The sequence below is a fragment of the Tetrao urogallus genome, assembly GCF_951394365.1.
Source record: "Tetrao urogallus genome assembly, chromosome: 16".
NCBI lineage: Eukaryota > Metazoa > Chordata > Aves > Galliformes > Phasianidae > Tetrao > Tetrao urogallus.
In genome coordinates, this window is record NC_136829.1 from 10,094,109 (window position 1) to 10,149,220 (window position 55,112).

The 55,112-nt window shown below is 51.3% G+C and overlaps 3 protein-coding genes across 3 annotated transcripts in view; 1 reads left to right on the forward strand and 2 right to left on the reverse strand.

Moving 5' to 3' along the window:
• The window catches only part of LOC306952508 (uncharacterized protein), a gene marked incomplete at both ends in the record, with an annotated part of 324 nt that extends 206 nt beyond the window's left edge, over window positions 1-118 (forward strand). Inside the window, one exon of the mRNA XM_079543219.1 lies at window positions 1-118. This exon is cut by the window's left edge and continues 206 nt beyond it. Within this exon, the coding sequence (XP_079399345.1) occupies window positions 1-118 (118 nt within the window).
• A 7,721-nt stretch (window positions 119-7,839) lies between these two features.
• DNAJC5 (DnaJ heat shock protein family (Hsp40) member C5) lies at window positions 7,840-11,497 on the reverse strand (the record flags this gene model as incomplete). Its single annotated transcript, XM_079543269.1, has 4 exons — window positions 7,840-7,943; window positions 8,542-8,713; window positions 8,827-9,040; window positions 11,391-11,497. 4 exons carry the CDS (start codon window positions 11,495-11,497, stop codon window positions 7,840-7,842), a joined length of 597 nt encoding a protein of 198 aa, XP_079399395.1.
• A 12,543-nt stretch (window positions 11,498-24,040) lies between these two features.
• TPD52L2 (TPD52 like 2) lies at window positions 24,041-38,374 on the reverse strand (the record flags this gene model as incomplete). The annotated part of the gene is made up of 10 exons (XM_079543223.1): window positions 24,041-24,133; window positions 24,336-24,384; window positions 25,592-25,633; window positions 26,292-26,318; window positions 30,063-30,164; window positions 33,978-34,037; window positions 35,509-35,568; window positions 36,462-36,610; window positions 37,841-37,986; window positions 38,356-38,374. 10 exons carry the CDS (start codon window positions 38,372-38,374, stop codon window positions 24,041-24,043), a joined length of 747 nt encoding a protein of 248 aa, XP_079399349.1.
• Window positions 38,375-55,112: the final 16,738 nt, after the last annotated feature.

Consider the following 55,112-nt stretch of genomic DNA (forward strand, 5'->3'; position numbering starts at 1 on the left):
CAACTCTCTCGACCTCACCTTCCACCTTTTGCGCGAGTTTCTCGAGATGTCCCGGGAGGAGAGACTGGCGCAGAAGGCGCTCAGCAATAAGCTGCTGCTGCAGAGTATAGGGAAGTGACGGGAGGGGTCCCGACGGACGGAGGGGACGAAGCCCGGAGCAGCGAAGCGGGGACCCCCCCCCACCCCACCCCACCTCCCTCGGAACCCCCCCCACCCCGCGCGGTGCTCCCGCTGCTGCTGCTGCGCATTAAAGTCTCCCTCGCACCTGCCCCGCTGCGCTGCTGCCCCGCGCTGTGGCGGCGTCGCCTTTCCGTGGGGGGGGGGATGGAGGGGGGAGGGCTTTCCCTGGGTCCCAAAACACCCGGGCGTGCGCGGGGGGCAAAGGCGATTCCCAGGGCAGGAGTGGGGAACGGGACGGGATGGAAGAATCTCACCCTACACTGGGGACCGAGACCACCCCAGCCCCATGGTGCCAAGTGCTCCCTCAGACCCAAATTTTGGATGCCCACATGTGCTCCAATCTCGCTCCCTAGAGCGCCACTCACCCATTCGTGCTGCAGGAACGAACGTGGGGTGTGGGGGGGGGGGGGGGGGAGGGGTGGGGGGGTGCCTCTGCACAACCCCTGTGCGTGGGTCCAGCAGCAGAGCTTGCAAATTTCACCCAAAAAATGGAAGTGTCCCCACTGGGCGGTGCTGGGGATGGGGAAAAGGACTTGAGGGGCTCGGTGGGCACTGCAGTAGGCATCCATGGGACAGGGGGCACTGAAACGTGTGGGCACACGGACCCAGCTCCAGCTGCTGAAAGGGCTGCGGGCACCACTGAGCCCCCAGCATTGCGCTCTCGCTGATCTCAAAGCAATTTCTGCCTCTTGGGGTCACAGACGTGGAGAGGGGAGAGGGGAGATGAGCCGGGGTTTGGGGCGCATCAGAATGGGGCTGAGCACCTGAACCCTGCACCAAGGTGGGGTTCTGCATGGGAACAGGTGGGATCTCTGGGAGACAACGAGGGAAGGGTGCTTGGGGATGAGGGCAGAAATGAAAAGCTCAGGTGATGAGCTGTGAGGAACACACAGGTAACAGCTCAACCCGTCCTTCCTTCAAAGCAGCCAAAGCAGGGCTGCGTGCAGCTGTGACTGCTCTGTGCCCACGCTCCACACTGCATGGTGTTTCCCAGCCCATGGGGTCCATGGGAGCAGCGGGCCACGGCGGGCAGCCCTGCACAGCCCAGGGGTGGTGGGAGCCCACCCTGCAGGAGGGCTGCTGCTCAGCACCGAGGTTTGTGCTGAACAGAGCTCTGAGCATCACGCACAGCTGCAATAACGCACAGCTGCGACAGCCGCCCCAAAGCCATGAGCAAAGAGGCCAAATCTCAAAGGGGAAACGGTCGACCCAAAAGAACCAGAGCCCCCTGATAGAAAGCAATTTTAAACGCGCTCCCAGACCCCACGCTGCTGAGCTTCTGCTCCCCTCACCCCCCAAATAACCCCAGCACTCACGTCCAGCTGCCTTTTGGAGGCTGGGTGGGTTCATTTCCACAGGGCTGGAGGGCAGGATGGGAAGGATGCTCTGTGGGATCCTTCCCCCATTCAGCACATTGTCCAGGGGCAGAGCTGCGGTTGCCCACTTTGAAACAGGAAATAAAGAAGCGATCCTCCAGAATCGGGCAGTTGGTTAAAAAAAAAAGAACAGCAAACACATTAAAAAAAAACCAAAACCAAACCAAACCAAAACCAGCTACGGTTGCAAAGAAGGTGTTTGCAGGAAGCACTCACCCGGAATGCACCAACAGCCCTTTGCTGCAGCACGCAGCGCTGGTAGCAGGGTGAGCACACGCACAGGGTGCACACAGTGCCCCACACAGCTCTGAACTCCCATCTCAGGAGCACAGAAATATCCCAGCAAACTTCACATAGGCAACTGAGCATCCATGCAACACCTACAGAGCAGCCCTCCTCCCATGCTGCCATCAATTCAGGATCCCAGATACAGAAAAGAACAAAGCCCACACGTAATTCTGCATTGAAAACATTTATTTTACAACAGTGGTTTCAGATAACTTAGCAATCTTTATTTTAGTTTCTATCTGGACATACGATACACAAATTACCATGCTAAAACATAAAATAATTCCTTCTGCTGTAACTGCAGGTATGTACAGGAGCTCAGTAGTATCCAGTGTTACAATCCACGAGGTTCCGACAGCCACATCTACTTACATACAATTCAAAGTATGGTCCTTTAGTAACATAACAAAATATATATATGTCTTTATTATAATTGCTTCTCAGATGCATTTATACTTTGTGGGGGGGGTTTTTTGTAGTTTTTTTTTTTTATTTTGTATTTTTTTTTACAGTCTTTTTTCCTTCGCTTTCGGCCACTGGTTCCCCCCCACCCCACAAGCAGCCCCCACACACCCCCCCCCCTGCACCCAGCTGTGCCTCTGCACAGATCACCACCTAGCTTCAGTTTTATGCTGTGCAACAGCTCCAAGTCCTTCAAATCCCACCTGTGAGCACTACAGACTGAGCCCACAGACCGCGCTGTGCCAACACTCACGTCTCCATGCACCCCAACAAAGAGGGAAGGCTGCCAGGGTGGAAGGCTGCTTTTCCCTCTCCAAGCAGGCAGCTCTCCCATTTGTACCACCTGTTTATTTATACAACAGGAGCCTTCCATCGCTTCCCCCCATCAGTCACAGATCCCATCTGGTTTTCCCTGCAGCTGAAAGGTGGAAGCACAGCTCCGGACGCACAGAACCTGTCTGTCTGTGAGAAGGACTTGGGGCCAAATTCAGTGTTTTACCATCACAGAAAAACAGCAGCAAGGCCTGGGTGCACACCTGGTGTATAAACATGTACATATGTGCATATATACATACATACACACACGATGCTGCAATCCAAAACCTACAGCACAGCTTTGTGAGCCGACTCGCACTTTGTGAGTACGACGCACTGACAACTGGAAGAGGAAAGAACCCGGTGCAGTTACCTCCAGAGATGGATCTCTCAACCGCTTTTCAAACACCCCACACACCAGCAGCACGAGCCAAAGCTCTTCCAGTGTCGCCCCTGGGTTTCAGCTCCTTCCTTACAGCAAAGCCAGAATGGTGAAGCCCAGCTCCTGTCAAGCAGGCCGGGGCTGAGGGACGTTGGCAGAGCTCAGATGTCGCCCCGTTTGGAAGCCATCGCTGTACAGCACGGTAAGCAACTGCTACAGACCACGAGAACACACCCACATTGCTGGTGGTGGGGGAAAGAGAGCAGAGAAGACAACAGCACTCAAAGAAGAATGGCCATGTTATAGAAGAGCTTCCTCTACACGTGTACATATACATAAAACCACCAGAAGTCGCCAGCGTCTATCCTTGAAACAAGGAAATCCACTGCTCATGTTAACGTTGGCATCTTATTTTCAAACACAAGTTTGTCTTCCACATGTATGGCATTTGGCCTGTGCAAACATAAAAGACAGACAGCTTCCCCAGCAGTTCCCTCTGGCACAGAACACATCCTTCTGGAATGCAAGGAGCATTTCGGTCCCAGCACTGAAGCTCTGAGCACAGCGCATGGAGCAGAACAGGTCCTGCAGGACTTGGGCACTGACAACTCCTGCTGCTGTGTCAGCTAAGAGTTACACTTCTTCCAGGGCATTATAAGCAGCTGTTGGTGTAGCAGAACACTACTAGATGATTTCCACTACAATACAGAGAAGCAGCACCAAACGAGGAAGCAAGTTAAGCTTACACCAACCTTACACTGCACACAGTGGCACTGGGGTTACGTACCAGCGCTCAGATTCTAGGATTAACGCACAGAGACAGCATCTGGAATTAAGAACACGAGGCAGGGGCTGCCCAGTGCCACCAGTCCTGAACCTCCTGTTCAACATCACGTCCAGTTGCAGCGAGTGGGGAGAACCGCAGCACCGACACGTCCTAAAGGAGCCCGAAATGCCAGTGACACCAAAGGGCACCGGAGAGACCGTGGGCACCAAGTACGTGAGAACAGAGCAGCTCTCCTGGAGCCCAGTGCTCTGAGACACAGCCTGAAGAAGCACGCGTGGGTCCCTCTACACCACAAGACTTTAAGAATGGGACAGGAATGTATTTTCTGCCAGGCTCCCACCTGTGGACACCCCCGTGTGCATTTATAGGCTCCGACACAGAGGGCTGGGAGAAGCCACCCATCCCACAGCACTGCTGCAGGGCAGCTGCTCACACCTCCTCCACACGGCTGCAGGCTGTGTGCAGCCCGGCCCTGCCCAGCATCACACATTACCAACACGATGAGCACTAATATCTAAAGCAGTTTAAAAATATTACAAATTTAAAAATAAGACTAAAAAGGGAACGTGGCTAGAAAACATCACTGCGTGGTATCAGCAGAAATCTACACCGGATCGGACACCACTGAGGTTCACTTCAGTTTATATACAGATAAATAATTCAGAATATCCTACATACGTCACTAACTCAATGAAATTGGCATCTAATGCCCTTTGTTTGCTTCAAGTGAGAGTGCAGCTGGGCATCCCCAGCCAGAGCAGCAGCTCCTTCTCCTCCTGGGCCCTGCAGCCTTGCAGAGGGGCTCCTGGGGGCCGTCCTGCACGAGGAGGAGCCGCAGGGCAGTGCCAGGAAAAGTGCTGCCAAGCGGTTCTGTGCACTGGGAGGAGGTTGGGCTGCTGACACGGAGGTCTCAGGCAACTCATAAAACAAAACAAACGACAAACTAACAGGAATGCGACCTACAACAACAACAGAAATCGAAGCTCAAGTTTTAATTCTGGCAACAGGCTGAGCAGAGAGTGGCAGCGCTCAGGTGGAGCTTTGGAAGGAACCATCCTGTGTCCGAGCAGTGAGCAGGGCTTGGTGCCCGCCAGGCTCTGCTGCTTTGCAGCTGGTAGCTCCACCAGCCCACACCCCGAGCCACACCACATTTGTTCACCATTATTTCCAGCACAACTTTGTCTTCACTGGGATTAACTTTTGGCCATTTTGAAGTGCAACTCACGTTAGAGCCCAGGATGCTCTTATATCTTATCTACAGCAACACAACCAAGCAGGCATTCACCCATCCCTTATACAGTTCAGGAAGAAGTGCATTAATAACTTTAAACTCAGAGGGTAACGTGGGCAAACAAACCATTTCAAAAGAATCACTTACAAATGTGTTTCCTCCTCATTCCCCTGCGCAGCTCCCCTTGGAGCACCCAGCACATCATGCTGGCACTAACAGGACAGGCCTCACTTGCCGTTCACACACCACCCACAGAACAGCTGAAAGGAAGGCAGCAGCTCTTACAGAACTCCAACAGCCCCTTATCCTGGGTATCACCTTTTTCAAGCAGTGCAAAACACGGACAAAGGTGTCACCTCAGCCTCCACACGGCAGCTCTGCTGTCAGCAGTCCCACACAGCTGGTCTGTGCTGCACACCTGGATGGACACAGGGAGCATTACACACAGAAAGCAGGGTTAACTTCCTCCTGCTCTTCCTACCCACCCAACCTCACCAACACGCTCATTTACACGGCCTCAAAGCACTGCCAGCTCTGTTACCAACAACATGAAGTGACCCACGCAGCCTCTAAGGGCAATTTTAGCCAGCCAGCTCTGAGGGAGGAAGCCTGCAGATGGCTGTGCAGCTCAACATCGAGATGTGGCACCAGGCAAAGCCTACAAGGACAGCCAACGTGATGCTATTCAAGCTTTAAAACTGCTTTTCTTTTTAAGGGGTCAAACAAAAGCTTTAATTAAATAATGACCTCGAGCCAAATAATGCACTGCTGTCCTCAAGGCCACCCAAGAGAGAGATTCTGAGTTAGAAGCATCTTCCAGTAATCCACAGCATTTCAGGACAGAAGGACTACCAGCAAGGAAGGAATCACTAACAAGTGTGCTGCTTCAATCTAGTCAGTAAATTAGGAGTGTTTGGAATCTTTGGAACCTGACGTGGCACCAAAAGCATCCCTATCTGCAGCAGGCTGACAGGCAGGCAATAAATGTGCTGGTACCCAAGGCACACACCTCACAGTGCTCGTGTGCCTTCGTGTCACACTTGCTGTGCCCTACCATGTGCAGCTCATGCAGAGATGGAATGAAAATCTGTTCAGGATGGTTTTCTGGCAGCAGATCCCCCCCTCGATTCCTGGCTGTTTCCTACAGACTGACAGAGCTCTTTGCCCCCCTTCCCAAGTAACACCTGTATCTTGTAAAAGAGCAGCATGAAAGACCTCAAATGAAACCTGGGATGGAAGGCTGTGAAAAGCCTCTCCACAGAGACAGGTGACCAACAGGGGAGGGGAGATGGAGGTACAAAGGACAGGAGAGGCATTGTGATAGAAAACAGGTAGACGTGATCAAGGTAAGGAGAAGACAATTAACTGCTAATCATGCCATGTGTAAGCTTACGAGTTGCTGCTCCAGATCCCGACCCCGTATCATTCAAACCAAGGTTATTAATAACAAAATATGCCAGCAATTCAGCAGCTAAAATGCCTATTTAACAGTTAAATCCCAATGAACAGCTGTTTCAAAAGCAGTATTCAAACACGATTTGGCTTCAAAATAGCTCAGGAAACTTTTCAATCGTTTCCCCACCGTTGATTCTGAGGGAAAGAACAACACTGGTGTAAACAAGTCTAAAGGTAAGACAATGTGCAAATCATACAATAGCAACATAAAAAGTGTTTTGTTCTTAAAAAGCCATTTCAGTACGCCACAGAGATGCTCATGAGAAAATTAAAGGGCTAACATACTACAACAACTTTAAAGAACAACACAGGACACCCCACCTGTCTATCAGTATCTCAGATTGTTAGACAATAATTAAAAACACAGCAATTATTGACATTTATGCTGTCACCTGCTGCCTGTGTTCTATTCACCTGCTAGTGAAAACCAATTAACCAGTTCCACTTTAAGATTCTCACGCATTCAAAGAAGCTGCACTATTTGGTCTGTAGCATTTCAGGAAAAGGACTGAACTCAAACCAGAACAGCATTGTGCTTGAAGTCCCACTGTCACCACCACCAAACCCATTCACAGCTGCCTTTGTGACAAACCACGTTTTGTGGTCACACCATCACTGCAGATAACCCTCGTGCAGAAAGAGCTGCTGATCAGTTTAATGGTTCCAAGAAACTCTCCCTCCTTGTTTCTCAAGGTGCATTCATTGAAGCTGTAAACCAGCATTAAAAGAGAATTCTAGCTCTGCAGGACTGGCATTTTTTGGTTCTTGGCTTTGTAAACTTGCTTAGGTAGCAATGCAGAAATAGAAGAAGGAATAGGAGAATTGGCTTGTTGCACCCAAATACAAATCATGGACTTTCTTTTCAGGGTCTTTGACAGCTTGGCTGTATGAAAGTATGGTGGCTCCTGTGAAACTTGAAGTCTCATTTTAGGCCAGTACCACTGCTTAAAATGCAGAATGTCTCCATCACACATACTGGGACAACTCAATACATTACACCACAGACATTTAACAGAACTCCATACATGCTATTAAAAAAAAAAAAAAAGAAAAAAAAGAGAAGAAAACAACCAAAAAAAAAAAAAAAAAAAGGAAGAGAAAGGAAACATCAGACCGTAGCTAAACTGCTTTACATACTGCATGCTACAGCACTTCAGGTATCATGGAGATACGACACTGAAAGGTGACAAAAGGCTGAAGGGATTACAAAATACTTTCAGCAGGTTGGAAAGCTGCCTTCTAACTGTGGCAGAATTTTTCCCCCTCCCCATTCTCTACTTCTAATGTTCATGATTCTAGTGTTGAGTTGGCCATGTATTTTTTTTTTTTTTTTAATCCATTCTAATTACAGTGTTTCCTTAACTTAATTAAATCCATCAGTGTGGTAGCTAGGGTGAGAGTCAGCTGTGAGCTGGGTTGTCTCTGTGGCTGATGCTGGCTGTATCACAATAGGTGCGTCTGAGGCCTCTGAAAAGCAAAGACAAAAGGCTTAGTATGCCAAGGCAGAGGGAAAAAAAGCAGTGCTGTGTGCTTTGGTAAGCATAAGGTACCTCCCTCTGCAATGCTTTGATAACACCATTGTCAGGGGGTGAGCAACTGCACCCTGCATAAGCTTTGCTTATTCCCACTGTCCTTATTGCTTCTTTTCTTTTTCTCCCCTTTTTCTTTCTTATTAACCCATCCTTATCTCAACCTTGGGCTCTCCAATTCTCCCCCCCCCCCCATTCTGCTGTGGTGGGAGCAAGCAAATGGCTGCAAAGCATTTACCTGCAGCTGGGTTAAACAGCTGGGTTAAAACTAAGTGTGTAAAGGGCACAACACCCATTTCCCTGAAGCTGACCTCACCAGGTTCAGGGGAGTTTTCAGCAACTGAATTTCTGGTGCCAGTTACCCACACAACTGTTTCAACTCTTGTGCTACAGTGACTCCCCCGCAGGGACCTGTGCTGATCTGCCTACAGAACGGGCACTGCTCCTCACACAGCACACTGAGCCCTCAGTCAGGGACTGACACACTGAACACCAGAGGTTTACAGTCCTACAAACCTCGCGGCTGCACTGCTTACCCCTTTCATCTGACTGCAACTGTGCCTCCAAGTCCTCTGGAGAGACGTAGTATTCCTGCTCCTCGCCTTCAGGAGGTTTAGGTTTACACTTCCCACAGCAGCAATTACAGCAGCAACACAGACAGCAGCAGCAGTAGCAGCCTGTGATGAGCCCACAGAACACGAACAAGGCCTGCAGGAGACAGAAAGCAAATTCCACAAGTGAGAACAAGCAGTTTTCAAACGGAGCCCTTGAAGCATTTGAAATGCCAATCCAGAACCATTTCTCTTTGTGCTTCAATTTACCTTTGCCCACCAGCTAGACAGCACGAAGTACGTGTTCACATTTTCTTCTCCAAACTGCTCTGCTACATACAGACCCAGGGAGCCATATTTATCATAAATGTTTCTCTTTGTCGCATCGGTCAATATTGCATGTGCATTATTGATCTCTTTAAATTTTTCTGCTGCCTCTGGATTATCAGGGTTTTTATCAGGATGGTATTTCAGTGCGAGTTTCCTGCCAAAAGCAAAAAAGAGATTGTAGATTAGATGCTGGGATTTGGGTTCCTGGTTTCGTTTTGTTGGGTTTTTTTCAGTTCTGCTGCTTGTCACTGAAGGGAAATTTCCAAGTGCCAGCTGAGAATCTCTCTCCAAGGACAGTTTGTTCATTTCTCATTCACTTCCCTGTTGATTCCAAAATGCTACAGCACTGTCTAGCTTCACTCACAGTACTGACTTCAGAGTGTTGGCCAGGATCCTTGGAAATCCAGTGAAAAAAATTAGGATACTGAAGACAAGAAGAAAGCACTTTGCCCCTCAGCTCCAACGATTTCCACCAGCAAGTTTTGCTCCTGCTAAAGCAAAGGCCAAGCTAACTGAAAAGAAACACACCACAAGTCTCAGATACAGCATCAAAGAACAAAGAAAAGCTACAACTCATCTACAGTGTCTCAACACAAAAATAGAACAGAAGCACTTGTGGTTAATTCACCAGTTGCTTTGCAGGTACAAGGCACTTCAGTGCAAGGCTGGCTAGAACAGAACCAGCTTCAGGAAATCACAACGTACCTCCCCACATCATTCTAGATCTCTTTCAACTACATGACAGCAGTCTGCAGTCCCCAGAGATCATTGAATACAGCACAAAAACTCAGATTAAGCACTGATAAATTTGCAAATTCAGACGCAGCCCAAGCAATAGAAGAAATCACTTCTGGCCAGGCATCTCCTGACTGCACGATTGCAGTTTGAGTCATTTGTGCTTCGAAGGAGAAAAATGATTCAGAATGATAGTTCTAATAGTTGTGCACCACCAAAAATGGCAGGTGACCAGCAGGGATGTACCAGCAGAGCCCCGTGTCTGACAGCCACACCGAGAGCCTGCAGACATTTGCACACCACAGCTCCTCAGGAGGGAAATACTCAGATAAATGTACAGTAAGGATTTGTGCAAGCATAGCTTTGGGTGCACACAAACACCACAGCACTCAAACAGTAAAGTGAGCTGCACTTGAAACATTTGTAGGCTGTAAATTATGCTGCTTGGGAAGATAACATTATTCAGGGCTGCCAAAGGTGCCACTGGATCAGAGAAGACTGAGACAACCAGTTTTCATAATTAGAGGGAGGGTATGTCAACTTAAAGAGGACCTAGCTACTACCAGGTTGTGATAGAGAAATACTTTTCATGTCACATTTCCTGCGTACACACTGATCCCACAGGCCAGCAAAGGACATTCCAGATCAAATGGAACGAAAACAAGAAGTGGCCACTAAAAGAGCAGAAGAGGCAACAGGGTTAGATGAAGCTCCAGGTGTGAATGAGGCAGCTCCTGAATCCCCCTTGAATCCAGCTGTGCCCTTCTCCCCTAGGAGAAAGTCTTCTAGGTTTCCCCCCCCATGAGGTGAAAGTGTTTTTCAGTGCATTGTGCTAGAAGATGATTGCCCCAAATGTGCATTGGAGGACTTGGGGAAGACACAGATAATTCTGGAGCAATTTATTCATACGTTTCACTCAGTCATTGCTGGTGGCATAAAAAGTGGCTTTGAAAGGGAAAAGCTTTGGTAAACACTGACGATTAAAACAAAACTTCTGAAAGGAGCAACCTCAAGTGAAGATGACTGCTGACACCTAGTGTGATGGGAAACACACTGCCACTGCCCAGGTAGTCCCAGCATGGCTGCAGCTCCCTGCTACAGCAAAGAACAGATTGCATGCAGGCAGGTTTGGAGGGAAGGTAGGAAGGAGGTGAGGATGGTTTGCTGTTCATTTAATTAATGGGGAACCGTTCCGTGTGACTAAGAAAAAGGGTTAAGAAAAAATGTTCTTTTAAAAATAACTCCATGGACATTTTCAAGATGTCCACAGACATTTGGAACGTGGCTTTAGAAAAGGAATCACTGTTGATACCCAGTTTTCACTCTTATTTACATCTTTAATCTACACGTCGCCGTGCCAGAAGTCGAAATGATGGACAGAAGTGCAGGACTGCCCACCTGTGGTCTCTAAACCACACACAGAGCTGCACAACACAAAGGGAGAACTGAATTCTGGTGGCAGAGCTACAGCTTTGTTCAATTTTATCTGAAGTTTTCAGAGCCACGCGGCACAGTGGAGAATTTCACCTGTTAAATCCTTGCTGTCATCTGCCCCAGCTCTGACACACAGATGCTGACAGTGACAGTGACATGCAACTCCATGCAACTTCTGCTAAAGCAAACCACATGTTTCTCCTCCGTTTTCTCACGTGCTTTTCTCACACAGATTTTAAATAAACCAACTGGAGCCTATATATAAACACCTCATCTGTTGAGCACCTCAAGATATTGGTTTTATTGGGTGATACTTGGAAGACTGGAAACGTTACCTGTATGACTTTTTAATATCATCAGAAGTAGCATTCTTGTCCAGCCCCAGCACGTGGTACAGTGACTCTCCAGAGGTAGACAGCGAGCGTTGCCTCTGGTCTGCCATCTTGGACTAACCTGAACAGAGAAATGTCCCTGCCAAAAAAAGAAAGAAGAAAAAGATGAGATCAAGAAATGCTTAAACCAGAAAGAGCACAGGCCTTGAACAAATCAGCCCTGAAACTGGAGGCTCTGGGTAAGAAACTTACGTGAAAATTCATGTTTTAGGTCTTAATGGGCTTTGAAGAGAAAAGGCTTCTTAACACACGTGGAAGTATAAAATGTTGCCAAAAAAAAATCAGGGAATTCTCAGCAAAAGCAACAGTTCCCAGCACAGAGCACACAGCCCAATCACTGCTGTATGTACCCAGCTCCACTCTTTAAAAAAAAACAAACTCAAAATCAACAGCTGAGGTCCAGCTGTAAGGATCACACACACATCCCTGTTGCTATTGCACTGTCTTTCTCAGTCTCACTGTTATTCACTCCCAATAATACCTACACGAATAATGGACAACAGGCTGCTGTCAGGTGGAGCTGCCTTCTGCACCGCAGAGGTGAACTCAAAGTTCCAGCTCCTTAACCTGGGCTTTTATTTGCATTCTCCATTGCATGCATTCCATACATTAAAAGAAAAACCACAACCACCTCCAAAAACCCCCATCTTATCACTGAAACCAGGCACAGCAGAATCTGTTAGCCAAAACCCAGCAGACCTAGGCCAATGCTGCTCTGAGAGAGACAGAGAGAGAACACCTGGCTGCTTTGGGAGGAGGCAATCTCCCCTGTAACAACATCAAGTTGTGAACCAAACATTTAATATACATGCTAGATAAACCCTCCTGCTGGAACTTGGCTTAACCTCCTGCTCTACAATCAGACATGCAAGACCCTCGAGGTGTCCCGAGCCACAGGCAGGCATGGTTGTGTCCTCTAACATCCTTAGCAGCTTAGCATTTGCCATTCTTTAGCTGCAGAACTGCAGCAAGGATGAGCATTGGAGGGAAGACTATTGGCTATTTTTGGATTATGTCATTACAGTTAGCCCACACCAGATTATACAGACTTTGAAAAAGATATTTAAAGCACCAGACTTTTCTAATTTAACCCTTTATCTTATATAATAAAGCTAATAACTTCGGGTTTCAAAAGGCTAACCTCCAAGAGCTACCCTCAGACCTTGCTTGTTTCACTCCTCAGTTCTTTACATGCTCTCAGAGCACTGATACACTTCACAAAAATACCAGCTCTGCTTCTGCCAACACACAGCTATCATCCTTCTTGGACAGGGTGACCAAGGGGCACAGACAGGCAGCACACCTCCCTGCTCATCTCCGAGCATACCAGTAACTGCCCAGGTGTAGCAGCTTTAAATCACTTTAACACTGATACCTGCGGCCACTTTCTTTCACTGGAATGCACCTGCTGAACTTGTAAACTCTCATCTAATTTCCTTTAAGAAGTTATTGACAGCTCTGGTAAGTTTAATGAAATGCTATCTAATAAGGAAGCTGATTAATTAATAATGACGATAACAACACTGAAATATATGCAAAATCTGGAAGGTAAATAAAGTCTTTTTCTTTTAACAACACAGCATAAAGCTACTGAAAACAACCCACAGAAGAGGAGAGGAAACTTATTAAGAAATAGGGCACCCACGGGAGGCACAGCCCTCAGGGAGCAGCTTCTCACACCAGCAGCCTCCCTGCCCCCTCTACCTAAGCAGCCCCAGTGCTGAGGTCAAAGACTGCTGATCCTGACGTGGAGCTGGTAATCTACTAATCACAGTGCACAGCTGTCCTGCACTGCCTCTTGCACCCATGGCCAAAACCACCTCCCCTTCCTGACACCCATCCTGGGAATTCTCCCAGGCAGCTCCTGCCATACCCAGCAGCATCCAGCCCAGGGAAGCTTCTCCACCACCCCACCGCGGTGCTACCTAGAAGTCTGTCGCTCCATTTAGGCCTAATGAGCTTCCTTCCTAGTCAGCCCAACATGCCCTGGGTGCACAGATGCTGCAGATCACAGGTACAGTCCCTGTGTTCATTAATCAAACCTCCACCGTAAAACTGGGCCAATGGGTTTGGCAAAAACAAATTCAGCTCGATCCAGCTGTGTCTGTCAGTCTGCAGGCTGCCTGTCAAGAATGAAGGGAGACACAGGAGTAACATTTCCTACTGCTGCAGTTTTGAATCACTTCCATCTGAGAAGTTCAGGGTACCTGGGGGGTCAGTGCAATGGGATGCCTGCATTTTCAGTGCCAGAATGAAAAGGGCACAGGCAGAAGAACAGAAGACAAGGTGCTAACTGGAATTCATCTGGGAAACTTGTTATTTAAAGGAACAGAACGGTCTTATTACAATGAAGGTAACCTTTGGCTCTTCAAACATGGAACAAGATTAGAAATACAATAAAGCTGCAAGCTTTCTGCATTCAGAACACTCCATAAAACAGGATATTACCTGTCCCACAGCTTTCACAAGTGGCTCTCATTCACAGCACCGAAAGCTGCTCTGTGTTTTTAAGGAGGGCTGCATCCAGTAACAAACCATCTGCTGTATGCTCTAAGCAAGCAGGATTCCCTCAAGAGGTTTCTCTCAGAAGGCTCTGAAGAAAGGTAATCCCCCAGATTAAACAGCAGCTTTTAACCATCTGTGTACCAGCACAGCCTGCATCAGCCAACTGTAACAGGAAACACACCTGCTGGCAGCAGAGCCACAGCGGGGTCATCGGTGCCATCTCAACAGAGAGATTTAGGTTAGGCCTGATTGGTGATCTGAAAACTGCCCTTAACATCTGACAGACATCAGTGGTAAGCTGGGCCCTTTTTAACCAAGAAAAATAGCAAACTGCAACGACAGCAAAGAGAAATGGGAAGTTCCCTGCCATTCTAGGGAATTAATACTCACAGACCATCCAGTCCTGTGATATCACAGAGCATCCAGTGAGCGCCAGCACCAAGGATGACAGCAGGTCAGGCAGCCAAAGGCAGGACTAAAACTTTTAATTTTGGCTTCATGAGCAGAGAGAATTCTCTAAGAAACTTTGAGTGTTGTTTCCTCAGCATTACACTGCATGTAAATAAGTGGGTTTTATTTTTAAGCTATAAGAAATCCAAAACTACAACACTCACCTGGTACCTAGTTTGCCTATTCTAAGACAAGCGGTAGCTGCCTCCACACCCCTCTGGAACAGGATCTCCTACAAAAGACAGAACAAAAATAAATCACTTTTTCACTAACTCCTGCTGAGCACCTGTAGCAAAGTTGTCATCATCCCATCAGTTGAACTTAAAGCAGATCAGCACTGAGGCCATCAGGTTATGGGGGCTGTTACAGGCTCACAGCACGGTCAGCTGGCAGCAGGGAGCGCATCCTGAGCTCTGTGCACCGCCAGGATGCTCGCAATCACACACTGCCCTGTGACAGAAGTCCCAAATAAAGTCAAGATTATTTCTGTTGCCCAAAATGCTTTGTAGTAAATCTCCATGGTGGCACATAGTCAGACGTGATGGGCTGTCAGATGAAGGTACAAATACTTTAAGGTGCAGACCCAGGGGCTGCGTGTTCTATCTGTAGCTTCAGCCTCCGTTCCCGAGCCTCCTACTACACCAAAGACAAACACACAGCTAAAACGAGGCAGCTCTGAGCACAGAAACCATAACAACTGCTATCTGCTCCAGACTCCAGCCTTCTGCACCTTAGGCATTGGTGAAATAGCTGTACTTAAAACGAGAGAAGTGTGTTTTTTAAGTCTCGGTAATCTGTAATGTTGTTAGAGAGAGACTGCTAAAGGAGCTTAGCTGATGTGAGGGACTGCAAGCTGCAGCTGAAGAACCAAGTCTCACTTTAGCATACAAGGAATGGAACCGGAGGGAATCAACAGCACAAAGCAGCAGGCAGCCCTTCCACTGGTCGAGGCACAGCAGCACCAATTGCTGCAGGATGCGTGCAGGTAAGAGGAGAAATGATCTACGAACCATCGATTCCTTGTGTAATCCCTGCCTCTTACATGTGAGGATCAGAAGAAAAGAGGAAAGAAGGCTGACTTATCAGCTAACAGACAGGAAGGCCACCTGAACACAAACTGAGATCAGCAATGGATTGAAGGCACGGCAAGAAGGGTTGTCACACAAACGAAGGGACACGCTTGGGAAAGTTGCCTGTTCTTCCAAGTGTCTCATTGCCCCAGAACCAGCTCCTCTAACCTCATCTGTCCCACAAATTTGGATGTGAGTCAGACAGTCGCTGCTCCTTACAGCAGTGAGCCATCACTCAGACCTGAACGCCTGCCTCTGTCTGCTCCCACCTCTCCCAGAGCTGCTATTATCCAACAATCTCAGGACAGAACTGCCAGCCCCCAACCCCACACCTTATGCACGCTTACAGGTAATCAAAGAATAACATCTAAAGCCGCTCACCACGCCATACTACAGCCAGCTGCAGATGGCCCCTTCGGGCAGCAAGCCCCACCTCCCCACTGCCTCCGAGCCTGAGCAGAGACAGCATCCACCCTTAACAACCCTGGGGCTACACTGAAACTTGTAACAAACTTAAGGGCAGTGATACCAGTCTTGTTCCCCTAATTAGCTTAGCAGATTAAAATTCAGCCATGCAAGTCTGAGGGCCGACCTGTTACAAAAACCCGTGACCTTGTACTTACACAAGAGCGAGTTCCAAACACCCTCATGAATCGTTTCCACACCAAAGCATCAGATTCCCATCTTCCATCCCCCCTCCTCACCTACAGTCATTACTCCTTATTTGATTCTTTGTGCCTTCCCTACTTGGGGTTCCTTTAGCAAAACATTATTGTTTATGGCACTACAGTCGTTTATATGGCAGCGTGCAAGTGTCACAATCCACACATGGCTATATAGAAAACAACTGCATCTTACTCAGCTGTGTTAAAGTCTAAGGGAAACCAGCAGTTCTGCCTGCCCACCTTCTCATCACCCTTGCTTCTCTATTAAAAAACCTCTGCAGTGCTTTGAATCACCGACTTCTCATCGCATGTGAGTGCACCGGAACCCACAGGGCAAAGCACTGCTCGCTGCTGGGGGAGCCATGCCAAAGGCCCTGCTCTCCTACAAACAGCAGCACCTGATCTTCGTGGCCTTTTCCAGCCTTACTGACTGTGATCACACTGATCCGATGACTCTGCTGCTGTCGTTCGTGGGGGCAGATGGAGAGGCGCCGTGGGAGCAGGTGAGCACGGCGTGAGCAGGGACCAACGTTATCCCACAACCGCTCCAACCAAACACACCAACCTTCCTATTAAAAAGTGGCAAATAAAAACACAAACAAAGCAGAAACAGACAGCAGAACGTATACAGCTGAGCTCCCAGATCCAACCATCCCCAGCCATGGCACTCGCAAGAGCAGCTGGAGTGCCTCTGCACGGCACCAGGAACCAATGCAAGCACTCTCTGAAGTTGGATCCCATTTTTTCCTCCTTTGCAGGTAACTACACCATCTCCCTTCCCAATCTAGACAGAAAGAAAGCAGCTTAATTTCTCTCCATGCACTTTTATCTCATGCATCCAACGGGGCCTTCCCTGCCCAAGGAGAGGAGTGCCTGTCACACATACCCCCAAGCTGTGAGCGCTTCCATCCCAAAGGCTTTGCCTTTAGCCAAGTGGAAAGGTCAAGCACCTCCTCCTGCCAGCTGCACTTTGCCTCTTCTGCTGGTGCACGGGGAGGAGATGCCATCATTTCCCCATTTCACTTCTCAAAGAAACTGCCAAGAGAAATGGATGTGCTCATGTCACCCTGTGACAAGCAGAAAGCACAGGCCTTCTTTATTAGACCAATGAAACAAAGGCAAAGAAGCACCGTGGCTGTGCCATCTTCCAGAGTTAGACATGAAAACCTTAAGGCCCCTTCCAACTGAAGGCAGTTGGTGATTCTATCACCATAAAGGAGGTTAAGGAAAGATTTTTGTTATGAAACCTGAACTGCCCAGCGCTGCCTCCACAACCCAAACTTCTACATAATGCCATGGCTGCAAAACACAGCGCCATTCCTTCCCTGGAGACACCTGGTTGGTGCTGTGGGGGCACCTCATAATGCAGACCTGTGTCAGTCTGTGCTCAGCTCACTGCCTCTGCTGGGTTCATCTGGCTCCAAAACGAAGCCCAGCGGTTGGCCAAGAGGCCTTCATCTGAATGGACACTTTCTCATGGGGGATAAACTCGTTGGTATTTTCTAATTATTATTTCATCAACAAAAAGATTTATTTTACACTACCTCCCTCCTACAGGCAGCGTGCTGATGGCTCCTGCTGTTATCTCACCCTGCAAACATCCCATCCTCAATCCATGAGATGAGCCACGTCCTCACAGCCCCACTCAGCCTAGCCTACATAAATAAAGACACGAGCCCATCATTTAGGAATAATAAGGAAACTGAGAGGTGCTTGTTCTGCCCATTCCCCCTACCTGGCTGTGACAACAGCAGCAAGGCTCATTCTGTGGCTTCATCCTGCACAGCCAGCATGCAAGGAAAAGCCCCTCCTACATAGAGCATAGATGCACCTACAGTGGTGCAAATGGGATTATAAACACAGCACCTAAACATGCATGCATGTTATAAACTTTTTTTTTTCCCCCACCTGAAGGAACAGAGCAAAGCCAGGAACCTGCCTGCTTTCTGTAGCTGATGCTTTAGCTCCGTGGTGCTGAGTGCTGTTCAAGCAGTGCTGTCCTCACAGTGCAGTGGTTAAGCTCTCCCAGTCCTTACAGGGTTACCATTAAACAGCAGTTTGTACACCCATACGTTACAGCAGCCTCATAACAGCAAGGAAGGAAGGAAGAGTGGAAATCACATCACTGGGAGATAATTCTTAACAGCAAGAGGCTTTGTGCAGAAGATGCCAACGGCACGAAGTCACGGGAAGAAGCGTGGTTGTAAGATAAGGGGCAGGAAATGGGGAAGAGGGATTTGCACCTACAGCACAGCTGGAGGAGACACCGGGTGCAGCATCCAAGGGGCTCTGTGCAGCTGCCATCCCATTGCATGGCCAGGAGCAGAATGGGGCTGCCCCCATCGCCGTCCTGTCCCACAAACCAAACCGTGTGCTTGGGTAGCTGCAGCCGTGCACCTCTGCTGATTCCATCTGTGTGGCTTTTGTAAGTTAGCAAACAGTGTGTGGAGCAATTTCTGAGCGCTGTGGGGACGAACTCAGGGCGTGCAGAAATCAGGAACTTTGGCAGGCTAGAAAGAAGACTGAGGGGGGTGGTTACCACAGAGAAGTGATATCTCCTATTGCCCAGGCTGAACGTTTCTGCACCTCGTGCCGCTCAGTGCTCAAATAGTGTCTGTCAAACTGAACGCATCTTTTCCCAGCAGTAACTTTGGGGCCTCCTAAAAGAACCCATGTGTTGCACTGAGCCCCCAGGACCAGCAGATCAACCTTCTACAGAAGAGATGCAGTTTGTCACCCGATTCTCTTCCATCACTCAGCCCCATAACGTGCTGCAGTCACACCTGGCCGAGCTGCAGCCTCCCCTGTCACAGACACAGTCAGGTCGGTGTCGAAAGGAAAGCAGCCCTGTAGCTCAGGAGGAGCAAACTGGGAGCAAACCTGGAGCAGCCAAGCCTTGCGTTGCGTGCCATGCTCTCAGACGGTGGCACAGAAACAATATGAGATCACAAAATATTTCTGAGCATAAACACAATTGCTGAAATATGACTGCCATCACAGTAACAGAAAGTCCTGTAAGAGGAGCAACGACAGATGGAAGGGAAAAGAGTATTTTCATTTGAAATACAGCCAAAAATTCAAAGACTCGGAAAGGGGAAAACAAACAGAGCTGTGCAGGTTTCTACTTTTTGTGCCCTCAGATTATCAGTGAGCTCTGGACCTGACTGGGGTTTTTATTGCTGCTCTGGACCTACTGCCTGCAGTTCTTCAGCGCAACACAGCAACAATTTGGGAGCAAAAAGACAGTGCTGCAGCATCTCTGCTTCCACTGAAATGCCATGGATGACACAAAGGAGGGAGGGAAGGAAACAAACTCCTTTTTGTTTGCAGAACGTCTCACCTCTCAGCACTGAGTTATCCCAGAGCAGACCCTGCAACGCCAGCACTGCCAGAAGTTGTCCTGAAGTCCTTTGGACACCACAGGAAAATTGCTCTTTCAGTCCACTCTGCAATCAATTTCTCTTCCAGTCCAAGCTGGGCAATCCCTCTCTTTCCTCCCTCCCAACGCGCACCGTACTTAAATTATTAGAAGCAATTCATTAGTGCAATTGAATTTGGCACCTATTCCTCAGCCACCTTATGCAGGACCTGACCCGTTTTCTACCAGAAGCCAAAAGCAAGGCCCAGCCCAAAACCAACAGCTGCCATAAAACTTCCCAATCCTTGTGCTGGAACTGCAGCTGGTGCGATGCTCCCACACACACGTGGCCAACAGGACCCACATGAGGACATCAGAACCACTGCACACCAGTGCACTGCATGCATGAACACATGGCCTTCTGATAACTGTACTGCAGAGTGGCTATTCAGCACACCCAGCAGCATCTCCCACATTAACACCTCCATAAAAGCAAACCCAGAGATAACACTGCCTGCTTTGCTGCTCAGGTCCGGCCCTCACCTCGCTTCCCAAGCAGGAAGCTCCACGGCATCGTGCTGCACCCAGCAATGAAGTCAGCAGCATTGTGTCAGCCAGCAGAGAGGTGTCGATGAGGGATGAGCACAAAGGCAGAGCGCTGCCTCATCCCTCCGCTGCTCCCGGTTCTATGGTGCATCCCCACAGCATCCTGACCGGAATCCTTAATTCCAACACCGCCCAAATAAAGGGAATTACGCTGCGTCCGCAGCTTTCTGACTGGAAAGGCTTTCTGGCAATACGTCATTCGTTAATGGCATCGTCACCAAGCAGTCACAAATTACATGTAAAACATCACAGGGAACGACGTAAGGAAGGGGAAGCACAGAGATCCCCCGAGCGATCCTCGATCGCTGCTCACCCGTAACACAAACACTCTGCATTCAGAATTCAGCTCTCCAGGCCCTCGGCTGTGTTCTGGGGGGTCTCTGCAGCCCCACACTCCAACACCGCCGCTTCCCCAGCAAAGCAACGCGTGCGCAGGCAGCGGGAGGATGGGATTTCCACCCCCCCGAGCACGAGGTTCCCACGGAAAGAGCCACGACGCCCGTAACGATGATGCTTTTTTTTTCCCCAGCCCCGCATAACGAAGGGATGCTTCACTAATCGCGGCGGCTCGCTGCCCCCCGGGACACCCCGGCCCATCACGGAGCGGCAGCACGGAGATGCACTGCCAACATCCCACCGGGCCCCGCCGCTGCCCGCCCGCCTCCCCCAGCCCCCATCCATCCCCGTTCCGTCACAGCCCCTTCAGGCCGCTTCCCCTCAGCCCCACGGCCTCCATTCATCCCCACGCAGCCCGGGGCTCTTCCCGCCCGCTCCCTCAGCCCCACGGCGGCCCTTCGAGGCTCCGTCCCCCCCCTCCCCCCCGGCCCCACAGCCTCTATTGAAGTCCCATCCTCCTCGGCCCCGCACGGCCCTTCAGGCCCCACCTCCCCGGGGCACAGCGTCCGTTTGGGCCTCAGCCCCGCGCCCGTACAGCTTACGCCTCAACCCCCCCCACCCCCACCTCGGGTCGGGCCCAGCGCTACGAAGCGAGGCCCGATCGGCCCGGCGCTCACCTGCGCCCCGCGGGAGGGCGGACGGGCGGGCAGCTGGGGCCGCGCAGCCCCGGGGGGGGGGGGCGGGGCAGGACACGGCCCGGCGGCTGCGGCTGGCGGCGCGGCGCCCACAGCGCTCCGCAGCACCGGGACCCGGCGACGCTGAGCACGGGCGGGCGGGCGGGCAGGGGAGGGGCCTGCGCGGCGCGCAGCATGTACGGCGCCTGCGCGCGCTGCCCCGCCCACTTGTCGCCGCGCGAGCACGCGGAGCCCCGCCTCTCCCTGCCGGGAGCGCGCGCGGACGCGGTGGAGCGCGCGGAGAATTAGCGCGGGATGGAGGGGGTGGAAGGCGGGGCTGCGCGCAGCGGGACGCGCCCTATTGCTGACCCGGGAGAGAAAAGTGGCCTCTACGGAGGGGGAGTGGCAAAAGACATCTTCCCTGACCGGGAATCGAACCCGGGCCGCGGCGGTGAGAGCGCCGAATCCTAACCACTAGACCACCAGGGAGGGCTGGTTGAAGCGTTTGTTACGCTCTCTCTAAGCCGAAGCGAGGAGCCCCGCCAGGTACTTTTTGTAACTAGCTGCTTCTCGGCTTTGCTGTTCATCTGCTCTGTACTGCCCCGTGGGACAGAACGACCCCGTTCCCTGCAGCCTCCAACCCTCTACTCGAAGCCTCTCCATCTCGTGCTCCTCTGCAAACCACCTTGTATTTAGGTGCGGGTGTTACCCAGCCCCTGCAAAGCAGCACGGTTTCCTTCTGATGCCTCAAGTGGCCTGAGAGACGCGCAACGAGCTTTCTCAAACCCTGTCCTACACCGTGCATGAACCACGGGGGCAGCGGGGCTCCCTCTGCTGCCCTTCTAAACCTAAGAGCGGCTCCCAGCCCAACTCACACAGCCGTCACTTCGCCTCCACGGTGACCGTTTCAATCGGAGCTTCCAAGCCGCTGATTGATTCCCTGCGGTCTCCAGCTGCGCACGTGAGCCAGCACCGCAGGCTGCTGCTTCTCCACCTTACATTCCCCCAGCTCCTGCTGTCACTACTCGGGAAGCCCGAGGCACGGGTAGAAAAGGGAGCAATGTGACATCACCCGGTGCAAATGTGGGCCTGCCACTTGAAAATCAGAGCATAAACACTTCTTAATGCATTGCTCCACAAGATGCAGGCAAGGCAGAGGGATGCTCCGTGCCTCATCCCCGCAGGAGGCCAGGACTTCCCTGCCAAGTTCACAGCGCACACCTAAAAACAGACCAGTAGCATTACAAGAAATAAAACACTCACCCCGTTTTCTCCCAAAGGAATGCTTTATTGACAAGATTCCTCAGAATTGATCTGTGCAGAGAAACAGTTCCAGACCCAATCTCCAGCAGCGCCCGTCTCACCGCTCCTCGCACAGAGGCCAGCCTTGGTCAAACAGGGCAGGCTGGGACACTCCACTCCTACTGCCAGCACATCTGCTGCTACTCACACTCAGGGTCCCCATCAGGAGGGGAGCAGGGGTGGGGAACGTGGGGATTAATCAGCAGAAAAGTGTCAAAACTTGCTTCTCTAAGGAAGGGCCAGGCAGCCCAGTCCCTTCGGGGTGATAAACCACTAAAGCTACCAGATATGTACATAGGCAAGCCTAAAGACCTGAATAAGTCCCACTTGGCCTCTAAGGCACAGAATTGCTCACTCTATATGGAGGTACATTGCCTAGAATAAGCTCAGGCCTCTGTAAGACAACTCACAACTTATCAGCTCCCAAGCTATGAAGCTGGGCATCAAAAGAGCAAACCATCTGCTCTGGGAACCAGTGAGCTCTGTGACTTTCTGCTGGTTTTGTAAACCAAGGTTGCAGCTGGGGCTTTCAGCTGAAAAACCCACACAGTCACAGTCAGATGTACCAGACAGAGAGGCCCACAGAGAGCAGAGTCCTTCCAGTACAGCATAGTACTGCTAGCAACAGCTTTGTCCTTTTTAAACCTGGCCCTGTTGCTAGCAGCCTTCAGACTTCTTTTCCTCCAAGAACAAAAGCTGAGAAGGGAGAAGCAAGTTTTATACACAGGGCAATAGAGTGCACCACTGAACGTTTACACAAAAACTGGCTCACAAGCATGCTGCTACTACTGAATGATGCAAAACTCCAGTGCTCAATATCCAGCTTTATAATCCTTACAGTCTTCTCTATAGAAAAAAAACCAAACATAAACAAGTAAAGCATAAGGTGATGTAAGGCTTGCAATTCAGTTTCAGAGTCCAAGGGAGCATTTCCCTAATATGATGCCAAAGCTTTTTTTGCTGTTGTTAAGCTTTATTTCTTTAAAGTTCATTGCATTTAAAAATAAAGATCTTAGTTTTGTTAAAGCTAGAGCATTAGTGTAATAACGAGGCAGCTGCTAAGTGAAGTTTCCCTCTTGGAAGCCCAGAAAAACAAGTGTTTGCCCCATTTAACAGACTGCTCCAATGAGAACCAGAGGAAGCAGTAATAGGAGAAGCCTGGGAGATCAGGGAGTAACTGCATGGCAAGCCCTGAACAGAGAACACAGCCAGAAGCTGAAGCTAAGATGCCCCTCCTCTTGGTTTCTCCTCTAACTGCCCTCCTCACACTGCACATGGCAATTTGACTGTTCCAAGAGACAACAGAAGTGGAAAAATGCTTTTTCTACACCAGTGGCATTTCTGAGCTACTTTAGGGAAACTCCATCTTCAGTGCTCTCCCAACAGGATAGCACAGTGATACAATTCATCTACAAACTTTAGTGTAAAATATTATCTGTGTACAAAACTTTGCATTCTCTTTATTTGACTTAGATCCAGCAGCAGTGTCTATGAATGAGTTATGGATCTCTCCAGACTGGCTCTCAGCCCCTTCATGGATTTGAATGTTGTCGCTGTTGTGAAGATTTGGGATGGAGGAGGCTTGCTCTTGGAGTCGTGCACAGCTGTGCAAAGCCACACTGCAGGTCTAGAAAGGAGCGTTGTCCTGGGGGGGCTTGTCTCCAGCTGAGGGGGACTGGAGGCCATCAGTGCTGTTTTCCCTGCTGCCCACCACTCTGGACTGAAAGGAGAGAAGCTAGTTAGGATAACAAGAAACCAGTACTGAGATTACCAAGCCAATCTCCCTCGTCAAGGTCACCTACCGTACAGCAAAGACTCTGCATGTGAGAAGCCATTTGCCTCAACAGCAGTTTACAGAACACTATGGAAATTAGAATTTCTGCTTAAGGCTTCACACTGTACAAGGCAAAGCAGATAGTTACCTTTATGGTCCCAACTCTATCTTCAAATGACTTGAAGGTTGCAGAATTCCTTGAAGAAATAGGAAAACAATTAAAAAAAAAAAAAATCAAAACAAATTAGCTCTTAAGTAAACCAAACCACAGTGTGCCTGGGCTCCTTGCCCGTTCCCATGCAATGCCAGAACACCCACCACACTCACAGCTCCTCACCATGTTAGCCTTTGGCACAAGTGTCTCACGCACACCAGTCAAAAAACCCCACGTACAAACTGTGAAGGAAAACATTTCTGCCATGTGCAATCTATTCATAAGCTAAAAAGTTGAGGGCAAAACGTCCTAGCTGTCTAGGGAATCAATGCATGACACGTAGAGAAGAAACTAGTCCTCAGTCCTTCAACTAAAAGCATGCTTTCTTAAATAATGGAAATGAAAAGCTGACAAGGGTTTCAAAAAAGGCTTCATTTTCCCACCTTGCATCCTGCTGACACGAAGGGGAAGGGCCACGTGCCTGAGCCTATGAGCAGTTCTGTTACACAGGTGTGGTCATAACATCAGAAACCCTTATAGAAATCCCAGTGTGATAAATTAATCAGCAAAGAAAGCCAGGTCAGTTGTTTGGCACTGAGAGGTGGCTTCGTTGGTGAATGTTCCTAGGGGAGGGCTGAGCAGAGTGCTCTGCTGGACAGTCATGCAGAGCCTTCTCCCCAGGATAGAATGCATAAGCACCATGAGCTGGGTGACAATAAGCCTCATCTCAGGCATTTTGATCCAAATCAGCACTTTACATTTCTGCCACAAAATAACATCCGATGACCAGGAATGAAGATTAACAGAGAGGGGGCTCCTGTGGGCCTTGCCCAGCTCTGGTGACTGCTTCTCTTAAAGGATCACCATCTAATGTACCACAAAGGCACTCTCAGAAGGGCACGTAGCTCCCAAGGTGGAGACAGGAGACTTAAGCTAGGATTCAGTATTAGCTGTGCTGTAAATGGCAAGAAAAAGGCTGTAATCCCTCCCTCCCCTTCCTGGAACCTCTGAAAGCTGCAAATTTCAATTCGACTTTGGTACAGTTGCAACACACTTAGTCCAAAAACAATGCAGGTGCTACCAACCATAAAGAGAGATGGAGTAAAAACAAAAACCCCAAATTACTTAAAGCTCGGGGCACAGTTACCCCATCCTCTGAGCAGGGAAGCACCCGCACAAACCAGAACAACAAAGGCACCCACAGTCTCCCACCAACCCCACTGAGGAACCACGGCTGTGTGTGACATTACCTCATTGCTGGCATGCTTATCGAGTGGCGAATGGAGTAACTGCTGCTCGGAAGCATTCAGAATAAGGAGGAAAAGGTTAAATGACAGTTTTAAACAGAAGCCACGCACAAGCAGCACGCCCTTAATCCTGCCCATACACAGGCTGCCAAGGATGAGCACGGAGCTAAAATCCCTCTTCTCCCCTTCTTGACAATGAGATATTTAGAGAAGGGCTTTCCAGCTATGCCCAATATATGAGAGCTCAGGTGCCAATGCTCAACAGCAGAAATTGAAAGCAGGGACAACTGCGGGACAAAAAGGTGCACAACTGGTCTCTCTGTACAGAGCCACTCAAATGAGTGGGTTTTCACTAGTGATGGTTTCTGCCAGCCAGCTGTTCCAATACGAAGCTGACAAAGACAGGAAAAGCACGCAGTAAGTGCTGCCAAAAGGTATGCTGAGTTAGGTGCTATCAAACAGCAAGGTGTTAGCAGCTGCTCAGGAGTTAAGAGGAGCCTTCTAGCTGCAGCTGTACCACATGGCAAGAACTGCAAACTGCAACCATGATATAAAAGCCAATTGCCAGGCACTGGATTGAGCTAGGTTTCTCAATCCATGTCAAAAGTGCAGGCAAGGCTCAAATCATCAGCTTCCCCTTTAACGCCTGCAAGGACTTGGCACAGAAACATCTGCTCTGAGAGCAACCTTGGAGATATCTTACCTAAAGGAATGCGAGAAGGGGTGAGCCCTGAGAGAAGCCATTGACAGCAAAAAGAGAAAAGGGAAGCAACAGTCAGGCATTGTGCAGACCTGAATGCTAAATGCAAGGCAGCTGAGCAGGGACACAGTCGCGGGATCACGGCACAGTAAAAGACTCCTCCTTCAGAGGAAGCCTCTCAAAACAAACTAGAGAAGCAAGTGAAAAAACCAATTGCTTTTCATTAACTCACCCCAGACTACGCTTACCCACCCATTGCTTTTACTTGATTTTTTTTCTTAGAGCCTGTTTTCCTAAGCTAAGGTTTTTACCAAGCACCAGCTGATTTGATAAAAACATTTCCTTCCCCTCTGGGCTGTGGCACAAGGACAGCAGGGCCAGGCTTTCTGGCTGAGACCTCCCATAAGGGCGCCTGTGTGTTACCTTGCCAAGCCTGCAGACCTGAGTTACAGCTCAGAGAACGAACAGATCTCAGCGTAATAAAGATAAGAATATCTGGATAAAAGTTATCACGCATACTCAACACCCATTCTTAAAGTGAATCATTTGCCACCACGTTACCAGTTTCCACATCTGATTTTGCAATGCAGCACTGTCTCAGTCTGAAGTTAGAGTAAGCTTTCCTACTGCCACTACTGAGATTTCCAGGATGTTTTGAAGAGGCTTCTCCTTCTAGAAGCAGCATTTTATTCCACTTCAATATCATTTTTGTCTCTGCAGCTGGAAGCAGTCACAGCAAGTTGAATGTGAAGTGCTTGGCAAGGAGCACAAGGGCTTTTCCTTCCAGTCTGAGCAATGACATTAGGCTTTGGGATTTCATTTCCCCTGTATCCAAGTTGGCCCTTTGGCAACACAGACCCCTTGAGACGCTGTCTGTGCGTGAGAAATAAATTAACTTCCTCCTTGCTCTCTGTTAAAGGAGAAGAACACAGATCACACGTCCATGCAGCATGCTGCTCTGCGTGCAATACCACAAGCACTGGTGGGCCTGGAGACTTCTTGGCAGTGACCCTTTTTCCTCCAATCGTAAGGATTTAAAACTTCTGTAAATTCAGGAGTTTGGGAGCTCCACCTTACAATAAACGTGCTTGCAGTATTACAGACAGTAGCAAACTCAGGCACCACAAAATGCACTGGGAGACAAAAGCACAAAGCTTTTGTCTGGCAAAAAGAAAACACCTTCAATTTGCAGTTTACTGGGGTCAGTAAAATGCAGGAACGCCTAAAAGCCAGTTTACTTTTCAACTGTAAGTGGAGATAACAGAAAGAGCTGAATTGGCCAGGACTTACAAAAATCCCACCCATTAACTAAGCTGCTTTCGTTACTTGTGGCAATCTAATAGAGCAACAGCACTAACAAGTACATTTAGTGCACGGTTACTGCATCCACCCTCACGCTCTCTCCTTGCAATTATAACAGCCTTAACATTTAGAAGTATTTTGACCAGAATGCAGGAACTGAAGGTTTAACCCAGGGCCACGTTACTGTACTTCACACCATTGCAGTGCACACATTTCTAATGGAATTACGACTACGCCCTCTGCATATCTAAGGAGATTGCCCATTTATCACACCTTCCTTGTATTTATCAACCGGTGAAGGCTGACTAAACAAGGAAATCCCCTCTGTTATCTCAACACTTCCAGTGCTGGAAAATAAACCTTCGTGGAACGGGAAAAAGCAAGTACAGTAACTGAGGTTGTAGTGTTGGCTGTGAGGCCTGGAACGGAGATTCTTGGAACACAAAGACCATCCCCCAGCTATCAGAGAAGTGATCACAGCAATATGACAGACTTCACTCTGGAAGCTCTGATTGCATATCAAAACCATGTAAAGTTTCACCTGGGGTAGAAAACGAGCCAGTTCCTGCAGAAGCTTACACTCAGAGCTAAACTTTGTTCAGAATTAGAGATATTGAGGCTTGAATACAGCAGAGAGAATTTCATTTATGTAAGCACAGAAAAACTAAAAGTCTTCTTAAAAAAAATAATTATCATTACTGCGTTCCCCACAGGGCCATATATACAAAGCACATCCTCCTGAAGTAAATTTGGCAGGGATATCCTCAAGAAGCTGCCTCTGTTTCCTCAAACATCACCCCAAGTATTATCTATAGAAAGGAATTACATGCTTTGAAATTGGTGACTAATGCTGAGCAACGCCATGGCTGCAATGGCCTGACGTGTGAGCAGTGAGCTGGGCCAGCACACACCAACAGCACGGTGGCTGTGTCAGCCCACCTCCACCACCAGGGCTAAGCTCCACTCCTCGCTCAGCTGTGCATCCCTCCCTCCATCAGCTGGCCCACATGGTGAACTTGTTCTGCCAGGGAAGAGATGCCATGCTGACGAGATTGATCCCGCACATCTTCTGGTGGTAATGCTGGCTGGGAGCTCCCCATTAGATCCAGAGGGTACAGTTCTCATCCCTTTGCCACAACAGCCTGACCAGACTGCAGAATTTAGAAGTTTACTTCACCATTACCAGCTCAGGAAGAGCTATTACCACACCATAACATCTCGCACCAGCGTCTGTCTGCAGATGTCACAAGTGATTACACATAAATCTTCTTCCCATAAAGAAGGCAACTTCCAGGACAGAAAAATTAAACCTTGAGTACTGGAAGGAGCAGGAAGTCAGCCAGTCCTCTGCCAAATTCAGACAAGTGAGATGCTGAAAACGTTCACCAACATTACCCTCCAGGAACACAGTAAATGAGTCAGTGGGGAGAGATCTAGAACAAACCAGCACTGTGTGATCAGAGGCCAACAAGTTCTTACCACTTGGGTAATCCCAGCCACAGTGGAATAGGAAATTCCCTACAAAGAACAACAGCTACCAATTCAGTCCAAGATCTGGAACATCATATTAAATTCAAGCTCTAAGAATTCTTCTTTAGTCATTTAGGTAGATTGCAGGTTCAGAATTAACTCTCAGCTCCAAGAAAAGCATCAGCAAGATATTCCACGTGCAAAAATGTGCACAACACCACCATTAATGGAGAAACAATCTTTAGCTTACATTTCTCCAGACCAGGTAAATCATCAGTTCTAACCTTCAGCTTTTTAACTCCCAGAACCAGAACCCCAGCCAGCAACTGAGGGAATCAGCTCTTAACTTTTCAGCCAAGAGAGTTTTAAATACGCAACTACTTCAGCTGCCATCTAAAGGCATCTAAAGAACCACCAACCAGGAGAAGTCCTTAATATTATCATATCTTCTGCATCAGCTCATGTCTTCCAAACTACACGACATAACCATGCTCAGAAGGCATGCTGCTCTCCTAGAAAGCTGACACGTAGGGTTTGGAACTGCATGATAAGCAGCATCCAGACTTTGTTCACTTTAAAGCACAGAATAATAATCCTGTTCCAATCTTAAGCCACAACAGTGAGAAAATACACCTCCACCATACAGTAATGAATAGAAAACGCAACCTTTAATACTAGTTTCTTATGTATGGTGAAAAAGCTGCAGTGAAACTATGACAGTAAAAGAGGGAAGGGAGCTAAGAATGTTCTGCTGGTTCTGCTAAGCGGAGCCATGCTGTTAAGTGCCTTGAAACGGGTTAAAGACTGGTTGAGGGGTAAAAAAATAAGTGTTTAATCTGTTCTGAACAACGATGTATGGGGCCACACATAAGAAGGTGGTCCATCAACAGCAGAGTGCTGCCAACTAAGCAGAAAAATGGAAAAAAGCCTTGTTATTGTTTAAAGCTTCATTGCTGTTTGAAACCCAGATCAAAGCACCAGAGCACAAAACAGAAACCTTACCTCATGTCCCCAAGTTTCCTGCTGATAACAGAACCTACGTTGGAAAGGGCTGCTGAAGTCTTCTGTCCTGCTTGGGAAAGGGTTTCTTGGGTCTTCTTATAACTAAGAAAAAAAACAACCAGTAAGCTGAACTGACAGGGTTAGGCTCTGAAAGTGAGAAGCATCCCCCAGTTTTAAAAAGGAGCCCACGTTAAAGGAAAGAAGCTAGGTTAGTGAGCTGCACTAACTTCACCGAACGAGCCCCCTCCAGTCTTACATGTATCAGTCTTGAAGTTTTAAGAAAGCAACGAGTGCAGGATTAACCTTTCCATACATAACTTCTGCTGTGTTACCATCTTGATCACACTGTCTTGAATTTGACAGAGTTGCAAAAAGAAAAAAAAAAAAAAAAGCCAATTTTTCATGCTGCAACCTTAATACTACAGCATTGTAACCTATTTGCTCCGTTATTTTGGACACTGAGAAAATTAAGTGTAGGAATCAATCCCATAATATGCTTGGAGCCCTGAAGAAGCAAGTAATACATTGTGGTGTCAGGGTATGGAGGATAGAGGCAAGACTAAGATCACTGTACAGAAAAGGAAATGCAAGGATCAGCATAACTCCTATCACCACAGTTCAGAATTAAATTGGCAGAGAAGTTTCCTATCAGTTACCATTAACCACAGTAAACAAGGCTGACAGTTCGCATTTATCAGCTGATTACATTTGAGTTTCTGCAAGTGCTGCAGTCAGACACTTGAGAACCTCTGTTTCCATAAATGAGACCTGCTTTAGGAACAAAGGTTCTTCAAGTCATTTTCTTTAACTGATACACTCTAAGCTATTCCACAGCTGGTGATTAACATCCACATTTAGGGCATTCTTACAAGACTCAGTCTTGAAAACAAGTCCAAAAATGTAAGCCAAGTTTTCTTTATCCAAGCACATCAGCTTGAGGTGACTTTTTTGCCCAGCTGCTTTTAGCAGAAGGACATTTATAAACAGAACAGAATATCCCCAGTTGGAAAGGAGCCACAGGATCACCAGGTTCAGCTCCTGGACTCACCTCAGCAGCCTACTGTTCCCACCTCTGAGCTCCCAAGGCTCGAAGCCCCATGATGACAGCTGTATCTACTTCTCATTTGCTCCAAACAAAACAGTGGAAGGCAGTATCTTGAACTAGATTCCAGCAGTGCCAACTACATTTGTTTCTTTTGCTTTTTGGTTTTGTTCAAAACCACAGCCACCTATTTCTGAATCAGGAATGCAGTCCCTCTTGCAATAGCTGGGCATGAATCCTGGGGTAAAAGCTTCTTCAGAAGAGGAGCATGTCAGCCCTCCTTCTGCAGTCCGGCTCCCTAAGCCCTGCCACTCACAGCTGACAGGAGACATGGAAGACCATGTGCTCACTAAAACATGCTGTGCCCACTAAAACAGCCATGCTTACTGTACTGCTTGGCACTCAATTCTCCCAGATTAGCACTGAGACCAGAGCAGTGATGAGAGGAAGAGTTTACAGAGGACACCATCACACCTCGCACACATTGGAAACTCTTAGCTATTATGTTGAGCTTCAGCAGATGAGAGATTTTCCAACTACTTTTTCCACACTTGACAGCAGGATTCTTAAGACAATCCAAGATTTAGCACTCAGGTGTTGCTCCTTCCCCCTGAACGTGCTCCTGCACGATGCCAACACAACTGTGAGCTGACATGGTGGTTTAGATCAGGGAACCCACCTGGCTGAAACAAATGCTTGGAAAGAAAAATGAAGATAGCAGACATCAGTTCAATCCAGTCCTGCATCCACAGCTCCTACACACAGACACACCTCCACCACTGCAACACACGAGGCAGAGCCAGGGAAGCACAGCAGAGATGAGAAGCTCCTGAACCCAGAACTGCCATCCATCAGGCAGACGTGTGGGATTGTGTCTGTAAGCAGCAGGGACCAGGCTACAAAAGCCTCCAGTGCAACTGAACAGCGCTCAGCTCTGACCCAGAAGTCACAACTACCCTCCTGCAAGTGACACAGCTAGGTACAGCATCTGTATGAACTCAGTCATTCACTTCCTTCCCTCAAGCACACTGGAATAACCCAAACCTGGGAGCAGTTCAGTATGAGCTTTGTAAACACCTCTCTATACCAACAGGCAGCTGGCTGCAGGAGAAGCTGCAGGAAAGGTCTCTGCCCTGAGGTATGCATTCTGCAGTACTCACACATTTCATTGCATCCCTCTCCTACCAGAGAAGAGCCAGACACAAATCCTCAAATCCTCCTTTATCCCAATACCAGCCTGCTCTCGCTTGCTTTTATCCAACAATCACTGTCTGTACCAATTCAGTCACCTTGCATCCAGTTTACCACAAAACCAAAGCTACAGACAGAGCTGACTGTCTGTCCTTGCCCTACTGCACACAGAGGGCGAGTCAAGCTCCAAGGCCAGAGCAGCAGCCACCAGGAAATCCAGCAGAGCACAAAAGCACATTAAGGTCCCGGGTCAGTCAGGATGCTTGTAAGCTATTAGAGAAGCTCCAAAACAACAGGAAAGAGGATTCATTTACACAACAAACCCAAACCACACAACTGAAAACCTCTTCTTTGGTTCTCTTGAACTTGGCTCCTAGCATTTACCAAGCTTTAGGGAAAGGAAACCATTCAGTTTCTAAAACACTGCTGGAATTTTACATTTCAAGCCCACTGGTCTCTCTCATTTAATTGGCATCCACCTTGTTAGCATGAATTGCAATGCTGCCTAGTGCCAAAGCAAGCAGGAAAGCTGGCATGCCACAACTATTCAGGCCCTGAGCACACTCCAGAAGCTCGCTTCCGCCACACACTCCTGGTGCTTATTGAGTGCAAGGAAACAGATATAATGAGAAGCTTTCTATTCCAGCAGGCACACCCAGAGAGGAACTCTGATTAAACACCACTGCAGTCAGTCACACTGTTGGTGAGCATAAACACAAGTCACTCTATTTAGCAAGTAAAATAGTGACTATTTACATTTTCTTAATCTAGAAAACATTCACAGAACTTTGAAAATGGAACCTGCATGCATAAGTAGTGTCAAAAAACAAAACAACTGCCACCTACCCTCACCCGTCTAATGAAGAAAACCTTCTATTCACAAGCACTGAAAGCAAGAGACCAGCCTCAAAGGACTGAATTTCATACCTACCCCAGCGAATAGGAATATCCTGCTTACCTAAGACCCACCTTACCATGGTTCAATCAGCTCAGAAAGCAACAGCACAGCCTACCTGCTTCCACCGCACTGCTGTAAAGGATTTCCCCTACATACAATGAGGTGCAATGAGAAGGATGAAGGCCAACTTCTGTAACACGCTTCTGTAATTCAGCCCAGATGAGAATTTAATCCAGACACTTAATAAAAACATAGCTAAGAGACTTTTGCAGCCAATGAACTCAGTACAACAGCTGTGAGGTTTAAGCTGTTCACATCCCTTTGGAGCCTTAAAATGTCAGAGCAGCTGCCTTGGACACTAAAGCTTCATTTGTTCTCATCAGGTACCACAGGTAAAAGAAGAGCTCTTGCTCCCCACAGAGCGTGCTGAGGGGTGAAAAGAAGAGATCAGGCAGACTATTGCACAGCTCATCAGTTGAAGTTACAAAACCTGGCGTGCAGCTCAGGTACCCAATGGCTTCAGCCAGTTCTCCAAGAGCAGGCAGCTGTTTGAAGAGCATCACCTGAACCACAGTGAAACCATTCAAAGACTGACCTGGAAAAAAAAAAAAGCGCTCCCTCTCTCAGAATAGACTTTTATTAGGGTAAAAAAAGTGAAAGCTGGAAGAAAGAAATGCTTAAATGGATGTAGTGAAAGGACAGGACTGCGAGCAGGGGCACAGAGCATTAGTGGTAGCAGACTGTCATGAAGGCATTTGTTAACGCTGAAGGTTAAGACACTCACGCTTCGGATTGAGTTAATTTTTCATTCCAGTCCTCCAGAGTGCTGCTGGCTGAAAGATATCTACAAACACAATGGAGGTTAGATACAGGTACAGTGCCAAGATTCACGACTGATGCTTCTTCTGACCGCTGTCTTGCTGACTTCCCACATTAGTGTCTCTTTACACTGACAGCATTGCAGGTTTCATTTCTCTGATAACAGCCTTCCCCCTTCTCTGTTACAGACAGAAGAAAAGGAGCTGTTGTTTGAGAGGCAGGAAGACACCCCAGCTCTGGTTTCTTTCTTATCCAAACACCTCCAAACACTGCACAAGGAAAGTCTGCAGTTTTGAAGGCGTTGGGAACTGAAAGACTTCAAACCTTCTGCTCCCTTCATAAATCCAGCATGGGCAACCAAACACCAAAAGTTAAAAGCAAGCAACAGAGAATTGAGCACAGTGCCACGAAATCTGACTGCCATCCCCACAGCTGCATTTTACTGTAGAGTATGAACTGGACAAACTGTTACAATGCACTTCATTCTCTCATCTTTAGAAATCACGTTATAACAAAGTATCTTTGGGATTGTGAGAATTAACACTGAATGTACAGAAAAAGTGCTATGAAAGCATCTGCTGCCACATGTAAAAGTGCTCAGAGGAGGTACATTGCAGGCAGTTCCTGTCGACCCTGGAAAATAACTATGCCTAGTCAGATCAGAACTGCTGACAGGAAGCTTCTAACTCACATTCTCTCAGCTAAATAATCACTTTCTTAAGCACAAAATGCAGAATGGGGAGAATCCCCAGCACAGCAAACAGTCAAGGTCTCCTTTATGTTCAGTTATGTAAGAATCAAAGTGATTTGTGACTACGAGAGGTCTAACATGACTGAAGAATACATTCTAGAGACAAAAGCAGGCAGCAACATTTAGCACCTGCTTCTGCTTGTATATATTGCAAAGACTAAAATGAATTGCTTTCTAGTGTTGGACAGCATTCAGAAAGGTTCACATGCATCAATCAGAGTCACAGCATGGCAGCTTTCAAAGCCTCCTGTACACGTTTACATTTGCAAAGCCCCTGTTTTCAGCTATGGCCTTCAGGCATTCTATTTCCACTGTGGCCAAACAGAGAGGTAATATTCAGACTGAAACCTACCACATCTGATGAGAAAAGAAATAATTTCACAGTAAAGACAGAAGTTCACTGGTAAGATACCTAATTACAACAGATTAACAGTGATCAGTTAAAGTGAGAGACTGTGGTTGATTTCTTTCATTATTTTTTAATCAAATGTGGTTTGGTAACTGATTGGAATTTTTCTTCAGCAATGGCAAGGCTATAAGAAAGATGATAGCAGTAACTTTTACTCATCTCCTCTGCAACTGAGGAGTGCTTATAGCTGGATGTCAGGCATGCTGCTAAGAACAGAGCTCTGCTGCGCCTCCAGCTCCCAATCAACCCCTGATGCCTGTGAGAACAAGGAGCAGCACAAATGGGGAATGCAGCAAGGAGCACGAAGGTGTTGCTGAGCAGCCCGAAGGAACTCACAAGTCAGACTGTGTCACTTTGTCATTCCACTCTCCAAGTTTCTCAGATGTTCTCACATAACTAGAAACAGAAAGTGTTAATGAATATAACTTCAAATATTCATTCCTAGGAGACAACGACACATTTCAGTTACAAAGTAGTAACAGAAATTGAACGGGGGATAGGAGGGAAGATGAGGAAAAGAATGAGCAGTGAAACGAACAGCTGAAGACCTGCCCTGCAGACGTGATGGCAGTAACTCCAAATTCCATTTCAGTTGCACGTGGCTTTTTAGACTGAATTATATCCCTCTGGGTACCCAAGGACCCTTTACATCAGGCAGCTGTGCTCAGATTTACCCCAACTCTCCTTTTGGGACTGTCAGACAGTGCAGCAATCACACACTTCGTTTAGAAATGGTCTTAATTTCAAACCCTGTTTAGGCACAGATGCCCCTGCATATGGCATTCATAGCAGACTAATGCTACAGACTTTTTTTCCCTAGGAAGTGCAGGCTTTTTAATTCAAGGTACACAGCCCAGGAAACCAGTTTTTGTTAGTTTTTGTTTAGTTTTTGAACTAACATACAGCTAACATTCTCAACTAGCACCATGCATTACTGAGTGAGCTCTGGCATTTTTTGCACTTCTCTTTGAGCTTGAGCTCAGAACGAGGCAGCAGCAGTCTGCCTCTCAGAGAAATGGGAAGACAAACTGAGCTGTTGAGTAGTGAGCAAGCCTTTCACATCGTGCAAGAGAGCATCCAGCAACAAAGCATTCAGACCACAGATATGAAAATCCTTTAAGCTGACACGAGATCCATTCAGCTCACTGCTTTTTAAAACCATCTTTTACTCTATGTACCTATCACAGCAAAACCCTCCAGCCAGTTGGAAAAGCTCTGGAACAAGCTGCAGGGAAATAACTGCTGCAGTCACTTCTCCATGTGAAACACACATCACAAGCAACACTTACGCGTTGGAGACCTGCACGTCATGCCAGCTCTTAGACAGGTTTTGCTTCAACCCATCCAAGGGAGTCAAACCCAGCTTCCTCTTCAGCTCTCCACAGTGCCTCTCTTTAGCAGCCAGAACTTGTCTGAGAGTACCAATTTCTTCTTCAACCTTGGAAAGAGACAGAAGCACATCTCAATACCACGGTTTGCTAAGATTCTGGGAATTAAGCCAACTTTCTGCCTTCCTGAAAACTAGCACAATTCCATTAACACGAATGTAAAGAACTGGTAGGAACCTGAGGTGCACGCAGCAATTCAACTACACATCAGTGGTGTTGGAACAGTGGCACAGATTTCAGCTAGAAAAACATATAAGAAGCCACTGCACTGGTGTTTTAATGGCACTAAAAGAACTCATTCCCTGCACTGTGATTTCAACAGTAGATACCATCTAAAAAAAATAAGTTACCAAATACTCATTTAGCTGAGGTTTCAATCTTATGATCGTTTTCCTCTGATTTCATTAGAACAAAGAGCTTTTCCTCAGAGATCTTTCTTACCAGATTTTCAGAATACTCTGGAGCAGTTTCAGAGCAGAGAGAATTCACTCCTACTTCTCAATTAAAGTTTACCAAGGCCTGCATGGCCATTCAGAACAGTGAAAACCTCCCTTGCTAAAACATGCAAATCAGAGAACCAGCATGAGATTATCAAGTGTAAGAAAGAGCAACCAAAACTACCTTCAGCTATATTACACATACAAATTATAAACTGAACTTCAAAACCCAGAGGGTGCCTAAAATTTGAGGTCTTACATTACAAGCTCTCAGCTTTAGAAAAGCATAAAGGAATCTAAAACAGCCGCCCATAAAATGTGATAAATATTTAACAAAAAAGCACCTTAAGTACCCCATTGTTTCAGCTTCCTAAGGAAAAAGGAGTTGTTTGCATACCGCTCACCTAAAGTGCTGTTTTCCTGCTTAGAGCAGAACTAAAAGCCTAAATTAAGCCAATTATTTCTTTAGGGCTCCACATTAAGCAGTTCTGTGCACGAGCAGGCGGTCTGAAATACCTGCCAGCTCTGTGCATTTAGCAAAGAATGCAGAGATCCACAGGTAACACCACTGCAAGTTCTTTCTTTACTATGAGAGTGGTGAGGTGCTGGAACAGCTGCCCAGAGAGGCTGTGAATGCCCCATCCCTGGAGGCTTTGAAGGCCAGATTGGATGGGACCCTGGGCAGCCTGGTCTGATATTAAACGTGGAGGTTGGTGGCCCTGCACGTGGCAGGGGGTTGGAGATTCATGATCCTGACCATTTCTGTGATAAGAACCAAAAAACGCATCCACTAAACCCTCAGTTTTCCTCCCAGCAGGGCAGGATCCCAGGCTCAGGTTTTACCTTGGCGATCTCAGCCCTCAGCTCCTCCTCCTCAGCAGCACTCAGCCCCTCGGGCGCTGCCGTCCTCGCCGCGGCCGCGCCGTCCACAGGAACGTCCATCATGGCATCCGACAGCAGACCTTTGTTGGGAGAGTTAAGGTTGATATCTGTCACAGACGAGAAGCACAGGGCACACATAGTGAGCAGCCAGCAAGCGAAGCACGATATGCAAACCTGGAGGGGAAAGGTGAAGCACAGGGCCCTGTGCTCGCAGACAAAAAAAAGGAACAGAAACCCTCAGCCGAATTCCCCGAGCCCGCACAGAACAGAAGCGCCGCGCTCCGCAGACCGAGCAGAGCGGCTATCGCACAGCGCCGGCCCGACGGAGGGGAAGAGCCGCCTCCGAGCTCCCGCCCGGCAGCCCGCACAGCCTGCCCGTGGCGGAGCTCCCCGAGGCCCGGCCCGTTCCCCCAGCGGCTCCTCGATCACCGCCGCCCCCCTCGCGCGTCCCCGCCCCGAAGCGCGGCCGCCCCTACCCTGACCCGCGCTCTCCATGGCGGCGCCCCGGCCCCGTTCAGCCGCCGCCAGCATTGCCCTGTGACGCAATCACCCCGCGCCGCCCGCTTCCGGGAGATGCGGTGAGAGATGACGTCACCCGCTGCGTCGCTACGGCAACGGCGCCACGTTCCTCCCTCCGCGCCTTTCCTCGGCCTCCGCCTTCCGCCAGCGGAAACGGCGGCGGGTGACGTCAACGAGAAGGGGATGAAGTGGCGTCACAGGGGCGGAGGGCTCGGAGCGGCGGTGCTGTGCGGGCGGCTGGAGGGAAGGGGGCAGCAGCGGCACGGCCTTGGCATGGCGTGGCTTTGGCCTGGTGCGGCGCGGCCCGCAGCACCCAGGACCCCGCTCCGCTCCGCTCGGTACAACCTCCCCTGGCGCAGCTCCACGCCGTTCTCCTCAGGCCCTGCCGTTATCACAGAAAGCAGAGCTCAGCGCTGCCCCTCCGCTCCCCTGGAGGAGCTGCAGTGCCTGTCTGTGAGCCAAATGAACCCAGGGACCACAGCTCTGGATGCCTCCCGTTCCCAACGCGGGGATTTCTTGCAGGGAGGCGCCCACCTGCTGTGAGCAGCACTGAAACTGGGAAGCGATAGCAGGGACAGCACGCGGCCAGCGCTCCTTGCAGCCCGCAGCTCTTTGCCTTCTGCTTTCGCTGTCTGTGGGGCTGCTGGTAGGCTTGGAACCAAAACCCCCCAGCTGTGTCAATGGGGGTTCTGGCCTGCTTTGGGGAAGCCCTCAGCCATGTGCTGGAGAAGCCCTGGGTAGCTCCACTGATCGAAATCCTGCAGCTCACCCCAATAAAAACCCCACGTAGCTCTAATTGTGTCACCAGCTACTTTCATCTCCAGAGCTGTTTCTACCTGGTCTATTTTCATTGCCCAAGATGAGCGTGAAAAGGGAAGCGAATATAAATGGGGAAACGTGCATTAATTTTTCAGAGCTGTTTCCAACAGCACATGCTGCATCCGAGCAAAGGGTTTGCAATTAGCATTGGTGAGAGCTGCTGGAAACACCCAGTGAGGGCTCAGCAGGTCATCCTAGACCCACATCACAAAGCACCCGGCCACCCTGACTGCTTCCTTTTGCTGCAAAGAACAGGGAGCACCATGAGAGCTCACTCCTTTATTGCTGTTTTTATGTAAGGGGGTTATACAGAGTCTGGCACTACTCTGGTTTCAAAGCTGGGCTCTGTGGAAATCCAAGTGTTGAACCCACATGGAAATCCGGAGCAGAGGCAGCAGGAGGCGCAGGGCCTGGCTCACAGGGAGAGCTGCAACAGCTCTGCCAGGAACAAAAACCCAATTCAGCTCCAGTCCTACTGCTGCCAGCATCAGGGTGTGCCTCCACGGGAAGCACCACATTGCCCTCCCAGCGCCCGCTGCTCCCACTGCTAATTTTGCTGTACCTTCAAGCGCTGGATTTTAATTAAACATATTCCAGTGCCAATTCGAGTCTCCATCCCAAGCCCTGCATGCGTATTGGGGTGGGGAAACAGAGAGCAACCCTGCATTTGGAGTGGGGAAAAAACTCCTTGTTCCAGGATCACTGCTGCTGTTCAAAGCGACTGTGGGGGCCAGGATGTGGGGCAGGGCAGGAATTTGGGGCAGCAGGCAGCATGCTGGATTCCCTGTAACAGGGGCTGAGGCTGGCTCTGGCTGCTGTCATCCCCAAGCTGCCAGCAGAGCTTTCCTGAGGTTTCAGCCACGGCTTATGCCCTCCCTGCTGCCCCCAGTTCTCCTTTTGCTGCTGGGACTTTCACTCTCTTGGGGGTTTTCTTTTGAAATGTCAGCCTGGAGTCAGTTCCCATCACTGATGCCCCCTCTGAGCTGCTTTGGCTCCCACACAGAGGCAGTGGGGAGGGATGTGGATGGCTGTGATGGCTGCAGGGATGTCATGTTTGGGGGGCAAGCAGCATCATCCCTGTGCCTGGGCACCTCTCTGTGTCACAGCAAGGACACGTCCCCTGCAGCACGTTGCCCACAGCTCCCGAGTCACAAAAACACAGCTGTTTCCCAGCAAAGCCAGAAGCTGTGGCCAGCCCTGCAAAAGGAACTGCATCCCAAGGCTCTCGCCATTCCTGTTTGCCCCAGTCCTGGACACCCCAGGAGGGCACGGACATTTCCCGGCTGTTCCGTGCTCAGGCAGGCGCTGCAGCTCTGCTGCTTCACTTGGAAGCTGACACAAGCTGGGCTCTGTGCCCCTTTTAGAGAAAGCCCTGACCTAGATTTCACTGCCCACTGCAAAGCTGTAGCTGTCGCTCCTCCCTGCAGCTGGAAAGGGCCCAGTGGAGCAGTCCTGGCTCGCGCTTGTTAAGCTGGTGGCTATTAGCCCTGCAGGGAACGAGCCTGCACAGGCTGATGGGCCCCCGTCACATTTTGCTCCTGTTTCCCAGGCACAAGGCACTGCTGGAGCTCACTGCTCTGCAGGAGGCCACCCTGATGTTGCAGCGAAGCTCTTGGCCCCCCCTGCTCTCCCCATAGCCACGTCCCCATCCATCCATCCTTCCATCCATCCGTTAATCCAACGACTGGTACTCCCACCCACCCATCCATCTGTCCCTGTGTCCATCTGCCCATCCATCCATGTGTTCTCCCACTCTTCCATCCACCCACACACCAGGAGCAGAGCAGGGGCTACCATGCTGTCCCCATGTCCCCACTGCAGCTCCCCGGCAATCTGTCCCACTTGGCCTCCTTTTTGGCCACAGTCCTTCCTTGGTTGGCTCTGAGCTGCTTGCTATCCCCCATACCAGGCTGGCATTTACATGGGTGCATTAACCATGCATCTAAAAAAGCCCCGGAGTGCTTCAGGTGGGAGAGATCCGCATCCTTCAGCCCATCTTTGGCAGCACTGGGGCCATGGGCTGGCAGTGATGGTGACATTCCTCTTTCCCAAACCAACCCCTGTCCCTTGCATGCTGCGGGGCTTCGCTCTGCCATCACCGTGTGCTGCCTTCCTCTTTTCTCAGCACCCGAAATAACCCCGGGGCCGCAGCAGGGGGCTGCCAGAGGTGACACTTCCTCTTTCTGAAACATCACTGGGGAAGGGATGGGGTGGGGGGGGGGATGCAGGCACGGCTGGATCCCGATTTTCCCTGCTGTGTTGGGAACCCCCAGCTGGCAGCCAGGCTGTCCCATCGGATCCCCTTTGCTTCTGAACATTGAGCTTCTCCCTGATCCCATAGAAGGAGTGCAGGACAGGGCTAGAAACAGGTTTTAGCTTCTCTCTTCTGGGGCTAGTTTCACACGTCCTCCGGGAAACAGAGCCTTAATTTCTGTCCCCTTATCATGGATCATGTGGCTGCCCTCAGCCCCAAAACAGCCCTGGGGCTGCATGGGGATTGCCTGAGCGCTATGTCCCCACTATGGGTTTTCTCCCTTTTCCCCACCACGTCACACTTTCAACTACTTCACGCCACTCCTCTCCACCCCCAGCACTGGGAATTCCCCTGACAGCTTTTGGGGCAACACTGCAGTGGGGATTGCCCCTCTCCAGCTCTACAGAGTCAGCCCTGGAGTCCCCACTCCTACGGTCCCTTGTTCCACAGTCCTTGTACACCCACGGGGCTCTGCTCACCATTGGCACCATGCACTGCCACGGGGCAGTGGGCACCTGAAGGATGGAATGTACTCCCATGGTTGCACCGCATGCCCAGGACCTCACAGTGCAGGCCATGTGCATCATGGCCAGCCCTGCAGCATCCCATCTGGACATAGGCTGGAAATCCACTCCTCCCCTCTTCTGCCTGATTTCCCCTGCTCTGCTCTGCCCAGGGCTGTGTCCCATCCCTCTCACCTCACCCTGGGACCCATCCGGTACCATCTGCTGCCTGCAAACCCTCTGCTCCCTAAGCTGCTCTAATCCCTCGGATCCTATCTGTGTCGTGGTGCGAGCTGGCAGCCCCGGGCATCTCCCCCAGGGTCGTGGGGATGAGAACCCAGGGGTTTGGTGACGTTACCCCACCAGTGGTGAGGGAGTTGTGATGGAAAACGCAGAATGCAGGATTGATGCAAAATGCAGAATGGATGCATTTTGGTTCTATGTGGTTTTCCAAGAGAAGAAAGAGGGATAAAATGTGCCCAGAGCCTCTCCAGCTGCTCCCCACTCCCTGCCCAGTCACAGGGTGAGCTGTGTGCCCCCAACAGCAGGACACAACCCCCAGAATGTGGCTTGGCAGGAGAAGAAAGGGGGCAGGGGAGTGGTGTGGGACCAGGGGGGGCCTTCCTGGAGGGTGTGGGGTGGGAGGAAATGCTGCAGACAGCTGCACAACATCTGGCAGCACTCGGCCCCCCGGGATCCCAAGGTTGCCGAGCGGGCTTCCTGCCCCCCCACTGCCAGATGTGCCCCCCGCATCCCACCCTTCCCTCCAGGCCTTGCCCCACACCTGTGTCCCGCTCTGCCCTGCTGCTCCCGTGTCCTCCTGGCCCCACAACGCCCATGGGAAAGGCGGCCCCATCACCTCCACCACCTCCATCCTTCCATCCTGGAAAACCCACCCACAGGAGCCACGGCCCCAATTCAGAACTGGTTACGGCTGTGGGGTTCGGCCATGGCCCCGTGCCTGGGATATGGGCTTTGGCCGTGGTGTGGGGAGCACAGAGTGCCAGCCCTGCCCACCAGCAGCCCCCAGCCCCACAGCGTATGGCTGGATGGTCCCTGACCCCGATCCCATGGGGCCTGACCCTGCAGAGCGCCGGGTGAGGTTGGAAGGAAGGGATGAGCCCCAGGCAGCAAAAATAGCCTCTGTCCTTCAGGATCGCTTCATGGGATTAAAAATAGCGGTGTTCCCAACAGCAACGCTCAAGGGGACGCGGGCAGAGGGGACAATTGGCTTTAGAGTCCTTGGTGCCACCATGAGAGGGTGGTGCAGGATAAAATCCAAAGGAAAAGGGTCTGTGTCCCCATCTGGGAGCTGGGAAAAACCTTAGGAGTGGGGCTGGGGCGCAGACAAAGCCCTGACCGCATTTTGCTGGGATGCATAGGGGATGTGGTGCTCCCCCCGCACCCCAGTGCCCCGTGGGGCCGCGCTCCTGGCTCCCTGGGACCGGTGGCTGGGATCGCTCCCACGGCCGGGGAGCGGCGGAGGTGGCGGCTCAGCCTCCGGAGGCAGGAAGTCGGCACTCGGGGTATGCGGGGACACGGGGACAAGGGGACGTGGGGAAACAGGGACGTGGGGACACGGGGACATGGGGACACGAGGACGTGGAGATACAGGGTGCACAGAGAGCCGCAGGGATGCTGGCCCGGTGGGACACGGGTGACATCTGGAGCCCAGTTTGTCCTTTGGGCGAGCGCTGCTGGATCCCGTGCCAAAAGCCCTCGCAGCAGCACTCGTCCCCATTTCCACTGCTCCCCTACGGGTGAGCCGCACGGCTCCTTCCAGTGCCGCAGGGAAGTGGCACCGACGGCAGGATCCGGTGTCCCGATGTCCCCGTGTCCCGATGTGCCATTGTCCCTCCCCCTGCCATGTCCCCGGCACAGCACTGACTGCAGGGTCCGGCGTTTCCCCTCCTGCTCTCTCCTCTCTGCTCCCCTCCCCTCGGGACCTGGGAGCCGCTTTTCTTTCTCTCCGTGTTTTCTTCCCACGTTTCCGCTCGCCATGGCAGCGCTGCGCTCTGCACAAGGTCTGCTCGGAGGGAGACCTCCTCCTCTTCCTCCTCCTCCTGCTCCTGCTGCAGCAGTCCTGGGCAGGGTGCAGGGGACAGGAGCTGCAGCAGTGACAGCATTTCAACAGGACCATTGCAAAGGAGAAATCTCAGCTTCTTCCCTAAAGCTCAGAATGTGGGGGCAGGCATTTTACTTCCATCCCATAACGGGAATGGGATGGGAACAGCCCCAGACACCTTCCAGCCCCACGTGGGGCACGCGGGGGGACACCGGCACTCGGTGTATCTCTGAGCATCCCTGAGAGTGTGTGCATGGAACGTGGGTGCACACGGTGTGTGCCTTCACCTGCACTGTGGGCCAGCTCTGGGGGACATGGGCTGGGGTCACAGGATGTGGACATGGAGTGGGGCCACAGCCATGGAGAGGGGATGGCTCTCCCTAGGCATTATCCAGCCCCAGCCAGGCATTATCCAGCTGATCCCCCTCACAGTCCCTAAATCCCTTATGGGAGTTACAACCAGCAGCTGCCAGCCCTGATCCCAGGAGACCCTCCGTGCCCCCGCTGTGCTCACATATGGTGAGACTGGAGCCCCCTGTACCCCTGCTCCCTTCCCCCGGCCCCAGCTCCGTGGCCGGGACATGAAAGCAGGGCTGGGGCGCGCTGCCCTCCCACATCCTTCCCTGCAAATTCCTCTCCCTCCTTCATCTCTCCGGGGGTGCCCGGCTGCGCTTATCACCACCGTGGAGAGGGCCGGAGGAGACCTTCGCATTTTCCCCTCTGTTATAAATAGCATGAGATTTATTTTCTGGCAGCATGGAAAGCCCCCGGGGCGTAAGAGAGGAAGCAGACGGGCTGGGTGGGGGGCGGGCAGCGGGGGGAGAGTGAAAAGGGCAGGAAATAACCCCCCGGCTGCAGCGGCCCCGCAGAGGGGAAAATGCTTCGATGCAAACAGAGTGTGGTTAATATGGAAACTCCCAGGGCAGAGCCGTGCTGCCCTGTGTCCTGCTGTCCAGCCCTCAGCCGTTTCCTGCCCCCTGCCTGGACACCCACCCAGCACACAACCCCCACCCGGGGGGATGAGCATCTCCGGCTCCACTTTATACAGGAGGAGATGGGGATGCTCACGGACCCCCCCCAGCCCACGGCCTTCCCCGCTGGGCCGTTCCTTGGGTTTGTCCATGACCCCCGCTCAGAGGCCGAGCACTGTGTGAATCACAGCAGCCCGCTCCATAAATCACTGCAGCTGCTTCCCAGAAGATGCTCTCAGCGACCCCAACCTCACCGTGCTCCCCCGCTGTCCCCCTGCCCACCCCCGTTGATGTCCCTCTGCCACCCCCATAGGACACAGCGCCTCTCATCCCTCTCTTGGTGTCACACCCCGCTGACCCCAGCCGCCCCCGGTGACCTCCCTGTGCCACCGGGGGGGGGGAGGGGGCTGTTCCTATTTCCTGGGGACGTTTGGTCACAGATTTTCCCCCTTCCCCAGTCCCCGTGTTATCGGCCCCGTGATGATTTCCTCCCTGCCCACCCACCTGCTTATTTTAGCCTCTTCTTCCTTCCTCCCAGCTGCTCTCCAGCCCCGCTCCTTCCCTGCACCCCCCAGCCCTGTGCCCCCCCAGCCCCAGCCTGCCCGCAGAGCCTCTATTTAAGGCATGATCTTTAAATTGAAGCCTGTAGCCACCGTTCAAAGCTCCTTGGCTCTCTGTCCCGCTCCTGTCCTCTGCCTGAACTCTACTGCCAGCCCCACTGCCTGTGCCCCCCCAAAAATATTTGCTGGCTTTCTCCAAGGCAAAGCACTTGGCAGCGAACCCTCATCTCATGAGTGACAGCCTCACACCCGGCGTCCCTGCATGCAGAGAGGGTCCTGGCATGGGGACATCCGCAGGGCCGGGAGGTGCTGGCAGTGATTTATGGCAGTCAGCGTCCCCGTGTCCTTCAGGAATGCATCCCCTCAGTGATGTCCCCGGGGGAGGACGCAGCCCCCAGTGCTGCTGCACGACACTGCCACGGAACAGTGGGGACATGGAGACGTGGGGACATGGAGACACAGGAACACGGGGACAGAGGGACATGGGACATGCTCCCCAGCGGCCTCACCCCATCCCCAGGTTTGGAACACAGCAGTGCTGGCACACAGGGGACATATCTGCTGTCCCCACCCAGGCACGGTGCCGAGCTCAGTGCGCTTTGCATGGCCGCAGCACAGGTCTCTGCGTGGTGACAGGGACGAGTGGCTCAGGCGCTGTTTCCAAGGTAACCCCGGATGAGCGCGGCCTCCGCATCCCTGCGTGCCCCCGCAGATGGAGGAGCCTCCGGGGGCCTGGCTGCAGCGGGGGCTCAGTGAGGGCAGCAGGGCTGGAGGCAGGGCTGACTTGTGGGGACAGCATAGGGATGGGGTGGGGTGGGGTGGGGTGGGGTGGGGTGGGATGGGATGGGATGGGATGGGATGGGATGGGTGGGATGAGATGGAGATGGGATGGGATGGGATGGGATGGGATGGGATGGGATGGGATGGATGGGATGGGATGGGATGGGATGGGATGGGATGGGATGGGATGGGATGGATGGGATGGGATGGGATGGGATGGGATGGGATGGGATGGATGGGATGGGATGGGATGGGATGGGATGGGGTGGGATGGGGTGGGGATGGGGATGGGGATGGGGATGGGGATGGGGATGGGGATGGGGATGGGGATGGGGATGGGATGGGGTGGGATGGGGTGGGATGGGGTGGGATGGGGATAGTGGCAAGAATGGGGATGGTGACAGGAATGCAGACAGGGATGGAAGCAAGGATAGGAACAAGAATGGGGACAGTACTGAGTGTGAGGAGGAGGGATGGGGAAGGAGAAAGGTGTGAGACATCCCTGCACTTCTGTTCCCAGCACAGCCATCCCCTGGGAGCGGGTGTGTGCGGCACATCCCAGAGATGGGACCCTGGGGACGTGGGGGATCAGGTCAGGGTGTTCCGTCCTCCCGTGGGTTGGACCCGGGGCACCTCCCATGGAGAACACCAGAAATAGGAGCTGTGGGTCCCCACCCAGCTGTGGGCATGGGGCCAGGGCTTCTCACCCCGGGGACGCCCATATTGGAGCCCATCCCTGAGCCTCTCCTGTTCTGCAGAATGGGCTGTGCTGGAGTCTGCCTTGAAGTGATGGTCCCAGCACAAAGCTGTGGGGCTGAGTCCAACCCTTACCACCTAGACCCGGGGTCAGATCAGCCCTCCCTTCCCCGTCTGCTTTGCTGTGCTCTCACACACACGGAGAGCCCCTGGCCCATTGGCAGCAGCTATTTCTTATTACAATACGTTCCGGTCCATTGCCCACAAGATCTGCATCCCAGGGACCTATGTGACTAGGAATTAGATTCCTCTCTGTTAATGAGTTTATGCTGGTAAAGGGCTCTGAAGATGAGAAGCTCTGTGTAGGAGCTGAGCCTCATCTGTGTTATTGATCCCACTGCAACATGGATCTCCAGTGTAAAACCTTCCGAGCCCAGAGGAGGTGGTGGGGAAGAAGTCCCCAAGGAGTGACATGTGGCTCCTGGATGCTGCCAGGAGACCCACACCCACCAACCTCTGCTTTAAGCATCTGCACTATTGCTCATTCAGCCTTATTATAGGGCTGGTACCTCCAAGCTCATGAAACAGGACTGTAAAGGCAAAAACCCCACATTAAGGAGCGGGGAAAATGTTCTGAGTCCTGCTCAGCTCCTAGCAAACAGAGCTGTCATCCCTGCAAATAACGAGTGGTTAATTACAGCATCCGCCAGCGAGTGAACATGGGATAAAATTGCTTCAGGTTTATTGTACTTGGCAAATCCCCCCTTTCAGTAAATAATTGCTGCACTGTAACGAGGCTCCTTTAATTAAATAAATTAATTTATTCTTGGCCTTTCGTAAGACTTCAGATGCTTCTTTTCTTTAAGAAGGAGTAAACAGCCTTGTGCTGTACACACAGGGCATCATCAGGTTGGGATGCGATGGCTTTAGATGGAAACTGGCTCTTCCTCCTGCCTCCACAGATGCTGTGACCATGGCACACCTGCGTGGAACCTCCTGCTGCCCAGCATGGGAAACTGGGAAGCCATTCATGGTGGTAGAATGATGGAGGTACCCACGCCATGGAGGTCCCTGAACCATGGAAGTCCCCAGGTTGTGGAGATCTCCAAGCCGCAGAGACCCCCAGGCCATGAAAGTCCTCAAGCCATGGAGGTCCCCAGCCTGGGAAATTTGGCAATTTCCCCAATTAAGCGCTAGGTAACAATGGAACCATGTAAGTACCCAAGACAGGGAGGACCCCAGGCCATGGGGGGGGACCTCAAACCATCCTCAAGCCATGGAGGTCCCCTAGTTGTGGAGATCCTTGAACCCTGGAGGTTCCCAGGTCCCGGAGGCCATGGCCATGGTGGTGCTGTGGGTCTGTCCCCCGTGCAGGAGCCGCAGGAAGCAGTTGGAGCTTTTGTTTGGCTCTGCTGGCAGCAGCTGCGTTGGATGTCCTTGATGGGCTGTGCAGCCCCATCCCAGCAGTGGGTAACAAAGAGCCAAACCCAACCAGGCGAGCGTTGGGTGCCGGCGCTGCCTCATGCGTGGGGAGGATTTCCTGCTGGCCCAGGGCACGCTGCCCCTTGGCCTCGACCCCTCCCAGCCCCACATTTTTGGGAAACGCCTCCTGGCTGCCGCCCTTGTTTCCCACGCAGCCCCTCCTCCCAGCAGCGCTGCGGTGAGATGATGGGAGAGCAGCTGGGGTGGGAGCCGAGAGAGAGGTGATGTGCTGAGACCAGAAGGTGGGAGGGGAACTGGGAAGGGTGGCCACGAGAAGGGCACCAAAGGGGGCTGTCTTCCTGCTGCAGCCGTGGGAAGGCAGAGTTGGCCTGGCAGAGCACCGCTTTGTCCCTCCCTGCTGTTCTGGTGGGGAGGAAATGATGCTGCTTTCCCCGAGTTCAGCCATCCCCGCTCCCACCAAGGGGAGGAACCCTGCTGGGCCGTGTCCTGATTGGTGTGGGACTGCACACCTTCCCTCTGAGCTCCACAGCTTTGCCCTGAGCTTCCCCAAAAGGGCAGCTGTGCCACCCATGGCTGCAGGTCCTTCCAACGGATGCCACCATCCTTCCGTGAAATCCTAATGCCCTTCCAGTAGATCCCAAGACCTTGCCATGAAATCCTAATGCCCTTCCACTCAATTTTAGCCCCCTTCCATGAAATCCTAATGCCCTTCCGATAGATCCTGTTGTCCTTCCCCAGTTCTCCCAGCGGCTCCTTGGCCCTGGTGGCTGTGGGAAGGGGATGCAGTGACCTGGCAGCTGCTTCAGGAAATGGCTAAAAAAAGGCAGGTTAAAAAAAGAAAAAGAAGCAAAAAGCAAAGCCTTGCTGTTGGTTCCTGCTTTGGGGTCTCCAACAGCTGAAAGTCCCCAAGCCTGGAGGATGCAGTTTGGTGCAAGAGGGAAACATCCCCTCCGTGCTGTGTGCATACAGTGGTCGGGATGGGGCTGCCCAGCACTTGCTCAGAGTCTGGTGATTTTCAGTGGGGTTTCCATGGCTCCTTTCCCATGGATTTGCATTGGAGCCCTGCTGTACCCCGGCCATGCACAGGATGAGGATGCAGTACAGGGCACTTCCCCATCCCACCTCTCAAGGTCACGGCGCTGGGCAGCTCTGGGCCCAATTCTGCTTGCTGGGGGAACTTCACTGCCCTGATTCCCATAAATAAAGCACACAGGGAACAGCCCCTTCTCTGTCCCAGTAATTCTGGACCCCAGAGGCCACTCGTTGTGTGCTCAGCAGATTGCCAGCTCTGCTCCTCTGCTCAGTGTGCTCGAAAGCCCTCAGTTCCCATCAAATGCAAAGTGTGAATTGCTTGGGAGGCATTTCATGGAAAAATCACTTGTCCATCCATCCCACACCTGTCCCATCTCGGTTCTGCCCCACCGCAGGGGTTCTCTTTGGATTTCCATCCGTGGTGTCCATGAAGGACCACAGCATCCCGTGGCCATGCAGTGTGAGCACAGCGGGGGCACAGCAGCAGGGCACATCTCCCCCCACACACAACCCCAGCCCCACCAGCCCTACCCGGCGGTGCAGGGCCCTCATTTTCAAGTGACTCAGACTCACCCTTCCTTCCTCAGGAAAACCTGTGATCAGATAAAGCCATCAAACTATCTGGTACGAGTAAACAAGCTCGCATCTGCACGGATGCAGGCTATACCCCCTGTAATCCCAAGCAGAGAGCAGGCAGCACGCCTTCCCCCTGCCCTTACTGGGGCCAGCTGCAAACCTGAGCATGCACACACACACACAGACACGTGCAAGGATGTGCAGTGAACTCCCATTGCATTTGTCCTTGCTGCAGGTTGGCAGGATCCAACAGCAGCATGGCTCCATCCTCCCCTGTGCTGCACGGAGTTGATGCACGGTGCCTGCTGGGGTCAGCAGCGCTGGGCAGAGGAGGGAGAGGGAGGGGGAGAAATGTTTAAAAACTGCAACTGGTGACAGATGGGCACCTGCCCCCGCGGAGGTGACACACTGCCAGGCTGGGAAAGAGCAAGGGGAGGTGTGAATGGCGCTGAGAGCCAACTGGGAGCACTCAGCGGGGGCTGCTCCCCAGCTTGGGTTGGGGTGGGATGGCACAGGGGGCTGACAGCCCTATTGCGGCCATCCGCTCTGCCCAGCCCTGCTCCTTCCCCATGGAAATGTTCCTGCTTTCCTCTGCCCCGGCACTGCTGTACTGGGGGAAGGAAAGATGAAGATGAAGCACGGTTGCAGCTGTGCAGTGGGAATGCAGAGCAGAGGCAGTGAGGCTGCTTGAACTGGGCAGGGTCGGGTGCCAGAGGGGTTTCTGTGGGGCTGCTTTGTGCTGAGGGCCATCGGTGCAGCACTCAGGGCAGCAATGACAGCAAGTAAGGTTAGGCTCAGAAAGCAGCCGTGGGCATTTTTGGAGGTGATTGGAATGACTGCATCCACAGGAAGGAAAACGAGGATGTCTCCAGCACCGCCACTCTGCTGCTGTGATTGTCCTCAGCCCCTATGATCCCAGCTTTGCAGGAGCAGCGCTTGTCTCCCTGCCTGTCCCCATTTTTATCCCATCCCCGTCCCCACCAGATTTCCCATCCAATGGCTGAAACTGGGTCACACTGTCACACTGCAGGGTCCCATAGGACCCGTGGCAATGGGAGAGCTGCCTCTCTCCGACCTGGGGATGCTGGACAGCACCAACAGCCTCTGAATTGCCTCTGGTAGAACCGATTTGATGGGCAGCCACATCACAACCTCCTGACAAGCAATTTAATGATTCAAATATTGTGAAAAAAAGGCTTCTTATTTACTTAATAACATTTTTTGGACATTTTGCCTTGGTCCTCCTCATTCATTGCCCCACATTTTCCAGCCATGCCCGGAGCTCTGAGCAAACAGCAGCGAAATGTGGCGTACCGTATTTAACCTAGATAAACCTCAAACGTGGCCTAAATTGTTAGGCGAGCCACCAATTGCCGGGCTAAACCCAAAACCACACTCCCCAGCCCTTCACAGTTATATATACATTTTCACTGTTGCTCTGTGCTTTCCAAGCGCAGCTCCATCGCATGCACTATTTATATCGTTTGCATGGAACAAAGGGCTCAGAGACAGACCTGCAATTTGTTTGGGTTCCAAGGGAAACAAAATCTTTGCAAGCAGAAGAATACACTTGAGATGAATCTCTCTTAAACACAGAGTAGTTTGAGATGCTGCAGCAAAAAGGATTTGTCTTGAGAAGCAAGCTGTGATCAGAGGGATGCCGACATGGGCGCATCACCAGGGGCCTGGGTCTCATGGCCGGCAGGGGTGGATTTGCTCATTGCCAAAGGGGCTGCTGGAGGTGTGAGATGCTGCAGACATCCAAATTCACTGCATCCTTCCTGCATGGTGCTGCTGGCATCAGACAGAAGCACGCTGCAAGCACCAGTGTGCAGAGAGGCGAAGCTGAGCCAAGAGTTGCAAAAGAAAAACTCCAATGGAAGAGCAGCTGCTTGCAAACCATCCCAAAGCGCTGCTTGGCAAAAGGGAGATGCCCCAGATCAGCACCTGGCAAAGCAGGGAGAATGCAGAATGCAGCCAGAATCTTCGTGCAGGCACTAGTCTGCCTGGGCTTCCTATGGAGGAAATAAGGATTGGGAACCAAAATGGCCTCTGGGATTCCCATGGGAAGAAAGGAGACTGGAAACTGAAACGGCCCCCAGGCTTCCCTTGGAGGGGATGGGGATTGGGAGCCAGAACAGCCCTGGGGATCCCCACCGCGGCCACTGAACCCAAATGCTGCTCTGGGGGCTGCGCTGCTGCCAGCAGCATCCTGGGCTGAGCTCAGAGCCAGCGAGCGGGGCTCAGAGGGGGATATTCCAAAAATATTCCCCCTATATTTTTGGAGATGAAAAACTGTTTGCTGACGCGGCCAACCCCTTCGAGAGCAGCACCAGAGGAGGTGGGTGGGACGCAGCTGGCCAAATGCTTTGTGCATGAGCACCATCCTCACTCCCTGGCACATTGGCAGCCCTGGGACCCCTGCGAGGCAGCTGCGATGGGAAGAGGCGCAGTGCGCTGGGATGGAAGGAGCACCGGACCAGCAGCAGCACGAGGAGGAGCAGCATTTATTTGGGGGTGGTGCGGGGCAGCCGGGTGGGAAGAGGGAGTTTTATTCTCCGGGGTTTTTTTGCGCTCTCCCTTCACCATATTTAGTAGGCTCGCGACTTGCCCTCGCTCGTTCATGGAGAATTCCCCCAAGTGTTTACTCCCACAACCCAGCAAATGCCTCCATACACATCATGGAAAAAACACAATCGACACGCTCACTCCCACTAGAGCAGGAATTCCAACTCGCCAAGCTCCAAGCGGGAGTACGTGCATGCAGCAGAGACAAACGCAGTTCATTAGTGCGGCTCAGATGTGGTTCACTCCTAAAATGACCTGGTCAGGGCTGCACACCTCCTCCCTCCCTTCCTTTGTGGTAAGAAACCCGCTGACCTTTGGTCTGAAGCAATAGGGACAGGAATGTGGGTCCTTAACCCTTCTTTGAGCTGCTCTGAGCTCAGCGGATGGTCCCAGGCTGTGCAGGGCTGAGGGCAGGAGCCCTAAAATCGCTTCCTTCCTGCAGGGCTTGGAGAAGAACGGGCTTTGGCGATGGAGCATTCTGGAAACAAAAGGGGAACTCTGCAAGCAAAGCTCTCGGATCACAGATCTCTTGGGATTTTTCTTTTGCGCCTCCCTTTCCCCTAAAAATTTTACTAGGGAAACAAAAAAAAGCCCCACAAAAACAGAGTAACAGAATAATGAGGCCACTTGGCTTTTTCAGCATGCCTCCAAACTAACCACAGGACAAAGGCACAAGAAATCAGCTCAGTTTATTGAATGCAAAATCTCGTTCTGTGCACAGTCTGCACTCCCTGACACTCCTCCGGAGGGGTGATGGCTGTGCTTTTCCCTTCTTCCATGTCTTATTTATGGTGGCTTCCACACCCAAAATCCTATGAACTACTGTTTTTTTTCCCCTCCAACTCTCCTTTTTTTCCCTATTCGTTTATTTCCATGAGCATTCAATTTATGAGGAGAAATCACATCATTTCTAAGGACAGAGTAATTGCAGTATTTACCTAAAACACAATACAAACTTCTAATTAAGGAGGGGAGGGAGCTACGTGTGATCAGCAGAAGGGGACAAAACCTTCTTCAGACCGAAGCTGCTGATGAATTCCAGGCTCCCCAGGCAGCTTCTGCCAGCAAAGACCTTGAGCAGGAAAAGGGATTTCATAGAATCATCGAATGGCCTGGGTTGAAAAGGACCACAATGCTCATCTGGTTCAAACCCCCTGCTGCGTGCAGGTTACCAGCCACCAGACCAGGCTGCCCAGAGCCACATCCAGCTTGGCCTTGAATGCCTGCACGGATGGGGCATCCACAGCCTCCTTGGGCAACCTGTTCCAGTGCCTCACCACGTGTGTTACCCATGGGTGACAGAGCTGGGAAATGTTCAGTGACGTGGCCAGGTGTGCAGGAAGGGCAGGTGGCAGCGGGAAACTGCGCTGCATTCAGCGTTTCATAAGGCTAAAAATTGTCCTGCGTCATAGGAAGAGCCAAGTTCTGCAAACTGATCATTTGCATTTTAATGGAACTCTTTCTAGGAAGGTGCTGTTTGGACTTTGTTGCAATATAAAATAAATCAGTAATTAAAAACACGCCGGAGCTGAAAGGCGTTTCGTTTTCATTAATTGGGTTTATTCGCGCGCTTTTCTGAATTCAAGGTACTGAGGGTACGTGGGACAAAACGGGGGAGGAAAGCACGTGCCAGATACAAAAGCAGAAAGCACAGCTCTGAGATGGAGGCACCTGGCAGCGCGAGCAGCAGCCGAGCGCAATCGGATGAGGGAAGGAAACCACAGCCAGCACTTTCAGAGCTCTGGCACGCCGTTATCGCAGCAGCGACACCGAGGGCACAGAGCCCAACCCAGGGCTGGTCCGTTACCTGTGCGTTTCCCTAGGCTGGGCTGCAATCACAATATGTGAGCACCGATAAGCGGCCTGAAAGCTCAACACCATCCCAACAGCTCCACAGCCCGTCCTGCAGAACGTGACACGGCTGGGGGGCCGGGAGGGGCTCCTCGGGTGCTGCCCAACCCAGGGCCGAAGCCCGCAGGGCCACGGGCACCTCAGACCTCACGCGAGGCCCCGGCCCGGCCCACGGCCCGCTGCTGGGCCATCTGGGGGAACCGGACGGCTTCCGGGGACAGGACGGCCTATTTCTCCACACAGCCTGCAGCAGCCTTCGCCCCAGTCGTTCCCACTCGGCTCGGACGCGGCTCTGAAGGCCCCCCCGGCGGGAGGAAGCGGCCCCTCACACCTGCACCGCAGCCGGTGGGACTTCGCAGGACCGCGGAGAGGAGCGGTGGAGGACCGAACCGCGGCCCGAGCCTCAGCGCCGTCCCGGCGTGCCCCGCGCCGCCGCGCCCGGGGAGAGCGCGCCCTCCCTTCCCTTCCCTTCCCTCCCTCACTTCCGGTGTCCGGCAGTGGCAAAGCCGGCGGCGGCAGCGCCCCCGCTCCCCCGGCGCAAGGGTGGCGGTGGGAGGGGGGGAGCAGTGGGCGGGGAGATGGGCGGAACTTAGAGG